At 37.3% G+C, this 69,925-nt stretch overlaps 8 protein-coding genes across 19 annotated transcripts in view; 3 read left to right on the top strand and 5 right to left on the bottom strand.

Annotated features, from left to right (window-relative positions):
• LOC128873431 (ski oncogene) overlaps positions 1-9,028 on the top strand; it is a 19,759-nt gene extending 10,731 nt beyond the window's left edge. Inside the window, exons 6-7 of the mRNA XM_054117018.1 lie at positions 6,157-6,292; positions 7,545-9,028. Of these exons, the coding sequence (XP_053972993.1) occupies positions 6,157-6,292; positions 7,545-7,654 (246 nt within the window). The 3' untranslated portion in view covers positions 7,655-9,028. The remainder of the gene's footprint in view (positions 1-6,156; positions 6,293-7,544) is intronic.
• A 3,984-nt stretch (positions 9,029-13,012) lies between these two features.
• LOC128872874 (endophilin-A) lies at positions 13,013-28,328 on the bottom strand. 6 transcript variants are annotated; one of them, XM_054116013.1, is made up of 13 exons: positions 28,210-28,328; positions 23,833-23,922; positions 19,961-20,029; positions 19,497-19,713; positions 19,054-19,187; positions 18,858-18,924; positions 18,316-18,378; positions 17,678-17,763; positions 17,495-17,598; positions 17,260-17,378; positions 16,769-16,858; positions 16,155-16,270; positions 13,013-16,062 (listed from the first exon to the last, which is right to left on the bottom strand). In XM_054116013.1, the coding sequence occupies exons 2-13, from the start codon at positions 23,875-23,877 to the stop codon at positions 15,943-15,945; spliced, it is 1,230 nt and encodes a 409-aa protein (XP_053971988.1). In that variant the 5' UTR covers positions 23,878-23,922; positions 28,210-28,328; the 3' UTR covers positions 13,013-15,942. The 6 variants fall into 6 exon arrangements, with proteins under 6 accessions (XP_053971988.1, XP_053971980.1, XP_053971997.1 ...); XM_054116005.1 differs by lacking the exon at positions 28,210-28,328 and adding an exon at positions 24,964-25,808; XM_054116022.1 differs by lacking the exon at positions 28,210-28,328 and adding an exon at positions 24,964-25,806 and having other exon boundaries at positions 17,281-17,378.
• Positions 28,329-28,674: 346 nt separating this feature from the next.
• On the bottom strand, positions 28,675-33,703 carry LOC128872864 (importin-11). Of its 2 annotated transcripts, none has more exons than XM_054115991.1 (18): positions 33,536-33,703; positions 33,043-33,174; positions 32,733-32,833; positions 32,558-32,671; positions 32,067-32,473; positions 31,718-31,990; positions 31,478-31,642; positions 31,365-31,405; positions 31,100-31,282; positions 30,928-31,039; positions 30,641-30,861; positions 30,405-30,569; positions 30,128-30,320; positions 29,793-30,030; positions 29,620-29,725; positions 29,255-29,532; positions 29,031-29,172; positions 28,675-28,949 (listed from the first exon to the last, which is right to left on the bottom strand). In XM_054115991.1, exons 2-18 carry the CDS (start codon positions 33,163-33,165, stop codon positions 28,845-28,847), a joined length of 2,967 nt encoding a protein of 988 aa, XP_053971966.1. In that variant the 5' UTR covers positions 33,166-33,174; positions 33,536-33,703; the 3' UTR covers positions 28,675-28,844. The 2 variants fall into 2 exon arrangements, with proteins under 2 accessions (XP_053971966.1, XP_053971959.1); XM_054115984.1 differs by having other exon boundaries at positions 33,043-33,171.
• Positions 33,704-34,758: 1,055 nt separating this feature from the next.
• LOC128881517 (40S ribosomal protein S6) lies at positions 34,759-36,442 on the top strand. Its single transcript, XM_054132680.1, has 5 exons — positions 34,759-34,916; positions 35,241-35,445; positions 35,528-35,673; positions 35,907-36,107; positions 36,197-36,442. Exons 1-5 carry the CDS (start codon positions 34,911-34,913, stop codon positions 36,392-36,394), a joined length of 756 nt encoding a protein of 251 aa, XP_053988655.1. The 5' UTR covers positions 34,759-34,910; the 3' UTR covers positions 36,395-36,442.
• A 380-nt stretch (positions 36,443-36,822) lies between these two features.
• Positions 36,823-44,363, top strand: LOC128873002 (SUN domain-containing ossification factor). Of its 3 annotated transcripts, none has more exons than XM_054116260.1 (6): positions 36,823-37,103; positions 37,182-37,260; positions 38,378-38,582; positions 38,670-38,800; positions 39,159-39,775; positions 39,863-44,363. In XM_054116260.1, exons 2-6 carry the CDS (start codon positions 37,202-37,204, stop codon positions 43,120-43,122), a joined length of 4,272 nt encoding a protein of 1,423 aa, XP_053972235.1. In that variant the 5' UTR covers positions 36,823-37,103; positions 37,182-37,201; the 3' UTR covers positions 43,123-44,363. The 3 variants fall into 3 exon arrangements, with proteins under 3 accessions (XP_053972235.1, XP_053972244.1, XP_053972254.1); XM_054116269.1 differs by having other exon boundaries at positions 36,823-37,260; positions 39,863-43,104; positions 43,440-44,363; XM_054116279.1 differs by lacking the exons at positions 36,823-37,103; positions 37,182-37,260; positions 38,378-38,582; positions 38,670-38,800 and adding an exon at positions 38,880-39,016.
• Positions 44,364-44,510: 147 nt separating this feature from the next.
• LOC128872998 (ectopic P granules protein 5 homolog) lies at positions 44,511-55,131 on the bottom strand. The gene is made up of 29 exons (XM_054116247.1): positions 55,115-55,131; positions 54,813-54,898; positions 54,432-54,674; positions 53,191-54,345; positions 52,718-53,122; positions 52,413-52,635; positions 52,161-52,333; positions 51,938-52,078; positions 51,696-51,856; positions 51,492-51,621; positions 50,890-51,434; positions 50,652-50,829; positions 50,333-50,563; positions 50,065-50,228; positions 49,800-49,985; positions 49,602-49,725; positions 48,856-49,520; positions 48,596-48,773; positions 48,329-48,526; positions 48,123-48,254; positions 47,817-48,053; positions 47,569-47,752; positions 46,946-47,505; positions 46,706-46,875; positions 46,426-46,631; positions 46,103-46,348; positions 45,813-46,029; positions 45,544-45,753; positions 44,511-45,461 (listed from the first exon to the last, which is right to left on the bottom strand). Exons 2-29 carry the CDS (start codon positions 54,831-54,833, stop codon positions 45,110-45,112), a joined length of 7,635 nt encoding a protein of 2,544 aa, XP_053972222.1. The 5' UTR covers positions 54,834-54,898; positions 55,115-55,131; the 3' UTR covers positions 44,511-45,109.
• Positions 55,132-55,843: 712 nt separating this feature from the next.
• Positions 55,844-59,137, bottom strand: LOC128875986 (homeobox protein rough). Its single transcript, XM_054122066.1, has 4 exons — positions 58,846-59,137; positions 58,100-58,358; positions 57,027-57,261; positions 55,844-56,238 (listed from the first exon to the last, which is right to left on the bottom strand). Exons 1-4 carry the CDS (start codon positions 59,065-59,067, stop codon positions 56,025-56,027), a joined length of 930 nt encoding a protein of 309 aa, XP_053978041.1. The 5' UTR covers positions 59,068-59,137; the 3' UTR covers positions 55,844-56,024.
• A 3,069-nt stretch (positions 59,138-62,206) lies between these two features.
• LOC128874149 (heterogeneous nuclear ribonucleoprotein A1, A2/B1 homolog) lies at positions 62,207-69,333 on the bottom strand. 4 transcript variants are annotated; one of them, XM_054118562.1, is made up of 7 exons: positions 69,178-69,333; positions 68,191-68,402; positions 67,799-68,111; positions 67,470-67,719; positions 67,160-67,378; positions 66,405-66,566; positions 62,207-62,683 (listed from the first exon to the last, which is right to left on the bottom strand). In XM_054118562.1, the coding sequence occupies exons 1-6, from the start codon at positions 69,196-69,198 to the stop codon at positions 66,436-66,438; spliced, it is 1,146 nt and encodes a 381-aa protein (XP_053974537.1). In that variant the 5' UTR covers positions 69,199-69,333; the 3' UTR covers positions 62,207-62,683; positions 66,405-66,435. The 4 variants fall into 4 exon arrangements, with proteins under 4 accessions (XP_053974537.1, XP_053974526.1, XP_053974557.1 ...); XM_054118551.1 differs by lacking the exon at positions 62,207-62,683 and adding an exon at positions 64,311-65,118; XM_054118582.1 differs by lacking the exon at positions 62,207-62,683 and adding an exon at positions 64,311-65,118 and having other exon boundaries at positions 67,229-67,378.
• Positions 69,334-69,925: the final 592 nt, after the last annotated feature.

Raw genomic sequence — 69,925 nt, 5'->3', positions numbered from 1 at the left:
AAGATCTTTTGGTCGATCGTGATTAACGAACATCCGGCTCACGTCAGGCTCTGTTCGTGTCGGGTTTCCGTCAGAGGAGCACGAAGACACTCTCGCGGACCTCTTCCGCCATCCATTTAAATGCAATTAAACGCCGTCACGTAGAGAAGTAAGAGGGGAATGGAACGTTTAAATCAAACTCTGGCTGGTTTAGTTAGTTTCGACCGCAACTTTTAATTGCGCTTCGACCGTCTGGAGAGCCATTAGATTTTCGAAGGGGCACGTTACTTCTTTTATCGGTTTCTTTGCTACGTGATCCCATGCTCCCCTGCCCTGTCTCTACGAGAAACTTTAAACGGGCCATCGAATCCTCCCTCGAACCGTTATTCCAAGGAATTCCTAATCAGCGGAGATTAAACGAACAATTGGATGGTCTCCAACGGTTAACCCTTTGCTAAAGAAAATGTATCGAAAGCATGTGTATGCAAATAAAAGTATAACGAACACTGTCTGACCAGGTGCGGTCCCATTCTACTGCCCGCTCCGAGGAACCGACGAACACCTCGCGTCTGACTACGTATGGTCGCATTCTACTGCCACCGCTAAACCTAAAAATACCAAAACATCGTCTAAAGCTGCTCCAAATCAAAGTATGATATTTGCATTTTACATTTCGTCCCTCACGGTCGTTAATTAAGGAAATTCTGGTTGGCATTTTTAAGAATCGGTGAGCACCGTTAAAGTCCCTCCTCGCAGCGAAATGCCAACGTCTGACCTTATATCCGTGGAACCTTTCGGGGCTCTGTGATTAAATTGACTCGGTATATCGCGCGAGTATACTCTATCCACGAACATCTTCTTCAAAAGCTAACCTGGTAACATTTCCCTAGAAACCTTTCGTCCTTGGACACCGATTCGCGTCGTTTAAAATGTCATTAATACGAAGTTTCGCGTCGCTTACAGGTTTACACATGTATTATTCAAAGAAATCTCTTGTTCTCCTTTGGCTGTAACAATAAAAACTCATAGAATCAGTTTCAGATTTAAAAATGTTTGCGACCGGTTCGGTCCTGCATCTCACTGTAAATGTCGAGTCAAAGAGTTAGAGGCCCAGCTGGACGCAACACGCGTTACGCTTATACGCGTCGTCTCGTCGAAACGAACGATATTTGTTCTTCGTTTAATTCGATTTGCGCGAGTAGCCCGAGGAGAAATATCATCGCGGAGCGAAATGAAGTTCCGCTATGGAAGTCGTGGGCGGTGACTGTTGATTTAATTGTAATCGTCAGCCCGGACCAGCTCCGCCCAGCACCCTCGAATTCAACGCAACTTCCATCCGTTATTTTCTCCCATTCGGTTTCTCTGCCGCTCTCGTTCCCTCTTCCGTTGCTCTCTTCCTCTCTCTTTCATCCCATTTAAAATGTTTTCGTCGAATTTCTGCCTTTCCACTATCGTCAAACGTAATTTAGCTCCAGAGGAGCCACGATTAGCGTCTAATTACTGCGCTTAATTTACATTAAAAATCAGCAACGAAGAGATTTATTTAAGTCGAATAGCCCCGGGGAAAGGATTTCTTAAATCGTTTGCGTAGTTACTTTTGAATAGTGTTCGTTCAAGAGGGAAATAACGCATTTTGGGTGGAATTTTTCAAGACTAATCGGCTAAGTGGACGTGTTTTTAACGTTTAGTGTATTAAGATAACGTTTCGAGTAAGTTCCGCGCAAATTTTTAGCCCCGTCTCTTCCTAATTTTACATTCCACTAGGCTCCGATCAATTCGAAATTGGCGACCGATACGTGAAAACGGCAATCGCTGCATTGATCACCCTCGATAAATAAATGGAGGTGTGCACGGACCGACGATGAAAAGGCGTCGAAATTTTGGTGCATCGGGGATGAAACTCGTTAACCCCGCTACTGTGTTCACAGTCTAGCTATTTGAATAAGAGGGTTTAGAGAAAAATTATTTCACAACTCGTACGCCAAATTGAGGACCTACAAATAATGTTCTGTCACGATGAATTTATATTTAGGCGTGTGTGCGTTTGTGTCACACGCTAGATTCGATGTTACTTTTTGTTTTTAACGAATGTTCCCTTTGAATTGCTCAAAGGATTAATTGTGGAAACCTTTTGTTAGAGCAGTTTTCTAATTTCCAACGTGAAAGAACCCCTCGAGTGGGCGAGGCGAATTAACGGAGAGGATTAAAAAATTCTTCATTGTCGGTGAAACAGAAGTAACGTGGATCCCGTAAATCCGGCTCTCGAAATCGAACAAGCGTCCTCGAACAAAGCTGACATTATAGATAGCATAATCAATTTCCCCGGCATAATTCCGCAACACGCTACGAATTTGGTCAAGATCGGCCAACCGGAAGCAATTCGACTAACGCGATTGCGTACCAACTTTGCACTCCACGAGTGGCTCGCATCCCTGATCCGAACTTGTACAAATCGCGCTTACATCCCATTACTCCAACCCTCCTCTGCGGATGAACATGCCTATCGGGGTTTCACCGATGTACCTTCTTTTTTTAAACAATCGGAATTTTTTTTAAGCAGTGGGATTACCGAACGAAGAAAACAGAATTATAAAATCGTGGTGAAGTTTCCGTCTGAAGCTCGCACCTTTGATTATTTTCAATCTTCCGTTGATTCTACCGACTCGTAACAAGTTAGAATCAGTTAAAACAGATAACACCAAGCCATATCGTGGATGCTCGCAGAATTCACCATAAGTAGAAACAGCGAGCAGTGAACAGACCAGTTAGACGAGTCGTTCGCGATAGCGCGCGAGCTCCAAGTAGAAACAGCGAGCAATGAACAGACGCGTCGGACAAGTTCTCGTACCAGGTGGAACTTCGAACTCAATTTTCTCGGAAACAAAGCAGAGTGCTTAATTAATACGGTACGTGTTTTTATCGATAGGGATCCTCTCCGAACGAAGGCTCGATGTCAGCAGTTGAGAAGGAACACTTGCACTCGTAAAAAGTTTCGCCGTTTAGGTAAAATCCATCGTGTACAGAAACGAGGATGCGGATAGGCAGGAGGGAGGGGGCGATAGTGGCGGAAGAGCGAGGGGATGTTGGCGCACGCTACGATTGTTTCTCCGTAATCCTTTATTGGATCAACGGGGCTGAAACAATTGAGCGAGCCATAACGCGAGGATGGGCTGGCTGGTACAGGGGCAGACGAGCGTGTCGGGTTTTCGGTCTGGCGATGCCGATGCTGCCGGCTGGCCCGTGTGGAGGTCCTCGCCAACCTGAAACCGTGCACAGAGCCTCGAGGGGAGGGTGGACGAGATAGGTAGCGCGGCAGGGATAGATAAGCGAGGGTGGGCTCCGATGATGGGGGCGGGAAAGGATTTCTACCTACTTTGCCGGATGAACGGAGTTACAAATGGGAGAACGCGGAACTCATCCGCAAGTGGAGATCCTCCCTACACGTTTTTCTTATCTATTCGCTTATTTATCAGTTTACGCAGAAATTTAACGATTAGCCTTGCCACTGCTCCTACACCTTCGGTGCTAATCTTCCGCTGGAACTTCCATGAACTTTTAATCGCCGGAGAAATATTTTTGCAAATTTCTCCTGGGATTAAATATTATTTTAACTATTGGAAAGTACATAATCAAACATTTATCGTGATTTATTCGTGAATTTCATTTAAATTCGTTTCCTTTGATGCTTGACTATCAGAATTAATTTTCTTCCAAAGGTCGAACCTCTCAACTTTTCTGTCTTCGGTCAGATCTGCCTTCATGCTCTGTTTTGGTTCGCACCAGCAGCATTTACGCGCGTCACGTACAGGCGATATAATAACTGGACGATCAGCTACGATTCGCCACGAATCCTCGCAAACAGTTTCCTCTTTCCTTGTCCTCACCCTCGGCTCTCAGATCTATCTGTGAAACGATTTACCCGCGGGAGAACGTCCAGGGAAAAGGAAGAAAAACGAAAGCAGTGTGTCTAGGATTTGTTGCGTCTTCGGTGGCCACGTTTGAGTGCTACTTCTTCCAGCGATGAGACCAAGTTATTTATCTCTCCCTCGTACGTGAACGGTGTCCTAACAGAGTGGAACTTTATCCTATGTCCAAGACACTTGGTAGAACGATGCTTCCAACGGTCATTTCGATTGGTTCCGAAGCATACGGTGCCAAAATCCATAGTGAACCGTGGTGAATTGATCTGTCGCGAGGTTGCATGGGTATTACTAGTAACATATGTGCCAAATGTAAGGATGCGTGTCGACTCACGGGTTATCTTTCGCCATCGAACACCTGCTCGCTGGCAAACGCATTCCCAAACCAGGCCTCCCTGTCGAACACGATTTCATACAATTCACTGTACATAGGAAGTAAAGAGAAGTTTGAAGACGAGTTCATCGATTAAAATCTATCCCCAACGTTTCGACTCGTTGAATTATTTCGCGATAGATAAGTCCACCCTCTTATGCCCCCAGCGCGTCTCATCAAGCTCCTCTGTACACAAAACGCAATTACTTGAAATCCCAAACACCATGAAAATTTCATTCCGCGCCTTAGCCAACTCGCAGCTTGCGAGTTTAATCGACAAATGGTTTTTCAGAGGGTAAACAAATATCAGGTCAAACAAACATCGATCTGTGACCATTCCAGATTCTATTCTAATATATAATATAAGGAAATGACTATTTACGATTAATTTCAGAGACAGTGAACAATCTCACGTAACAAAGTAAATGTAATCGGTTGGCTTTTACGCGGCGTTACGTGACAACGTAATCGTGGTACCAGCTAGAAATGAATATTTTATTTTAGGCAGAGCCATCACGCTCGCAATCGGCTTTACCTGGCTACGTCGAGGACTCGTATCTCGAATCGTGCATCTCCACGATTACCTCGACGTACGCGTTCCGCGTCACGATTCCAGCGATATTACGCAAACGGAAAATTCTCATGCTCCACGCGAATCGAGCCTAAGTTTGATAGCCAATTTGTAGCACTCAATTCCTACTAATTACGCCACAGAAACGCGTACGATTCCAGTGGCTGAGAAACAAACCTAAGATACATTGGATCACGGTGCACAGTCTCTTCTAGACTTCGATTTTGCCATGTGAACAGGTTTAAATATCGATGACTAAACAAAGTTTTAGGGGGTCCTTTAATAATCTCACATAAACGTGGATTTATACACGATTGATACGTTTCATCTAATTTGGAACATGAAAACAACGACTTTACTTGCATCGTTTAATCGAGATCGTCTATCTTTCGACAGGTTCGACGTTTACGTAACGATTGGGGAAGAATCGTAATGGTTGTCCAACGTACACGCCTGAAACCTGTTAAAAATGCATCCTCGCGTGTCGATTCCCCGGGATTCTTACAATTCACGAGCTCATTGTCACGAAACGGACAAAAGCACCGACGTACGCTGATTTTTAAATAACATCCGTCACGCGGCTCTTGCAGGGAATTGATTTAATCGTTAAATCTAATCGCGAGGGTCGATAAAAGCGTGAAACACTCTCTCAAGGAAACGAAACGAGACATAATTTATTCAGATGACTGAATTCATGATTTATCGACGAACTTTAATTTTGAATATAACATCAAAAAACGAATATCAATTCGAATTAGCCTAATTCTACGCAGTTCTTCGCGAATAAGAAACCAGATGAATACGTATCCCTATAGAAGCTATCAAAATTAAAGGGCAAAAGCAAAATGAACAGTGTCTTCCACGGTCGCGAATAATTCATGAGAATCGATCGAGGCTGGGACGAGGGATTAAATTAATTTAAGTAATTTGACGATTGTTATCGACGGAAACATTAAATAAGGCACCGCGCTCCACTTCTATAGCTACCTGCGTTTAGATTATAGATTGCCGCGTCGAGTAACCGACATCGGTCACAACAATCGACAGGATTGTGGCCATCGTTGCATAACTGAGTGACTGTTCATGATGATTGGATGGTCGTCCATGCTCCTAACCCCCTTATTCATTCGGTCACTTACCATTAACTGAAAAAAGTCGCGCGACAAAGACACACGCGCTACGCCGTTAAAATATGCGTTCGTCGACTTCCCAACTCGGTCGTACAATAGTACATCGTGCTATTGGGCACCATGCTAACCTTGTACGTTACTCTGTCCGCGTGTTAGTCTAGAAATTTCGATACTTTGTTTCAGGAACGAGAAGCCGAGAAAATAGCCGAGGAAACCTGCGCCTCGACTGTTCGCGAGGTCACCCCCGAACTTCAACCCGCGAGAACTCCCGACAACTGGCAAGGAAACAATTTCTATCCGCATCTGGACGCTGTAAACGGTGCGTAACAAACAGTTCTACTTATCGAAACTATTGTCGTTGTTGCCGTACGAAATAAAGTAACGCTTTTACCGTTGGTTCTCGTCGAATTCGTTCTTATAATGTCTTTACAATCATCGCACACTACAAATAGATAACATAGATAAACAACAAATATTCTGGGAATTTATTACCGCCATTACGAAACTAGTAAACGTTATTTAATTACTGCTTAATCCTCCGGTATCTCGGACGGTGGTGCCCTAATATTAGTAATTAGTAATTAGCGCGGTACGAGTGGTTCACGGGAAGATCGGAGTTTCAATTAATTAGTGTAATTAGTCGCGACCGGAGTGTTAACTGAAAACGGAGGGTTGCCTTGATATCAGAACGGGAGGGGTGGGTCTTGAAGCTTGCAATAACGCGAAAAGGGGTTGCTGGTGAACTCCTCTCTACGCGGAGGCGTGATTTCCCCGACGCTTGCGCGCTTCTATTCAACGAAATTGGAGAATGGTCTCTAAACCGTCCAGATTGCGATACTCGAGTATTAAGTCGATTGCTGATACAGTGAAACCCGTAGACGATAGTTCGATGTAATAATCGCAGTCTTGTGAATCAGTAGAAAGCATCGAGACTGTCCTATTGAAAGAAAAACTTATATTTAAGCGATAGCAGTTAACGCTATCGACATAAACACAAGCACACACCTGACTCAGAGACTGATACAGGCATAACGAGATCCTTGTCTGTACAGACAAGTTGAATATTGTCTATGGAGAGGCCCTGTTCCACTTGCTAGCCCGGACAGTGGAATGGGACCGTTCCTAAACAGACACGTAAAGTATCCTCAAGGTAGGTATAACAAAAACGTTCCAATAAATTACACGAAATTACTATTACACTTGGTATTAAAAGAAAAACCATTTCATATCATACTTTTGAAGTCGTATTACCCGAATATATGTAAAAATGTAGTCGCAAATGTATAAAATCGTATGTTTATCAGAATTTCCGTAATTGTTTCGACAGAGCGTGTAGATTTATCCCAATCAGAGCAACGATATTCGAGGATCGATCGCTCCTTTAATCGTCATCGCGCGTATAAAACGATGCGCGTATAACTTTTCAATTTTGCTCGCTTCCTCTGAGGCCAGGTTCGTTACTCATCCAATTTAAATGAATAAATGAAACGGTTTTTCGATTTTGTTTGTTCCCTTTGTGTTTTGCCAGAGGGGCGCGGAATTTTGTTAATTTTCAACAATGATGATTGCAGGAAACGAGCCGACGGAGAGAACGGGCGCGGATTGTTCGGCCTGCCGTCCACGAGGAATATTTTACGGCCAGATCCATAGTCCGCCAGCGTCCACTAATAATAATAATTAATCGACGTGGTGGGAGGGGACCCGCGACCAGAACGGAGAAGGAGGGAAGATCGAGAAAATGGATCCAGAGAGCGGGGAGGCAGCCAGAAGTAGCGAGGGTTACTTAATTAAAAAAAGACATTGTAAATTAGAAGTCTTTCGATTAATCCTTAGAGGTCTGTATTACTTTGTATCCGATAACAGTCGCGATTTTAAACTATTCCGAGTAGTTTAACGTAGCGATTTGTAGTATTCGTTTATTTTAACTTTTTTTTAAAGAAGGAGCATCGAACAGTATCTTTTTTATTTTACGCCCATTTTACTTCGTTCTATCTCAAGTATTAAATATAATTAAGTGCCAACCGCCATTTCATTAGAGCGAACTAAAAGTTTCTTCGATTCTTCTTCCTTCCGTGTTCCTTTCAACAATTAGTTCACATTAGCTTAAATCGTTACGTTTTTTTTTCGTGCTGTAGATTGTACGTACAAAACAGTTGCGCCGCTACAAATATAAATGTTCGTGTAATTAAATTTTCACGCGGTCAAGCGTGACGAAATTAACGAGATTTCGAGCGACGCTCAGAATTTGTATTTAAAGAATGTTAATTATACAGCGATAATTATTTTTTGTTCTCGTTATGGCGAACCCGGTCATACAAGCGCACGTAGTCGCATTAGATTTCACATGTACACAGAAAACTGGTTATACTAAGCGTGTAAATGGTAAAAAGTTCAGGTAGAAACAAATTTCCAATATTTAAACGTTCATCATACCTATCCCTAGGATTAATACAGATTTGATTACCTTTCAAGGTCTATTAGAATATTATCGAACGAATCTCTAGCTTCGCAGACACACACAAAAATTTACCCCCGTTTCTATTGTAAATACAAACTGATTAATTCCTAGAGTTGATTCGCTACGAAAATTTATTACAGTAAATAAAATCGAAGAGATCTATTTAGCCCTAGGTGGATTAATTTGCATCGCAAAACTCGCTATACTTGATGCACCGAGGACGCAACGCGGCTTGAAATTGTCTCCCGAGCGCGAGTCAGGTGTACTACCGTGCAATATACTCTTTATGATTATTGCCCTCTTCAGCGAATGGCTGCATCGTAGCGAACACTTATCCGATAGAGAGGACATCCGAGTATCCAAGAGGCAAACGTTCATGCAGATCTCAAACTCGATCCCCTAGAGTTTGGATCGTTGCTTCCAATCGTCTACTAATACGTATAATAATTTTAATCGAGGCGACGTGGACGAACGTAAGCATTTCTTCTGCTTTTTAACGTAGACCGGTGTATAACTACAGCTGTAAGAAATGTAGAATGTACGAGGCGCATCACTGAAACTAACGTAGTTGACAGCATGTGGAAACGCTATGTGTAATCCGAGTAACAATAAAAATCCTGATCAATGGTGTACCTTTACATTGTTTTATTTATTTACGAATTACCTTTCTTCTCTCTAATGGTAATTTTTAAACTTGATCTCGATCGATTTTCTTCAGTTTTATTATCAAATATATTCTGGAGGAGAGACACCTCTCTTTGATAACCTGTCCAAGAATGAAACGCGAGCAAAGTACGAGATTCTGGAATTATAACGAATGCAAAGCCGCGGTAGATTGTCTAGAAGAAACAAATCTTTTTCAATTACTGGAGAGACCGGTATACAGTAGAATGCACGGTGTAATCTTGGTCGTCGGATATATCCCGCCTGCGAAATCCTTGGGGAGCTCTCCCGCCTTGTACGCAAGGACGCTCCAATGAACAGAAACCCTTAACGGATACAGCTCTGCGGTCCCTGGACGATCGTCAGCAAAATTTCAGATTTCGACCACATATGGTACTTACGTTCTGTTCCCGTAAGCAGCCAAGGAAAGACGTCGTCCTCCCTTGCACAATACGCGAGACCACCATGAAAACAGAAACAGGAACGATCGAACACTTGGTTGTTCATCGTTCAGAAAAGATGTAATTTGCTAAACGCGCTGAGTTTGGTCGTAACATAGTATTTATATGGTCTGTTTGCAAAATAGATGAAATCGGGCGACGCGGCACGAAGCACTATTGATTATAGTCAATTGTGAACAGGCTATGTCAATAATGGCCACCGTAGAAGAAACATCGTCTGCGGCTAATGTTCCGGCAAATTGGCTTCGCGAGCGTAGACACTGTCGCCTCTCGGGAGGAATCTACAAGTACGAGTGGGTTTTCTCGCACCGATTTTTCCCGTAACTACCTCACGTCCCGACGATACACGTTCCACGTGCCCACCATAAAAGGGCACCCCCTCAACCCCTCCTCGAGTGCTCCTAAAAGACCGAGACTTATTTCGTTCGTGAATGGATCGCGAAGAAGAATTTTAAAATTAGAACGACTAATTATTTTGGAGGTGAAAATAAATGTAATATAAAACAGAATCGACAAGCCAGATTATCTATACACTTTGAGGACTCCTGGTATACGCTTTACAATTATAAAAAGGTATATACTTTGTACGTTGGGAAGGGTTCGTGGAGAAATCACATTTTTTACTGTGCCCTCGTTCAGGGAAGAACGTATCGACAACTGGTATAACGAGCAGGGATTTAAACACAACTTTCAGTCGTCTACAATAAAGTCGACAAGCTGTGTATTTAAAGAAACATTTTAATTGCAGGGGGTAAGCCGCTTACGTGGCCCTCTCTCGTGCATTAATAAAAACGACCCTCCTGTTATGGGATGCGAACGAGCACCGGGTATTGTATCTGCGAGAAAGTAATTCGACTTTTCGTTCGAAGCCAAAGCCTCCGCGATGAATTTTCTTCAATTCTAAAAAAGAACAACAATGCCAGACGCTTGGTGAAGGGACTTTTGATGGAATTGAAAAATAAATTCCAGCAATTCTACTCTGGCTCCATTCAGTTCTTCCCCTTTATACAAATATTTCAACGAATAGACACGATTGTCTATTATCAAACAGGACAAGAGGTAGAAGGGGACGAGGAGGAAAGAAATAGAAGTAATAAAAATGGTGGGAGGAGAAGGCGATAAAAAAGGTGGACGAGCAGAAAGCTACGTTCGAAAGGAAAAGAATATAGCGAGAGATGAAGGAGGACCCAGGAACAAAAAAGTGGGTGAGAAGGAGGTGAAAAAGATGAAGGAGGTGCTTGAATATCTTCTAGACTCTTCGAGTCTCGAAAAGGGTAGCGTTAGACTTTTCGACGCTATAAGAGACACGGTGAAAGTTTGAGGTGCGAGAGGTGAGTCGTATAAAGAAAAGCTGACCCTGTAATTGGGCATCAAAAGTCTATATTTCCCATGGTTAAGTTCAAGAGAAGCTTACTTTGCGGAGGATGTAACCCCTTGACGCGAACGAACACGAATGGAGGCTCTATCTCGTGGCGCGAGGAAATATCACGTAGAACCAACACGGTGCTGAGGGATGCTTTATGAGGTCTCTCCTCAGAGTTGATGGTATGCCTTGTTACCGGGAAGAACCGTGTTCCCTCGGGTAATATCGTATACAATTATGTCCACAGAAGGGAAGATATGCATTATGGATGCTGGCGCTATGCCCGGTAAATCATGTTGCAGGGTTGGTTAACTCTGCAAATGATCTGCTGAATCACGTCTCGCTACCTACCGCGGGATAAGCAAGCTTCCCTTTTTACGAGCGACTTTCGACAAAATCGAGAAACGAGTTTTTCCTTTAAGGGAATGCTTTAACCGAAGTGTTTCATTTATATTATTTTGTAACGTACTTCGCGTTTTATCTCGTCGAGGATTTTCTTAATTATAATCTGGCAAACTATGACCCACGATATCCATATACGTGGATCGTTTTTGATACGCATGCGTGAGGATACGTTGCTGAAGTAGCGAAGGGGAGAGATGGGATGATAAGAAATTTAAAGTAACGTTTATCGTTCCGTTTCAACTAGCAAACCTCTTTAACGTTATTTTCTTCCAAGTATTATTATATTACTAAAAAAAAAAAAAACCTAGGAACTCTGTTGAACGATTAAAAGGGTAAAATTAACATAGATTCATTTAAAAACTATGTAGCATGACAAAGAGCACACTTTATTTCTTAGTTAGTGTTAATAATTATTTAGCATTGACCGGAATCGAGTACATGTTGTATATACCTCTTCAATCGGAGTTCGATAATCATAATAGATTAGTTTATTAATATAAGTGTAATTAATTGTAATGTATTGTCTGAAAGTATCACTGCGTTGCATCCACTGGTCGTCTCTTCACATATAACCGGTAATAAAAACTCGACGGTGGTAAATCAACGACAAGAAGCCAGTAAAAGAAACGGTTAATACGAGAATCCTCGCTGCCTTCGATGTTTCTCGTGAATCCCCGGACATTCTGACGCTTACAAAATATAAGTGGACCGAAGACACGAGAAGCGAGAAAGAAGCGAACGAGGTTCCTGGTTTTTCTATGCACGCACGCATAAGAAAACTAGATAAATACATAGAGTCAGGAGAAAATAAAGTGGACGTGTCTACGATACAATTTTCCAGACCAAGGATGCTCAGTGACTTTGCGGGGAGCGATAGATTCGATGTCTGCTCGAACCCCAAATAGTTAGATTACAATTAAAATGCGGAGAGCTTGTCACTTCGAACGAAACTCGTCTCTCTTCCGGCTAGTAAAATTTAAAAGTCTTCTAATAACTAACCTAACGCAAAATAATACATTTCTATAAGAAATACTTGGTAAACTTATACATATACGTATACGCATAGTATGTAAAAAGAAGCTTCGTCGATACCACAATAAAGTAACGTAACAAAGACGCACGTTAAGGCGCGTAAAAACAAGAAAATCGGATAAATGAAAAAGGACGATCGTAGATTCGAAGCGGCGAGCCTCCGTGCTCGAAAGGGGGCAAGCCCTCCGCAGAACAATATTCAACATTTAACAATAGCCAACATTTATAGAGTAAGATACCGATTTAATAATTATAGATCATTTTCATTTCATCCTTTTTTTCTTCGTTTTTCCAGTTTTCTGTTTTTTTTACATTTTCTTTTGTTACTCCACGATCGTCGATCGCGTTTGTATTCCCGCAACGGTTGCTTCGGGGGCCGCAACAGCGAAGGCAAATTGCGGATTTAACGTGGAAATAATATTAAACCGCGCGACAAACTATTCGTCCATGATACTTTGTCTCGTAGTTTTCATTCGCAGTGCCGGTACAGCGTTTCTCAAATCGCGAGCACCTCGAACGTATGATATGTCTCTCGTTCCAAGAAAATATCTCCGTTTCTCTATATTGCTATCGTTTGCACATGGACGCAAGTTGCAGGACTCCCATTGCTTTCAACGACTTCTTTATATCTAACATTGCCTCTGTATTTTTTCTCTCTCTCTCTCTCTCTCTCTCTCTTCATCATGTACTTGGAAGATGGAACTCACGCCTTATTGATTCTCGTATTCATATTAATTGACAAACTACCCAGCAGATACTAGCGCCTCGAGGAACATAAAGTTATCACAACGTTATCGCGCTATGAGTTGTATTTTTCACGTTTCTCTTTCTTACATTGTAATTCAATAAATTATGAAAACGCTTGTATGGCACCTATTCGCTACGATTACGTTCTCTCGCAAGCGCGTCGTCCTGGCGTAGGTAAAATCACAAGAACGAGAGTCTCATCTGTCGCTTAACAAATTAAACGCCACGCCAGCCTCGAACAAAATTATAACTTTCTTCGTCGTATTCAAATAGACGTTTCGTTGCCTGTTATCTCTTGATATATATATAAAAAAAAAAAATTCACGGCAGAAGCGTTCAGTCATCGTCCACCCTCGTTTCTCGTTCTCTTATCTTTTGTTTATATTTCTTGACTAAAGTGGGCTTGGCGTTTAATGCGTTAAAACGAAGAAAATTGACAGAATATATATTATCGAATGCTTTCGGTATCGTTGGACTCGACGAAAGAATCTTTTATTCCCACTAATCTATCGATTTCCGTAATGCTTTTTACTTGATCGCGTATTTGAGAAACACCGATCCAGCGATCGCGACAACTGCTTAAACACCGTGATGTTAAACTTTAATATTGCACAACATTGATAACACTTCGAGCTTTTCGGAAAAAAGTTTCATGACTCTCAATAATTACAATAGGTAAAATTATCAATGTCTTTTTTTCCTCCTTTTCATCTGCGATGACTGAATGCTGATGACGGTAGCAGCAGTAGTGATATACCCAGATATACCAGCCAATAATTTGTAACAATTTTTGTTTCCGCAGTAAATGAACCCGTGAGTTTCATTCTTGGCAATTTGAGCGGTCGTTGGAACAACGTTTCGATCGAACGCGTCGTATTTAATATCTTCTGTTTCCGAAAATATATTATAATTCACTGACATACGTTGTACGAGATCATAGTGATGCGATTAACTAATAAAAAATACCTATTATATATATAATGTATACAGATTATACGTACAACTAATATAACATTAATATAGGTAAAACTAGCGGTTTAATAATATCTTTTGATCGCGTAGTATCATTATTTTACTTAATTGGTACGACTACCTCGATTATTATAATGTTACATACGTTAATCGAAACGCTGTTCAAAGTGCCGCGAAATTCATAAATACCATCTATACGAAACTGGCTTTGGAAAGATTCAGAATGTAAGGCCAAGAACGTTTTACGATGTAAATTGTATTTACCGTAACAGTAATGGAAAAATATGCGAATATTAATAATAATAATAATGCCATCGTCGTAGTCATCACCGTTGTCGCCGTCATCGACAGCATATACGTGTAAGTTATATATTCTATCATCATTACATTATGCTTAGCAAATATTTTGTCGAAGATATACCTAAAATCCACGTGGCAACAAATAACCAAGTTCCTTAATTACTTTCATTGTTCTGGCGGTTGAACTCTCGTACAAAGTCAGCAAAGGGAACGAATCAAACATCTGTGACGCGAAGACATAATCGTGATAATTACTCTGATTTATATTAACATTTTTTTTCTTCGTTTCAGAACTTGGAAATTCACGAAGGCGACGTGCGGGTAACGATGAAAGGAGCAGAGAAACAAAAATCGTGTGTTTTAACATACCAGCAATTCGAATTCATTCGAGGAAGTCATTTAAGTAGTTATCCTTAGCGATGACGAATAACTTCTAAAAAATCACAACGTACTGCTAACGATAAACACGAAACTAAGGACAAAGGAATCTAGAATACATGTAATCCTTTGTTTTCTCGTGACTTGAACCACGATGGAAAATAATGAAACAATTTATTTGTTTTCTCTGTCAATTGATAACGACTTCGTGGAAGAGATTCGCCGCCATTTTAAACATCGTTTAAACTAAATCCTAACTTCTATTCGGTGTTGCCTAAATGATTAAAAAGAATAGGGTACGTTCGAGAAAAACGTCAAACGACTCGGGGAATGGGGGAACGAATCGCTATACAATGTACGAATATATTATACGAGTTACGGTTTTCGCTGCGCCGTGCGGACCAACTAAAAATGTACACCGATGATTCGATGAACGTTTCGTCGCATAAGGAACCGTGCGCTTCAACGAACAACTAAACGTATAAAAAACATGTACAATATGAGATGGCTTTCGCGCTGGTGATGCATCACGCTTCGAATGGTTGACTGATCAATGGAATCCTAAGCTGAGACTCTCTCGGATTATCTCTCAGAAGGAAAGTAACTTAAAGTTCGACTACGTAACACGCGATACGTTGATAATGATGTAAATTAAAATACTTGACGTAAGAGTATTCGAACGTTCTTGGTATTCGAATTTCAATGCAGTCTTGACAGTCTGATATCTTTGTGCAATTGAACTTTGGTGAGAGAAACTAACGAAGATGTTACATCATGACATGAGACGACATATGTAGAACGTGAAAAATGAGCCGCTCTTGACAGTGGACTGCCATCGTAGGTACTTTGGTGTATGTATGTATGCTTGTTTGTATCTGTGTGTGTATCGTGTCTATATGTGTATATGTATCTGCGCGCACGAAGGTCCTTACGTCGATAAAAGACACTATAACATTATATATGTACATTAACATGCGTATACATCTATTCTTGGGATAATAGACGAAAGAAACGAAACAAGACAGAGAAACTCTGAATCCGTAGATCGAACAAGCTTGGGACCATACAACGTAAGTGATAGTAGAGAAGTCTTGAATAGAGATTTAGGCTAATCGGAGAGTAAGATAATTTTGCTGGAGACGCTGGTGAACGAATGCTGGGTCTTTGGTTTCGGGGCGTGCGTTGCCCTCTTAAGGTAATGGTACTACAACTTGCACATAAGTTACTGGGAAATAACCCGTGCGACCGTTCACGCTACCTTCGTACCAATTCTCATCGATTTTCTGAATCAGAGTAATCGTGTCGTTCTCCTGTAAGAAAGGACGTGGTCATTAGACACTTTCTTTCATTTCCAAGAATAACCATTAGTTCGTTCGAATCCTTCTAACTATTTTACACTTACTTTGAACCCGAGTTCTCCAGGATTTTCTGGCTCAAAATCATACAGAGCTGTGCAGCAAGGTTGTCTTGCCATCGGAGTTCTTGCTGGAGATTTACTCGGAGATGGCAAAGGAGAAGCTGAAAAGTTTTGGGGATACTCGTTATCCGGAGAAATAAATAAACAACGAGATAAAATAAATGAACGTTAAGCTGACTGCGACAATCTAAAGTATGCGATTAAAAAGTATGGTATCTAAGCGTCTGCTACGTGGTATCAATATAATCGCTCAATGTAATAGTCGGTATGTATTACGAAATTAAACCTAAGAGGCTAAAATAAACACTTCGATTAAAAGTCTACATGAATCGGCGAAATAACTTTGAAACTTCAAAGAAACAAAGTTTCTTTTATAAAAGCAGATAAAGTACGGAAATCAGGAGTACAATTATTAAACAAACATGCATGCCGATAAGTAATGGTTTGGGGTTAATTTACGAGTGCATTGAAAAAGATACATAAATGGTGAAACATTAATTAGTCTCTAGTCTTGCGATGCATGAAGAGTAATGGCATTCGAGTCGAATAATTTATCGATTGCCCTACAGTAGTCGAAGCTATTCCCATGCAAAATTTACCATTGGCAGATTGTGGCGGGTTTCCGTCCGGAAATAGCTCGAGCTGTGAGCGCTTCCCGTCGTGGACAGGAGACCCGGCTCGACTTGCCCCTACATCGTGTCAGAAGGACAGACATTCAAGTATGCGAGAGTATAGACACAAAACAGTCGGACAGTGTGTAACAGGAGTGTGATAAATATAATAATTGTTTACAAGTTCAAGAGTTAGATATACACGAAGTGATACCACATTCAATGCAGAAAATATTAATCTGAACGTGAAGTTAGGAAGAAACTTGCATTATACGGTGGAAAATTAATGACATACACTTAATTAATCTCTGGAGTTAACGAAGTGACTGGATTAGCCTTAGTACGACGATGTATATGATCAGAGTGTATAGTTACAAGGTACGTAGAAATGTTGCATGGCAGAGGAAACAAGAAACAGACAGCCAATCCACCCGCGAGAAATATCATCTTTGTATGTGTACGTGTAAAATGTGTTTTACCGTGAAGAGAGAAGTTCCCACCGTTCATAGCATCCAATGAAGGCAATGCGTCGACGTGTAAATCGGCCAAAGTCTTCGGCACGAATTCCATTTTCGGTTTATTCGCTGCTTCATCTTTCCTGTAAAAGTTTTTCAAACAAAATATATATACGATGCGATTCGCTTTAGGTAATAAACAAATTCACCCCTTTAATACACCAAACTACCTATACTGTAAACATATAACTATACATACTTCTCCAAAAGTGTTTCCGTTAGTGTTCTCAAAACCTCGATGCACTGCTGATGATAATCTAGGAGAGCTTCGCTGAATGTTGCCAGCTGTGCCACTTGTTCCACCTACATACAGAAGAGTACAGAAAATGTTATTCCGCGTATAGGTGTGTAATGTATAAATTAAAATTTCAATAAAACTCACGTCATTCTCCAATAAATTGAACATGCCCAACTGTGCCAAATGGAGGCTCTCCGCGAACTTTTCTTCGGCTTGACGTATCTCGTCGTCTGAAACGTGAGAACCTGCTCGCAAAATTTGCGCCGGCGAGATATTAAAAATTGCACTACTGGGTTGCTCCAATGCCTAAGTTTGGTACCATAATATACAAAAGAAACAGGAAGAAGAAGCACATTTGATTTAACTCTAGCAAAATTACACCGGGTACAAGTGACGCTAAACGTTTCGATCGTGTACGTTCCTTCCCTTCTAACGCAAGCTTGTGCGATTATAAATCTTCTCGCGAAACTTACGCAAGTGATACATTCGACATTCGCAGTACTTTTGGTGCACTCGCAAATACTTCGTGTACATACGAAAAACTGTTACGGTACTTTCTTATTCCTCGCATAATAATCATGGCATAAGTCTACATACACTTACCGCAAAATGCACAAAGGTATGTATATTCAAGGTTATAGAAAAGAACGGGTTGGGGTTTCGTTCATTTTTAGTCTAACGCAACGTCAACTTTGTGTGTGTATCGGTACGGGTATTTTTACGCAAAGCATGAGAACTTGTAAAATTATAAGTTAATTGGCAGGTATGGAGAAGTCACGTACCAGTGTATGGCGAAGAAGTCTTTACAGGACTTCCGAAATGTGGACTGGCGGATCTTTTCCCGGCTGCATATAGTCAATGCAGCGTTCAAAGAAACGGAAAACAAGATCGCCCGCACTTTTATAGCAGGTAAACAAGGTATTTAATATTATTGCAAATAAATATCCAAATAAATATCCACGTTAAAAATTTCATGTTGTTAATTTTAACGAAAATTAATTTTGTCGATTACAATTGTCTTAATAATTGCAACGTGCACATGCAAGACATGCGAATGTGCTGTCTATTACACTGTACAACATCGAGAACAAAGGGCGAAGGCACGGCTAACGGTGAAACGGTTCCCATTTTTTACGACGTTCTCCAGGTTGAAGCTGTCCGGGTATTATTTTTCGAAAAAGTACAAATTATAACCGCGAACCGCGCGTGTCAAGTTTTTTCGTGTCACAAGGACGCGTATATAGCTCACGCCCGTGTTGTGCTTAAATAAATCAATAACGATACGAGAGAGATAAACTCAACGTGGGGGCCAAGGTGTACTTACCTTTTGCTTGACGTCTTCGCTTACAATCGAAGTCCAGCCTTCGTCCCTGAAGTTTTTTCCGGTGATGCTGAAACAAAACGAATATCAATAGATCGGGGATTCGTATCCCGTACAACTGGAACAATATTCCGCGACGATGTTCGCCGTGGAAGAATGGGAGAACGAGAACTTTTCCAATAACCGCAGGGCAACCTACCATCACTTCCTTCAGGTCTTTGGTCTGCAAATGGTGCAGAGGTTCCAGGAAGTTTTGTTTAATGGTGTCGTCCAGCGAATATTTCACGTCCGCCATCTGCTTCATAGCCTCGCCCATTTCAATAAGAGCCTGAGCTACGGGAATTAGAAAAGATAAATGACACTTAGATGCATATTTATGTGTCTAGTCGGCATGCGCCGCAAGATACTCGAAGAAAGTTTCATCGCCTCGTGCACGATAATACATTTTCCATAGGGAACGGCCCGTAGTATGCTTCAGGTAAAATATTACCCGTGGCTTCGGTCTCGTTATCGCACCAATGTACACCTTACGTAACGGTTCGTTTCTGGTCTCGCATAGACCCAACACTTGCCACATAGGCAGACTTACACCGCCCATGAGCGCGGTGAAGAGGCGCTTGTCTTTGAGTTGATATTACATACCGAAAATACTATCCTCGCCGAGTTTCTTTCCATAGGTGAGCATGCAATCGCCGAGAACACCCTCCGGTTGGGGATAAGTCGAGGCTTTCGCTTGGCCACTGAGCTTGCTGATGCCCTTGACCGCCGCCATCTTCGCTCTCGCCGTCGGATTTGGCTGGAGGAACTCTTTCGTTTTCAATTGTAACTCCTCCACCAACTCGTACGTGACGTCCGTTTTCTGCAATCATGATTAAATAATTAACGAGTCTAATATCTGTGTGATTGTCTCGGGATATATTTTTGGGTACAAGAGACCTAAACCAACACGGTACGAAACGTATAATGCTCAATACGATCATGGCGCTCGCGTTTTTAATTTTGTCAAGAATCATAGAGAATATCGTTCGCGCGACGAGATCGATTCAAGGTTATAAGCGACGCATCGTGTCACTGAAACCTTAAAAATATTGAAAAGGCGCGCTCACCCTCTCCATATCCACAAAGTCGACGTCGAGCTTGGTTCCTTCCGCACCGCCCATCTTCTCCGTCATATACTGTGAAAACATAATTGAATTAGTAACGCTGTTGCGACAAATAGGTCAGGTAAATTTATGAATGAACATTAAGAGCTTGAATGAAAGAGGAAACTGATTCCAGAATGGCGCTGTTCATTGACATAACCGGCTCGAAATAATAATTACAGCTCGATTAAATAGTCGTGATTTATCTAGACTGTTAAATATATCAGAAGTTATTCTCTGATGAGAAATGATGTCTGTAACGTAGCGTGTTTGATTGCGATTCAACGGCTAGTAATACCTTAAATTCTTAGCAAATAGACAACAAAGCTTCCTGCGTGAACAGCCCTGGTTTGGGTTAGTGCTGGGGATTCGTCATGGCTAACTCATTGTTTTCGCAGTTTAACAGTATTAAACTCGATGCTTCTAATCTGTTTGAGGGTAGCTTGTCAACCATATTGACAAAGGATTTGCGTACAGGGACGTCGCCAACGTCCTGGATGCTCTGAACCTTTCCAGAGTGTAAACTTCGAGGATTTGTGTTTTTTAAACAATAACGAGACTCGAGAAACGACGACTTAAGCCTTCCTCCTGATTTGGCATACGGTGCTATATATTTCTATACCAACACCTCCGACAGGGGACACGAGAATTATCGATTTGGCGTGGAATTGCCCACACACGTGCGACGTATCCAGTTTTCGTGGCTTTATTGCGCGATCCTCGACTTACTCAGTTTACTCAGGATGACCTGACGGAGACGATACCGCAGATAAAGAGCAAATCGTCAGCACGGACATTGTCGTGGAGGAGGGTGCAAGAATTTTGAAAGATACGAAAGCACGACGTTAGCTAATTGCTCGTAAACCGAGATCATCCTGAAAGGCGAAACGAGATTTCCTGGGAACGCGAGATAACCGCAAGGAAATGGTCAGGGGATAAGGTCGCAAGGGATACAACCCTAAGAAGTTTCGAAAGGGGGGAAAACGTCACCCGTGGAAAGGATAGGTACCACGGATCAATAATATCCGCAGTCAATTGATCTAAAGCGATGTGCCTTTGAAAGTTTGCCAACGAAGATGAGAAGTGTCCGAGGACATTCAATGTCGGTTTTACCTTCCAATTACCACTGACAGTCGAAACGTGAACGAGTTGGACGCGTTTGTGAGATGGCAAACAGAAAACGCGAGTCGATTTATCGAAACCTGATAAAGAACCTTCCAAGAAGACTGGATCAAAGTAGGTGGATTCTATTTATCGAGACCGAGAGAAAGCAATTGTACCGCACAAGGGTTGATTACGCTTGGTACGAGGGATTAACGATGTTACCGTGGATCACCGTGAACGTCGATACTCGAATCGTACGGTATAATCGGAGCAACAATACGCCGTAATCCTTGAAAAGCGCGAAAGCTAAGCAACACGATTACTTGATGAAGGTCCCGTACGACCGTGACCCATATTTAACGGTGACCTACTTATACGTTACTACACGCAGGAACATAGGTAGCATACCATTGCCAATTAAACGTCGTCCTAGAGTAAATCTGACCCATATCCGGTAGCTACAATGTCACGTTCCGTTTAATTCGAATTCATGCCGCGCGATTCTATTTAAATTATTATTTTGCATACGTGACCGAAATATTGTAAAAACGATCGGAAATACTGATTTAGGTAAACGATGATATTACGAGGATCGTTTTAGCACGCGGGATGTTTCATTATCGGTGGGGCAGGATCTCGGGGATAAATTCTAAAATAATGAAAAAAGTTCGTGCTGATACGGATCTTGCTTAACCCATTTTCCGAGTTGGAATGAGTTTCTGCGTTTCTATAATTTTCTGCGCGACGATGCTATCGACCATGTTCGTTTTTGCGTAAGTAACAGTAGATGGAAATTGATGTCCAGATTAATACCAACATAGAGGATCCTCTTCTGTGCCGGAGACTGTTTCTAAATAGGTCGGTGGTTAAAAAGGAAGACAAGCTGTCATGGCGCAAAAGTGGAACTCGTACCTGTCGTGTTTCGCAACGAGAAATGACCTTGAACGGTCAATATTTTCTGCTTCGAGGCAGCGTCCGTGCTCGAGTGGAGGAAGACGCCTTGCTGTCGGATGCAGTTTCGAACAGAAATGCTCTAGACTTTTGCCATATCTTAATATGCTTTCTACTCATCCGACGTTCTAAATTTCTAAACAACAATCGAAAGGAGAAAGCCTTCGATAACTTTCAATAATCCACGTATCGCGCGATAGACTGCAAGATAAGGTGATATAAAATTAAAAAGAGTCGTTATTAACCGAATCGCTAGCCCAACACTCAACGTACAATTCCATAAGCTGGAAATAGATCAGCGCTTTTGCTCGTCGATACGTATCTCTGAATATAAATTTTCATGAATAAGACGTTGCCTCGCCGTGCTTGAAGTTAAAAGTACTCGTAGCGAGACGAGTATCGTTTCCAAGACTCGTTAAAAAGCTTGGTAACTTGAATTAAATTCGTAGCATGAAATGGAACCGAGAACTTTGCTTAAACTATCCGAAACATTTGCATTCCTTTATGGAAAGAGCTTCGCCGTTACGAGTAATTATACGTCGTCTGAGACGCAACCGGTGATTTCAATCAATTTGTAAACAATTATTGTAACATTAAAATGAAGCGTGCAATCATGGCATTCGTTTCCAGTTTGCTTTCGCCGACTTCGGAACGAGACAACACGTTTCCCCAGCTCGAATTTAATAAGTGTCAACCTAAATAAGAATTAATTGTTCCACTCAAGGTACATTGAGGCGAACGAGACCTCTGTTAGGGTCAGAATACTGCGTAAACGATCGGAATACGTCGATCGATACGAAATCACGATCAGTGTTAAGATTTAACTTGCTGAATTAACGTGCAAAGGAATTTTCTATATTAGAAAAAAAAAAATGAAATTCAAAACACGCACATTTGGGATTAATTTCGACTCCATTGCTCAAATGTACCCTTTGACAGTAGACGGTAAAAGTTCGCGTTAAAATGAACAGCTGTGCTAGCTTGGCACAGAGTTCGAAACCTCAACAATGCACTTTAAAAAAAGTATCAGTGTCACTCGTTACCGCATTACGATCAATTTATACCAAGTTCAATAATTACATAAGATCCACTGCATCGAGTACACAATATCGTGAGCAAACTACACGGTATATTTTTAGTAATCGTCTATGAATATTCTAGACTAACGTGTTTCAGATTTGATCGATTTAGAAACGTCTATACGGGATAGTCGTACAAATTTCGTACTTTGGCGAGATTAGACCGCGCGTCCAAAGATTCTCCCCAAACGTGAGGTTGACAATCAAAAGTCCTTGGTCTCGATTTCAAATACATATACGTACGTGTAATGTACATTGTTTCCATCGTGTATCTGGATTCGCGTAACGATTAATCAAACGTACAAAATAAAATGGAACCGAACAACTTGACCTAATACGTTGAAAGACACGTTCGATCGCAAATTCCACACCGATCCCCTAATGTCAAAAGAAGCTTCGAAACTTGACCTCGAAGAACGACGAATCTCGGTCAGTTAACTGTGCGTGGGCGAGGATAATGTGCACAGATCTTGAAGCAAAATGTGATTACATTACAAAAGATGTACAACGCGTTCCCAAATATCGAAGCTTGGACGATCCAGAACAATGAAATCCAAACAAACAGGAATTAGTCAAGGAATTAGTCGCGTCAGCTGAAAACTTGATGGTCCTTGGTGAAAGTAATACCGTACTCTTTGCTTAATTAACGATTTTATTCATTCACCAGCGATTAAGTTCTACGCGTATACTATATGTACTCACCTGATTGGCTTTGTTAATCTGTTTCTTTAGTCCCGCGAACGCCATGGTGGATACTTTCTATTTCCTTGTCCTATGTAGAAGACAGCGCGTCTGCGAACAAAAGTTTGGGCTCGTGTGAAAACAACAAGAAAGGTTTCGAAGAGATTTTGAAAAACAAAAGGGAAGGATTCGAATTTATGACTGGCCGGTTGGCTCCTCGCCAGATCAGACCGTCCACGGACGGATGATTTTCAATGTTATCGATCGACCACGTTTTCCAGCATCATGACTTACTTCTGATGTAATAATCGCTGACACGCGTACAGGTAATCCTTTCCAATATTTCATACAAATACACACCCACGCGCGGACGACACCACTCACGTAGGCGCGTGCACGCTGTCGTTTAACTCTTGGAGGCACACGATTTGAAAGAAAAACGGAACTCGTCCGCACGCGTCAACAGTGTCAACGATTTACTGTGCGCGTAACCTTGCTAACTAACTAATCCCGAACAGTCGAATCGTTTCCGTTCGCGGTGAACTCCGATTTCTCGAATAGAAATGACCGTAACCGATGACGCCGATACGGCCAGTTCGTCATGCAAATCGCACGATACACCATGTCCCATTGGATTGTCTCTATCTAGCTATCCTTTTTATCAAGGCAACAACGTCTCTCATCACGGATTACCGAGCGGCGAACCCGAAAATAGAATGGCACGCTCATAAAGATGGAATTAACGAGCGCCCGTCCCTCTTAATAAGCCGCGCTTCTTAGAACAGAAGCAATGAGAATAAGTGGCTGGTACGAGTAAGGGCAAAGGTTGCACGTAAAAAAAGGTTCACCTTAAGCGCCTCCCGTTATAACGAACGGGCACGGATGGCCAGCACAGTTGTTTCGCAATCGTTCGACCGGTGCCAGCCGCGGTGGATCTAACACCATCTTTAACTTCGTTAGAACGTTGAAAGCAAACGAACCGGGCCGCACTGTCGCGGCGAAATCCGTGTAAACGATTTTTACGTGACACGACGACGTCGAGGGAGCCTAAGAGAGGAGGTTCGAAACGCTGTCGAAACGGGGTGCAGGAATCTCGTTGGACGCCTCGTCGATTAAATAAGGAACTTTGTCAACGACAGAACGATTTCTCACCTCGCGCGTTCGATGACGAGATGCGTGACACCCTGGTAAACGTAAACCCCAGCACCGATGCTCGATGACGATGATGAAATAGAGACGAGCACGGGCACGCAAGTAAAACTCTAGACCCGTCTAGAGATCCGCGTGGACCGCGAGCACCACGAGCACCACCGACTCGTACGTAGTCGGCTTTGCACACTGCGCCTCCTCCTCAAGGGGTAGTTTTCAAGCGGACGATCGATACACGGCTGTGACTCGGTTTTTCTCCCTCTCTCCACCATTCCTCCTCCTTCTCTTCCCTTATCAAAGCGTCCCTCTCGCACTCGCTCACCCCGTGCCCTTCCTTTCGCGTTCTCCACTCGGCGCCTTTCTTCCGTCGCCTCTCTCCTCTCTCTTTCTTCCTCTCCTAGCACTTCCTTCTGGCTCTCGATCCAACTTTTTTTCGTGCCCCATCTCTCCTACCCGTTCTCCGCTCTTTATCACCCTTGCAAACTCGCTGTTTTCCTTTTTTCTCTCAGTTTCCCTTGCGTGTAACCCCCTTTCCCTTAATTGTCTCTCGATTCTTACGACCACTCTCCACTTTCCCTTCTTCCCTTTTCATTTTTTTTTTTCTTTTCCAGTTTGTATTCGCTTTTCCAACACCCCCACCCCCCACCCACGCTATGACTGTCGCGCCCCGACCGACTGTTCCATCGGCATTTACTCCCTCTGTCCTTCACAGTTGCTCGCCTTTTTCTTCGTTACGAATCTTCTACGCCCACGCTTGCTCGCGCCTAATTCCGTACCTTTCTTCCTGACTAACGCAAACTTGTCGTACGCGTTTTTGCAACCTGGAACACCAGCAGCATCGACTGGCGATAAACTCGTCGCAGAAATGGCGTCAAAAATATCGATGATTCTTCTTTAAATCTAATACCAACGGATTCTCGACTTTACAACGATGAAAATGAATCCAAACAACCCTTCGTTCCGACAATTTACAATTATTTCGTTACAGAGTTGTCGAAATAATCGATCCGGAAAATACACGGAGGACCCGCCACCCCGACAAACTTTGTTAGCCCTGACTTCGCGTTGCGTTTACGTACAAAGTCCGTAAAGTTTCGGTCTAGTCGAGCACGATGTAATTCGATAATAAGTTGCTTTTTAGGCAAAGCCAGAGAACGAGCCAACTATCACGGTATCGAACAAACGTGATCGATGAGAACCACGAATATTCAAATGCGAAATCTAGCGCAAAAGTCACACACGTTGCGTGCGAACTGCGTTCAATAAAACGCAACCCGGCGAGTGTGCGTATCCGTTATTCTTTGGTAAAATTGACGCGAAAGCCCCAGGATTTCACAGAGCCCCTATTTGTCAAAGGTCACCGTGTTAAAGGGCTACGCGCTAAAGCGAATCGAGATGCAAGGGTAGCGTCTTCCGATGCGAACGTAACTGGATCTCAGTTATCGCTGCTTAAAGCTAAAATTAAGAAATACATCTGATATCATGATCTAGTTTCGGAATTATCGTATATGGAATCTGACGACCCAAAAACCCTGTACATCGAGTTTCGTGCGGATCTGAAAACTGTTTCGCAGCTTTTGGCCAGTTTTGGGGATTTTGCCCCAACGGGCGGCGCCAGGATAACTTGATTGTCCGCCAAGTAAAACGCAATTCCCAAATAACGGTCAGGGAAATAAAAGGGAGCCTTGGATTGTCTATAGATATCGCTCGAGTGAAAAAACGATTATCGGAAGCCGGATTTCACGGTCGCGTGTGCCGCAGAAAACCTTTAATGTTGAAAATCGGTGTTTGGGAATCTCTCGAATTCGCACGATATTACGATGAATAAATTTCGTAATTTCATTGAAATAAGTATATGTATGGGTTGGCGGTAGAATTATCGCGGTATCAGTTACTGTTTTTCTTTTAACACATTCATTGCTGCTGACGCATACGTCGAGTTCAGGCAGTTGTTTCAATAATGCTGCTGACGCAATTGTTGCGTTTCGTTGAAAAAAAAGTTTTCAGAAAAGCAAACCAAACAACGACGTTAAAACAAGCAAAATTGCTTGAAACAAATTTCTGATAAAAAAAAAACGGTAGGTCGATCTACAACTGTCATTGCTGCGAATATCTGTTAAAGCCTTTTTTGTTTTGGTTTTGATTCGATCAATTGGAAACGTTCCGATACGCTCGACTCGGTTTTTAGTAGTTAGGTTCTAGTCATGCCGCTATTATCACTCGATATCATTCTGTCGCTTTGTACGCCCCCCATGCGTCTGAGTGTACATCCGTTGCAGAAACCACTCCCACGCTTCGAGAAAATATTTCTAAAAATATATGTCACTCCGGCAGGAAACGGTATTAATCTGCCCAAGTCACGACAGCCCTTGCTTTCAATTTACAATATTACATTTCAATTACAGACGTTACCGATAACGATCGTTTAGTCTTCATCTCTTAAAACTGTTCGCAATAATTACGACGTTTACACGTACGCGTGGTAACAGGATACGCTAAAGCGGATACAGAGTACAAATAAAACGTAAAAAGTTAACGACCTTCTTTTCTTGCCAGATGAATATCCCGAAAGCGAGCAGAACGTTTTATCTACATTACGTGTACCAAATACTATCTGACGACGAAAAATAAATAATCTTATATAGATTATAATATTTTAGGAACGTTAAAACAAAATGAAAAACGTACAAGTTTCAACGAAAATTCAATTGAAATTCGCGCTTTGCGAGAGATCTACTAAATCGAAGACCGAGATAAAGTTGTTATCGATTCGTAACAGAATCGATTTAAAAAATCGAAACTCGCCCCGGAAAGATCGATTCGTAATTGAGCGTTTACATTCACAATTATTGGCGACATATGAACGGTGCCTTAAATTTCCATTTGTTCGTTTTGGAAATCAGGCGTTAGAAAAATTATAATGAAAACGAACAACAATGAAACCACACAACCAATCACAAATGTGCTCTTTGAGACTACTAAAGAACATGGCGTCCTTCAGGTATTTGTTTCCACTCCAAGTCCATTTAATATATTGTAAGTACGTAATATCGGAGTATATACATACGTTCATTACGTGCACGCGGCTGTGAAAGAAAAGGTTAATGAATATGCCAATGGGATGCACCGACTAATCAAACAGATTTACGCCAACCTATGTATAGACTTATTAAAACGTTTTCTTGTCTACGTCATTTAAGATAAAAATTCGAAATAAATAATAGATGCGATTTATAATAATACACTCACCGTGCTTCGATTTAGAGAGAACTGTGCACTGTTTGAAACGAGAATTTAGCTAACCCCCCGCTATGGTTTGACAAAGACGACAGCTGTTCAGAGTTTCCAGCAGTGACGCTAGATTGCTCTTCCAACAATGTGTATATATATATAGCACAAGCGCTGGAAAAAGCGGGAAAAATGATAAAATGGAGGCACATCTCTTACTACCATCGTTACTTGTATCTAGTGTATTTTATATAATAATCAAGTTATCGATCAACTTACTATTCCTAAATTATTAGTAGAATATCTTTGCGTCAAAGTAATAACCAGTCCATATCGGTATTGATACACTGACGTTCCCCTAAGTTACAAGGTAACCTCATTTTACAGTAACAAACTTTTACCGCAATGTTATTAAGATAGAAATAGGAATACGAAACTTTACATACAACTACAATTTGGTTCTATTCGATGAACAAGGAGTAAATCTGAAATGACATAGTTTGTTTTTTATTAGCAACATTATTAGTACAGTGAAACAGCTAGTATTATACAATAAGATAGTGCCGTTTTACAATAGCGCGCCATAAAGCTTTTTTACACGTAATATAGCGTTTGACTGAATCATTTTTTTTTCCTTAATTTGACTTGCTCCTTTTTCATAGAGATACATAACGCTTAAGTTGTTCGTCAATTTCAGGGTTAAGAGTTGACATCAATTGATTAAACTGGTTATCTCCAATGAATCTCCGTAACGTAAGTAACTGAAATGAGAAATGTACAAACAATTTTTTATACAGACATCAAAAAACATTCTACAGATGTTATTGTTAGGAATATTTTACCTGATTTTGTAATGTACTTTTTAAAGACGTACAGTTCTGAGGATCAATGAAGTAAAGTTTTCTGGTTCGCTGTTCGTGTGCATTTCCGTAATCATCATCCTCGTATTGCGATGGACTAGATTGTTCGCTAATCGATAAAGATCTGAAATGTCGCGAAATAATGGCTTTTATTGGTACAAAACTTCATGCACAAAAAAAAAATGAAAACGTGAACTCGTACTTACTCAATGGCAAATCCTATACGGTCGCAGTCTGATTTATCGAAAGGAGTTATATCGTTAAGAACATGGACAATTTTAGATATTATTTGTGGAAAATGTTCAAGGACGCTAGGAGGACAATTAGCTCCGAGGAGTGAACAGAGCGCGAGAGCTAATAATTTACATCTGCCTCTGTCGGCCGAGAATACCCCTACCATAAGCCATACGCGTATTATTTGTTCAAATACAGCGTCTTCTTTTCCTTCGATTCCTCCCAGTTTTCTGGTTAATTCGCTTATTACCTACATCATAATTTATACATTTATAATAGTTATACTTCAGATTTAAATTAAATTTGTAATAACAATAACGTAAAAAAGTTTTAATACCTGTATAAAAATATCTTTATGAAGCCATAAAATTCTTGCCACGATACATAAACGCATAAACAATATCACTGATGGAGGGGAATCTGCCTTATACACGCTCACACTCCTGCCGATATTCAAATAAGTATTATTGTGTATAATATATTTAGCATGATTTACATATTCGTACTCACTCAAATATATTTACTAAAACGGGTTTAATCAGCTCTGCACCTTGCCGAGAAGAAGCGCAGATGCATGTTTCGAATATCGTCAAAGTTATTGTTAATTCATCTGATCTTAAGTCTGCCATGAGCGACCTAAGCGTCTCGATAATAACTGCTCCCCTTTGGCTGAGAAATTCTTGTGGGCTTAAAAGTATATATGCTTGAACTATGTACAAACACAATTTAAAATTTTCTGTGGATTTTTCTGAAAAATATTAAATTTATTTATTACTCTGAAAATTAATAAAACGCTTATTAAAAATTTGTAAATATATATAATATATATATACATATCGACTAACCCAATAATGCAGGAATATTTTTAGCCAAATCCATTATAGCTGGTGTTGCAACACGTGCATTTTCCAACAAAGTTAACCATAATCGTAACCCATCGTCTAACAAATAAACATGACCATCTTGATTAACGTCACAACTGAATTGAACAACACCTACTACCAATGGTTCTAAGATAACACTTTCAGAACCTAAGGCCTATTTATAATCAAAATATTACACCAGTAGTTAGACATTACATACATTTTATAGTTTAATTAAATTAGTATATTATATGCAAACCTGCTCTAAATGTATGAGGGTTGAAATTATAGCACATCTTAACATATTGTGTTCTTCAGATTGCTGCCAAAGTTCTGGTAAATATGAACTGAGAACCCCAACATGTGGGTTTATTTCGCTACCGACACGTTCGATCATAAACGATAACACATATAAAACATGCATCTAAAAACAATTGAAAAATGTGTTTCAAAAATAAAACATAATTTTAATAATCATGTAACTATGAATCTTACCTTGGTATCACATTCTTTCACTTCTTTTAATAGAGAAAACAATAAAGAAAATGCTGGTTCTAAATAAGGAGAGAATTCTTCTGGATTAAATTGAAAATCATCTATCGCGAGTTTCAATGCATCACTTGCCGCTAAACGAACACCCAAGTCCTCATCAGGGCTTAAAACTTCGACCATAAGTTCATACAATTCTGGTCTTAATTCCGCGCTTAATTTAACACCTGCAATTTTAATAAAGTGCTTAGAATTATAATTTTTAAGGGAAAAAAATTAATAGATTCTCTTACTTGTCCACCGTCCAATAAGCCAGCACACGCGTCTTCTAATAATTCTATAATTGTTACTCCGAATTTTCAATTCTTCTTTCAAAGTAGTTGAGAACCACTGATCAAAGTTTACCTAATACATATAATTATAATCACTAATTGCTTACGATAATTTGTAATTCATTCCACCTACCTCATCGTATAAGTCAAAAGCAGCCAAACCCACAGCGTTATACACCGCATCTTTTAATAGAATAGCGTGTAAATTATTAGGATCTACAGGTTGATGGTGTCTTTGCATCAACTCAACTAAAACCGATGCAAAAACATCTCTAAACTCATGGAAAATTGCTAAAAATACAGACTCTGTACAAGGCTGGAAATAAAATAATGGTTATTAAATAAATGCGCATTGAACGTTATAATTACATAGTACCATCATTGTAATTATGTATTACCCTCAAACTGTATCTCCACGATTCACCACCATCATCAACAACTGAAATCAATTTTACGCGCAACATTATTAATAATTTAAAAAATGCTTATAAACATATAAATGAATACTTACAAAAGTTTTCCGGGTCTGTGTCCCATAACTCCAAATCAGAAGGAGTTAGAAGAAAATAATGCGTTACGAGTCTTGAACAGATTTCAGTTAAGATTTCGGGTGTACAAAATTTTTGCTTTAAATGGCGTGTTCTATCCATTACGTCTGGCAGCGAAAATACTGCATCTGTATTAATAATTTTACAGATTTAACTTAACGTAATTATTAACTTACATACTATGAATAAATAATCATTTATACCTTCTGCAGGTTTAAGCTTGCCAAATCTGTGAAAGTGAGGTAATGTAATCACGCTCTTTATTAAATTTAAACACTGAATAATAAATCTCTCGAAAGCTAAACTTTGACCAGCCTCCGTGAAACAGTAAAAAACACAAAATTCGAAGAACGTTGGTATTAGTTCAACATAGTAAAATGGACGTATTTCTAACACTCCTAGTAATACTTTGGTCAAGTGGATTATAAATTTGTCGCATACTTCCATCTGTATACCCCTTGAAATTAACGTTTTCCCTAAAATTATACACGTTATCAGAAAACGTAAATGTAAGTCATTTTACGATATATATCGTAAATTATAAATACTAACGGCATTCAAGACAAGCTTTTGCACGTTCAAAAACGATTTCTAAAAACACCATAGCATCCTGAGATTTCGAAGGTGTGTCGAATCCATGTACAATAAGCGTTCTAAGTATTCTCAATAAAAGTAATGCTTTTTCTAAAGCTTCCTGTATCTGATTCGTATCTGTTCCATTTGACACCATTATAAGAAATGATTCGGTGAAAGTGTTCCATAAATTCAAAATAAAATTGAACACATTAATGGTTAATTCTTGGAACATTCGTTTGTCTGGAAGTAAGCATTTAGAAGCCAAAGACTTAACAACATGATGTAATGTTAATAGTGCTCGATGTTGGGCTAGAGGATTTTGTCCACTTATGACATCCAGTAATGTAGGAATTAATGTATCCCATTCTCTAGGACAATCATATCTGTACAACATTATTCCATCTAATTATTTTGTTAATTGAAAAAAATATAAGTCACTTTGTAAATATTTATACAATATTCGTTACCTTGCAATTTTAGCAATTAGAGCTGCCAATTGTACAGCTAACTGATTTACAGGTTCCTCAAAATTTGATATTAAACGTTGCCTAAGAAATGCCTTCTCATCCTCTGCAATTGCTCTGAAATAATAATATGTTATTATTATATTAATAAATTGCTATTGTAATAAGAGATACTTACCCTGGTGCACTTTTTCTCCAATATCTATCAACACCATTTTTAAAACACAAAATGGCCATCCATCTAATATTGACACTCAAGGAATGATTGGAAAATACATTCTGAAACAATTATTACAAATTGTGTTGTTATATCTTCAGAAACAATTTTATGCCAATAAATAAATACATAAATATATTCCATGATACGTTCTTTGATAATAATACGATCATGGATTATACTACATATATATTATACTATATATATATCTGTATAATCTATTTTTATTCATAATTGTATAAGAATTTTAACATGCATTTAAACAACTTACGAATAATGCAGTATAGAATCCTCTTTCAGTTTCCCACTGTTTCAACGTTTGCTCAGCAGGTTTCAAAATATTAGGATCTTGACTACCCGCTTGTTGAAGAATTTCTATCACTGAAGCATCCATATCTTTCTACTAAATGAATTCTTTGTTAGCATATACATACATATTAATTACAAAATACCAATAAATTATGTTACGATATCGTCTTAAATTTAAACAAATCAACAGCTTTTACATTACTCCGAAAAATTGTAACCAAAGTTAACAATGAACATGTGTTATGGATATTTCCTTCCATCGATGTTTAACTGTATCGTAAAACTTGATAAAACCATACTCGTTGTTTACCAAGGCATAACGAGTATCGCACAAAATCAAATACCTCGTCTATGGTTACATTATTTTCGGTAAACAAATTATTATGTTACTCGTTCCGGGTGAGAACAGTCCCTAACCTATAAGGGAAAATAAATCATACGCATTCAAATATTACCTATCTTACAGAAAGTTTGTAGAACTATTTTCGGTAAACTCCATTTATCACAAATATCTATGTATTAAATCGATACATAACGAAAATTATCGAGAAGACACACTATCAAAATGTCACACACGCCCGCAAGTCGGCATTTCAGAACGCTGCCCCCCTCCTGCTCTTCTCGTTTTCTATAAAATACGGTGGTGAGTTGTGCTATAGTGTAAACCATTTTATCACACATTTACGATGCGCAATTTCATAATTATCTTACAAATATACCTGTTACATTTAATTTATTATATCTATCGATGTTATGTATACTGTTTACTTAAAGGAACCTTATCATTTTACTTTCCTAATTACATTAAATACAAAAGAATGCATCAGTATTGCTATTGGTCATATATTTCTCGATACTTTAAAGTAACCCGAATTCAAAAACGCAAACAAAAATGATTACAAAATTCTGTATGTATTGATGTACATATTCCTGTATGTTGGCTCTGTTTCGTTTCTTTATGTTAGAAGCCATTTAACAGAAACCAGCATTCTTTTTTAAACTTTTAAACTATCATAATTTCTCTTGTGAGTTTCTAGTATTTTCTCTCAAATCAATAGCCATCTAGCGGTGAAAAGGTGGAACTAAAATCCCGACCTCCGTACAGCGCAGCACCGGGAAAACGCCCAAGTTTGTCCTCGAATAGTTCTCACTGTCAACGCTAGATGGCGCCGTTTGTATGTTTTGAATAAAAAATTAAGAATTGAAAGGTTAAACAATGATTCTCATTTACATTTTTTTATCACGATGCTTATTCACTAATTTGTTTTTAAATATAGTAAAAATTATTTGTAAACATACAAATGGCTCCATCTAGCATTAAAAATCGGAACTATTCGAGGACAAACTTGGGCATTTTCCCGATAGAGGCGCTGATCAAACTTCGAAAATAGTTCCATTTCTGACTGCTAGATGGCGACACTGATTTCCCGCGGGAAATTTGAATGGTTTTTTTTTTATTTAATTAAATTAAAGTTTATTAGAAGCATTTGTAGATACTATTGAGTAGTTTAAGTTGTTTAAGTCTTATTTCGTATAAATTAATACATTAATCAATTTATTCTTCACTAGCGACTAAGTTCCGGCTTCGCCTGGGAGTAATTTTGAATTTTCTACCAAAAGTTTTTTTTAACTGAATTCTTACAAGATCTCCTTATGGACGTCATTACTCGTTTTTTCTCTTGAACAATTACTTATGTCTGAAAAACGGCAAGTTAGTTTAAAATCTTATTTCATTTGAAACGGATATCCGTTATGCGCACCCTAGCGGTTGTCTGAGTATTACACTTTCTTTCTGTTCATGGCTCGTGGCACTGTTTGATATTTGTCACGATGAAGGTATGAATCCAAAAATATTTCGTAAATCTCACCAGAATTGCGAACAATGAAAAGTTAAACTTATAAAAGAAACTGCTGTACATAGTTTTTCGCATACATAATTTATTAAATATTTTTTTCACTTACAAAGTTTTAACGATAAACATTTGTTGTACGAGAGATTGATATCGAACATTAAATTGAAAAAATCGGTGTGATATACATCTGTGTTACCAAAAATTAAACAATTTTCTAATAAGTTTTATATAAATTGAAAATAATTAATTTTTGGAAAGTGTTAATATTTCAACTTTAGATTGTAACGCTTGTATTTTTTCTTTTCAGTTGAACGTATCCTATCCTGCTACAGGATGTCAGAAACTGTTCGAAATTGCAGATGAGCATAAGCTCAGGGTTTTTTTTGAGAAACGTATGGGTGCTGAAGTTGAGGCTGATGCTTTAGGTGACGAATGGAAAGGTTATGTTGTCCGTATCTCTGGTGGTAACGACAAGCAAGGGTTCCCCATGAAACAGGGTGTCTTGACCAATGGTACTAGGTTTTCCTTCAATGATAATATATTTCCCTTTATAATATTACAAGATAAATTTTAATACATTATATTTTTAAACAGATCGTGTACGTCTACTCCTTTCAAAAGGACATTCGTGCTATAGACCTAGAAGAGACGGTGAACGCAAACGTAAGTCTGTCCGAGGATGCATTGTTGACGCCAATTTATCCGTGCTTGCACTTCTTATTGTCAAAAAAGGAGAAAAGGTATAAATGTAACAATATTTCATTACATACTCAAACCTAACCCATGTTATTCAGGGTGTATCTAAGAACTCTGTTATTGTCTTACGGTACTATCATAAACATGGGAGATTAAATATCATTTTTTGATTTGAGAAATAATAATCTGTAACTTTTATTTTTTCTCAGTGTACGAATGATACATTTATTAATCTTTTTAAATTTATAATTTGTTTAAAAATATATTCTGGTTATAGGAAATACCAGGTTTAACAGATACTAATGTACCGCGTCGTCTGGGACCTAAGAGAGCAAGTAAAATTCGTAAGCTCTTCAATCTGTCTAAGGATGACGACGTACGTCAATTTGTCGTCAAACGACCGATTCAAAAAGAAGGCAAAAAAGAACGCTTCAAGGCTCCTAAAATTCAACGTCTTATCACTCCACTTACCCTACAGGTATATATATTTTGCATTTATTTATGATTAAAACTGCTAGAATGTTTAAGGTACAATGAAATAAACATATGTTTGTCTAATTTTTACAGCGAAAACGACATAGGTTGGCTTTGAAGAAAAGACGTTGCTTGGATCGTAAGCAACAAGCAGCCGACTACGCAAAACTACTAGCGCAAAGACAGAAGGAAGCAAAGAATAGACGTCAGGAAGAATTGAAACGAAGACGTAGTGCTTCCATTCGAGACTCAAAATCATCGAATCAGTCAGCACCCACCGCGCAAAAATAAAATGGCTGTAGCGATGTATTGACAATTTAATAAAAATACTTTCACACACTTCTGTTACCTTTCATTTTTTTTTACTCTACATCTCGTAATAGTATATAAAGAGCGTTATAACTCTAATCTGTATATCGAATCGGATGAAGTCTAGATCAGTCTAAATGACTATTAGTCCTTTGTTCGGCCTAATTTTTCTTTGTCTAGTTATTAAGAAAGATAGTAGATATTCTGTTCTTCAAGTAAGTTGTTAATCGATTAACACAATCCAGTCTGAAGAATTGACGATGTCGAATGTTTACTCATATATTATGTATTAATCGTAATAGTATTATATGGACGTATGGAAAATCGTTAGCCAAAATAATCAGCTCGCAATATTATCGCGCATGCGTTATCAGTCAGCTGTTTTGCGAGATAAATGGTTCTCAGTCATTCTCAGTGCGCAAGAGTGCAAGATGTATACTCCGAGGAGAATGTGGTTTCCTTATACGAAATTACGTTACTGGTTAAAAAGAATTGCATGTAGGGAGATCGTTTCCCTAGCATGGTAAACGGCCGTGTAATGATTTCGTTAATTAATTTAACTGTGTCAACAATAAAGACATTTAATTGCACCACGTAAGGTTTTTAGTGCAGTAGTGACTGAGGTGGCGACGGTGATGATAGGAGAAGTGGTGATAATAGCGGTAGTGTTGGCGGCAACCACAATGATATGGTAGTAAAGTGATAATGATATTGTCGAACATTCATATGAATACTTAATTGCTGACAGCAAAATTTTTAATGTCATTAGTAATGAGAGTTTCGTAAAAGATGAGGATTTGTATAACTCGTGTATATTGGACATTACTTTTCATATCGATTGCTTCCAGGCAAGTATTTTGTTTTCTTTATATTTTACTAACAATTTACACACATGTAAATGCTCGAGAAGTGCCATGTGCTTAATTTTAATAGTGTTGGTAAACCGGCATGTTTTTCTTAAACATAATTAAATAAAATAAAAATACGAAGCCCTTTTTACTGTTCTTTATACTTGATGTTTTAAATATTGAAGGCTTTAAAGTTTCATCGATACTTGATATATTGTATTTGGCATAAAATTAATTGTAGATTATATTTCTCCAATTTATAGTTTAAAATAGACTTCGCAAAATTTACTCGATCATTTTAAAGTAACTGTAATACATTATTTCGATATAAATAATTTAAGGTTATAATAATTGTCATAGTATTAAATTCTTTGATAAATTAATGTCAGAGTAGGTGTTATTTCAAACGTAATTAATCGCATTCCTGCGATCAGATATGAATGACAAATATAATTTTAATGATTCTGTATATTATCAAAGTGTTGGTTGCATTTTGGGGTAAAAGAGCCAAACGTCAATACTAAAGATTATCGGATTATATTTATGCATAAAAATTTATCGAATAAAACGGAGCAACAGAATTTCATTTGCCACCTGTCCTAAAATTAACTTATAAAATATATCTACATTTCTGTAAATTGTATAATAATACATTTTTTCTTTGCAATCAAATTTGTCTTTTATACTTAGTTTTTTTTTTTAAATCAAATAACAAAACTGTAATATAATAATTGTTACACAGAGAAAAAGTTAAACGATATAAATAGAATGTAAAAAATATAAGTTATATCAAAGCTTTGTTTTATGAGTAAAGAGGATATAATAACATTTCCTAACCCAACTCTTTGATTGTCTCCTGTATAATTTAGCATTATCATTCTGTAAGGTTGTGCACGTTCTATTGATTAAACTGAGCCTCTTTTCGAGGATCTTGATTGCAATCTTTTTAAGTACTGATAGTAGACTGGAATGGTTATCATTTCATTAGGTTTTTGATAATTGAAAATGAATTACTTCACATTGAAATCCCACTTTTTTATTGTTAAACTGAGTACCTGTGTTTTTTATTCTTTAATCAATAATCCTTTAAAAATGACATGATCTCTTTTTATCACAGTGCACTCTTATTCATAATCGTAGCCTCAGAAAATGCACAAAGTACTTATTATATGTCTTTGAAAAGAAATGAAACATCTGAGATCTATGATAATGACACATTGGACAACATGGGAAGTGATAGTTTAGAATCATCCAACATAGCTATCATCAAATTAAAAGAAACAATGAAATTGGAGAGAAATTACAAGGATCATTATTATCAAGTAAGAATCCATCATATAGGAATGGCTTATGTAAAATCTCGTTTATACTTATATGTAATTACATAATTTATTTGCTTGAAAATGTAGGAAAAATTTGCTAAAAAGCCTATCAACTCTGAAACACTTGTTCATGATGAAGCAAGGAAGAAAGATGATCTGTATAAAGATGTTCATTTTGTAGCTGAGAGTCTTCCTCAACAACCCAATTTATCTCAGGGGTAAGTTTTCATTTTGCATAAATACTACAGAGGAAAATCTCATTAATGAATCTTATTACAGTATTCCTTGTCAGGTTGTCACAAAGTTATCTCCACCACTTGTTGGAATTTCTCGCACCGACGTCGGTGATACTCGCTGTTATCGATTCTCACTCCGTCTATGCAGAGTTGACAAGCTGAACAGATAGCAGTGGTCAGGTTTCTTCTATCTTCCGTGTACGTTGTCTCGGCTTAGTCCCGAGATTATTATGACCTGAAAAGGAATACTGTACTTTGGATTATGCAATGTCCATAATATACAGTTTTAAAATGTTCAATATATATTGCCTTTGTATTCATATTATTGTTTTGTTTGTAGAATTTCTGAAACTGAACAAGCAACAGTTTTAACTCTGGTGAATACGGCTGCAGCAGAATTACAAAGTTTAGTAGAACCAAAGTTCAGTTCGGAATTTTCGAACGCGAGACTATTTGCAAAGAATTCATCGTCGTTAATAAAGCCTACAAGTATCGGACAAGAAACAGCAAAGGAACAGCAAGAAATTTCATCCAGCACGCAAGCACCGTCGTCGTCGATTATCGATGAAATTTCGAAAATGTCCAACAAATCGAGCGTTTCCGAGGAAGATCTATTATTATTATCGGATGCAGTTAACGAAGGAAAATCTGAAGGAGTAGTAGTAGTAAGGGCTGAAAAAGGCCCTATCATTAACGATGAATTGTTCAATCTTGAACATAAAGTTGTTAAAGTATTACCCGACGAGATAACAAATGTCGATGAATTGGTAACAACAACTCCGTTACTGAGCGACACGGAAGCCAATGCTCGATTAATGGGGCATACCAGAGACGAAGCCGCTACAGTTGTTCTCGGTGAAGACGTCGTGTCGGTGATACCTCAGGATCCACACGAAGATATTCCATCATTCAGTGAGTGGACTCAAAAAAGGCTAGAAGAGGCTGAAAAGAAAAAAAGTGAGTATCCGAATGAGTAAAATAGAAAAAAAACATGATACGTTTTCAAATGCGAAGTAGCTTGTTGATGTGCCACTTTGTTTACAGCGCATCCAAACGCATCTGTCCAAAATTCCGGAGTTCCTACGCGAGGAGTTGGTGGATTGAAGATTCGTTCAAAGAATTACGCTTCTCCAGATTGCGGAGCCAAAGTCGTAGCAGCGAATCCAGAAGCTCAAAGTGCCAGAAGTGTTCTAGCATATACTAGAGATGAATACATGCTAAACACTTGCACGTCGCGCATATGGTTCGTGGTAGAACTCTGCGAGGCTATACAAGCCAAAAAAATCGAATTGGCAAATTTTGAACTGTTTAGTTCATCGCCGAAGGATTTTTCAGTGTACATTAGCGATCGTTTTCCTACAAGAGACTGGAGCTTAGTTGGTCAGTTCACCGCAAAAGATGTAAAAGATATTCAAAGTTTTGTTTTACAACCTCATCTTTTCGGAAAATTCATAAAAGTCGAATTGCACACCTATTACGGGTCTGAACATTTTTGTCCCGTATCCTTATTTCGTGCTTACGGTACCAGTGAATTCGAGGTTCTAGAAACAGAGACGGAGAATCAAATCTCAAGGGATACCGATACGAGTGCGCACGATGAAGAAGATAGCGACGAAGAAGAAGGTTTAGATATTGAAATTGGTGAACCACCGAGAAATTTATTCGGTAGTGCTAGAGATGCTGTATTGAGTATTGTAAAAAAAGCAGCTCAGGTGTTAGGAAAATCCAATGAATTAAGTGGTGACAACATTACGAGAATCGAGCAAAGTATAGATAGCGGTAATTTCTTCGATAGCTCCTTTCATGATTGCACTACGCCAAGATATAAAATTCTTTGCGATGGTTGTTCTGAAGAGAAAATCGCGAAGATCTTCCATTTAATTAGTTGTAGAGAACGACAACTGGTTCAGTTATTAAAAATTGATCTTCTAGACAAAACTTTACAACAAAGTGGATTCTGTAAAAGTTACGGCGTGGAAATTGACAATTTTTCTAAAAGAAATCTAGAGGAACAAGATACAATAGAGAAATATAATCAAACCGAAGAAAGGTTTAATTCGACAAAGATTTTCCAATTAAAATTCTTAACGACTGTATTTAAGTTTGAGTATATTGCAGCACTGTGCAATATATTAGCGATAGAAAAAGGTAAAGTGCTACTAAATGGAAGCTATGAAACACCGCTTAATTACTTCAAAGATAGTAGTAAGGAGGACGTATCCCGTAAAGATAACGAAGTCTACAATAGCGAGACAATTAAATCATTCGAACATACTCCATCTCTACATACTACGAGTTCAAGTACTGATAGTTATAAATCAGTGTCCTTTCAGGAGTTTCAAAAAAGTAATCAAGAACTACACAGTCAAGAAACTGATAAATCTATGGGTACGACTATCGAAACGTCGTTCAGTCCTGAAAATATAGTTTTACAAAGTAAACCTACCAAAACTCTTAGTAAAGAAGATATAAGAAATATTTCCTCGGTTCCTATTTTGGAATCTAGCAAGGATAGTATCGAGGAAACAATTCAAGCTGAAATACTAACAACTACTCCCGCGTCTTTAAATACTGGACAACATACAATTCTAAAAGCCTCCGAAGAGCCAGTGATTACTCCTGGTACTTTAATTGAAAATCCATCTCAAACAATCGCTTCCGCTCCAATAACTACCATCGAAAATAACGAATTTCCGCATGATGATGTTGTACCCGACGTGGAGCCCTTGAATCTCACTGGTGTACAAAGCAAAGTGGAGAAGATGGAACGTCTCGATCAGGAAGGAAAACAAGAGCAACCAGAGATTCTGGATCAAGGAATGAAATTATCGTCTCAAGATTCTTTGACGTTCGACACGCTGTTATCCGATTTGAAGGATTTAGAAGGAGACGCTATGCAAATACAAAATGGGCCCGCTTCGAGTGCCTCGGTAACGCAGTCGACGATAAATAACATGCCACAGAAAGAATCTGTGTTTCTTAGATTATCTAATAGAATCAAGGCGTTGGAGAGGAACATGTCCTTAAGCGGGCAATACTTGGAAGAATTAAGTCGTCGCTACAAGAAGCAAGTCGAAGAAATGCAAAGATCGCTCGAGCGGACAGTCTCAGCGATGAGCGAGGAAACACGAAAAATAGAGGAACGGGAATCGAAGAGAGCAGAGGAAATTGTTATGTTGCGAAAAGAAATAGAAAACCTTTCGAAATCGGTAAAAAATCTTCTATACGATCGGGATAGTTGGCGTGGGAAATTATCGACGATAGGTCAACACATTTTATTAGTATGCTCCGAAGTCTTCATAATATTCTTGATTTTGTTGTATTGTCAAGGAGGTAAAAAGATCGAGGAAAAGAAAAAGCAACAAGTCACGAAAGACGTTATGCGTCGCAAAAGTGCAGACACTTTTAGTTCACACTTGAAAAAACCAAAAAAGCGACGGCCAAGTGAGATAGCTTCCAATATTACTGATACGTACCGCGAGGTAGTTAATAACGATAGATCTCAAGAAACTAAGAAGGCGAAAAGAAAAAAACGTAAAAAAGAAACCATTCTCGGTAGTAATAATACTAATGTAAATAATAACACAAACACGAGCTCAGGTATACGCTGCAAACTTGCACCAAGTACTGATACGGATAATGTAAAAGTAACATCGAGGAGTGTTTCGTCGATCGAAGTATCGCAAACGAGTGATTCTCAGATACAGACTTTCAGAAGGCCAAGGTCTGTCCCCGAAAACACAACCAATTGGTTCAACGATTACGTTCTTGAAACAAAATGCAATGTTCCATTATCGCTATCGAGCGATGAGAATTTCAAAGCTGGGTCTGTAAGGCACTCTGAGTTTAGTAGTTCGTGTATTGAAAATTTGAATGAATCGAGTTCATTGTCGGTGAACATGTACCCCAGAAGTGATATTTCAAGCGAAGAGACTGCTGTTGAATTGTCGTCAGACATTTCAAATTTTTATAATAGTAATGTCTTAAAGGGCTCGAAGCTAAATACTGCGCCTTTCTTCATGAAAACTGCTATGAGTACGAGAAAGAAAAGAAAAGCTCATTCTAATTATACGAATGGAGAGCGGAGCCAGAATTCAGGTGATTCCGACGATAAGTCTATAAAAATAGATTCTACTGCTTCAAAGTCATTTCCAGAGAAATTTAGTACTTACGGTGATACGACTACCGATGTTTTGTTAGTAAACCAGAGCGATGAATCTAGAAGCAGTAGTGTCATGTCAATGTCTAAAAAAAAGGACAGAAAAAGTACTGGTTTCAGAAAGATGGTGAGAAAATTTTTTTGATTGAAATAGGCTGACTAGTTCGAATTGATGAACTTTGTAAAGTTTCTACTTAAGCGTAGAGTACGTTTGATTCGAATGCTACGCTCGTATAATATTATTAAATAAAACGTATAGTATGAAAATATTAAGTTATACTGCGGTTAGGCTTGTATGAAATTTTGTATCAGTGGATGTAAATGTAACTATTTAGTAAGTTATTTTTATGTAGGGCAGTTTATATAAGTATGATGACTTTAGCATGGTGTATTACTAGTATCATCTTGGATTTCGACAAGACGTGCCTCCTTGGTACGGTTTTGTTTTGTCATTAATTTCAGATCCGTCGTTGATCCTGTTCTTCGTATGATTGTACAAGAAATCAATCGAACGAGGAATAAAGAAAACAACAATTACCTAATTACAAAACGTGAAGGACGAATGTAAAAGGTGGAGTTCTCAATAACTTCGATCCATACACATCTTCAATCAGTATTTCTGTATATGAACCGATGTGGATTGTTCTTTCGATTAACCCCTGTTTTAAAAGAAACAACTGATTTATATATTGTTATCATATACTGTACATAATTTATATTTACATTATGTTTATTATGATAAATAGGTTATAAAGATCTACGATAACAAAAGCCCGCGTATCGAACACCACAGATGAATTATGTGAATAAAATGGTTTTACTCAAATTATTATCTAAATAAACATTTATTCGAAGTTATTTATTCTAATAAGGTCCAACTGTGGTACGAAGTCAACATAGTTGTTTTGTTGAAGTATCGATAATATTTGTTGTTCAATCGATACTGCAAGAAATATTAACAAATACAGTCTATCCTAAGTGTCGCGGTTATCATAAGGTCGTGTTCGTTATGTATTTCCATTCAAGATATCTCATGAAATATAGAAGGTTAGACTTAATATTACCAGACCGATACGCGTGCAGTACCAGAAACATAAATAATTTAAGATTTGAAATCTCCCAAGATCGATGTATCTTAAAGAAGAGTGTATGAATAAAAATTACCTTCCTCGGATGGTTTCACTATTGCACGCGATTTGGTAGCCACTTATCCAAAGATAACTACGTACTGTACTAGAAAATTATCTTAGCATTCTACAACTTTAGAGTCAATTTTTAGATAGGGCGTCATCCATAGGACACAAAAATGCAGTTGCTCGGAATAGTTCATGTGGAATTCCTATGCTATAAATTGTAGTGTGAAAAATAAAACCAATCAATATTGCAGCGATGCACTTGTTATTTTACAAGAAAAATATACTTCTACAGTGTTTAAATCCCGATATATACGCCCTTTGTAACGAAAAAGTTAACGAATAATTTCGAGTCATTTGTTTTATTTAAAAATTAATTTATACAACACTACTCAAACAAACAAAGCAGTCAAAATTAGAGGTAGTCATTATTATATTAAAAATTGTGAGAAATTAACAACATTACCACCTCTACTTAATGTTTCGTTCTTTGTCGATGTTCATTTAAAGGCATACAAAATGCATAGCAAATGTTTTACACAACTAGAACATTTTAAGCCAGTACTATTCAACATAAGCTCTGAAACTCACAAACGTTACTATTTTAGAGGAACACTGATTGATTCCGCGATATGTGTGCGTGCACTATTCAAACACAATGTGGCGTGTATGAAGGCAAAAACGCGTGAGATCTACTTGTGAACAACACTGGCTGAAACAATTGTTTTATATATATATATTCGTCGAATATCATTTACATCGTAAACCTGCAATGAAGATTAATATCACATGTGAATATAAAAAATAAAATTTTGTACACATTACGCTATTTGGAAAAAACTTATTTTCCAAATAGTCATAACTATGAAACTAATTTTTTGACTAGATTCATATAAAAGACACTACTTTGTTTGAATTGAACTTAAATATCTACAGAGAGAAACATTAGTAATATTTGTATAATAAAAAGTGATAGATAATATAAAATTAAAACGCCGGTTACTCAATTAAAACATGCAAATATCTTTGTTTGTAAAGTTCCGTTGCAAGTACACCTATAACTGCAACAGCATTGTGTATTGAATTTGCAGAATCTCTGATTAATCTGATCGAACGTTCGATGTCTCCTTTAAGTTCCGTATATTGTTTGCTTATTAAAAGCCTTTCTAACGTTTGCATAGCTTTGATGGCTTCCGTACTAGGTCGAATTTCCATTGAATCATCGTCGTCTGTTCTTAAAGGTGCTACTCCAGGCGAGTGAGGAGTAAACCTCACTATTTGCTGTTCTGATTTTGATTCAGGTAACTGTGCTAAGCAATATACACCAATTGCACGACTTAAAAATTTGCACCTAAATAAATATAACACGAATATGAAACTAAATACTCCTAAACTAACAATCTCTTAATCTATTAATTAGCTCTTTAACATACTTGATAGAAAGGACAGATCCTTTTCTTAGGCCAATAGCTCCTAATATATCCCACCCTTGTCCCCCATCATCGGCCATTGTTAATAAGACACGTGCTAAACCTTTAAGGGCTTTAGCGGCGATTACGGTATTATCACTGTATTGACATTGTCTATGTACGAGTTCACAGGTTTTAGCCCATAAGAGGGGGAGTTTTTCTTCATTAGTATCCCTAGAGGAAGGAGTTCGTTTCGCATATCAGTATATAAATTTGTATAATTTACCACTCACATTGGCCTTAGAGCAGAGATCCAGTCAACCAGATTTGTAAGAAGCATTCCTTCTTCTCTGATGTCTTGACACGATGGAAGTCGTTTAAGTAAAATAGAATATAGCGTGAGAATCCTTCCGTCGGAAACTAATACAATTTCTACTGGTGGTTGGCGAGGTATCATTGATTGCAAAACCGTCAACACTGAAGCCCAAGTAGGTCGAACTTTTTCAGATACTGGTGTAAAATCAAAGAAATGAAAACAATAATTACATTAACGTGACATTAAGCAAACTTTTATCTCGCTTACCGTTAATTTTAAAATATGATTCCAATGCAGCCTCCATTAATTCTCCAAGTATAGGTGGTGAAGTAACTGATATGGTTATTACTCTAAGTACACCCATGAGTATCGGACTGGCAGCTGTCCTCTTCAAAAGCCATGAGGTCCAACAGGTACGAAGATGTTCCATAAGAAGTCCACTTTGATTTAAAGCATGAAGCAGTTCCGTTATTAGCAAACCTGCTTCGGCAATTTGTTGCGATTCTGAAACAGCTAAAGAGGATTCGTACTTTTATTAATCACGATATCGTAAAAAAAAATGTTTGATATAAAAAAAATATTATACTCACTATTCATAACAGCTTCCATATCATCTAACATTCTTACTAACGTGCTAGAAAATAATTCTGGATTCGAAGATAACAAAGCCTTATGTCGAGTTGCACAACTGATCAATAGTTTTACCGAAGAACGAATATACATTTGCTTCTTCTTCAATGTAGTCGGGTGAAAATGAGTTACAGAAGGATCGTAGCCTGCTGATATCTTTAACAAACTATTATAGACAATTTACTAGAGAACATACTATATAATGTCAAGATTAACCCAATATATTGAAATCATACGTACTTATTCACAGCAATATCTATAGGATGACATTGATCTACGTCAACATAAAGAATAACTCTCGGATCACAACTCATGACGTACCAATTAACTATTTGATCGTATGCGCTCGCATCTAGCAAATGCCATGAAAATTTTTCAGCTTCGGTAATTAATTGAACTGTTCGATCATTCTGAAATGTAACGTGCTTTTCGATCTACTCAAGCTCTCTTATAAAATATAAATATATTTTTTTTATTTACCTGTCTAACATTTGGCTCGTTCGATAATTTCACCAACAAATTTAACAAACAAACGTGCATTCTTGCTGCGATAGGCAATGACTGTGTCGCTAGAAAATCGTTGATCCAAACTGACCAATTCAGGCACGTAAATATACTTCCAAGAAATAAGTGACTATCTGGTAAATATTGGTCAATCACTTTTATCATAAATTCTATGTCGTTTACAGACGGATAAAAACGGTCCCATGGTAACGATAAAAGATTGCCATGAATCACATTTAAAATATGATTTTTAATTGAAGCGTGTGCAAAGTTAGTAACGTAAAACTGCCATACAAAGCAGAGAATCTTGCTGGACGCTGGCAGTGTATCGATAATAAAACGAATACATTCAACGAACATTGCTACAATTTTGTTAGCATAAGGACCATCTGTAACGATCCATGGTAATAGAACAGATCTATCATCTGTAAGTTGTTGAATCCACGCGGCAGTTGGTTCCTTTAAATTCCGTGTCCAATATGGTGCAATCCAAGGTGCATACATTTCACTTAAGACTGGCCATATTTTCTCGCATACTTCAAACGATATAATAAAATTAATATGTTAAATAAAATTTAATAGAAATTTTAAATACTTACATTGATCTCCTAACGAACCTCTATCGGATTGAAGAGTAAGCACAACAAGAGCATGACCTACCATACCTAGAAATACCGTCAACGGTTCGTTATAAACTCTGTATTTTGGATACAATCCATAAAGACCATACTGTAACCGCTCTTGCATAAAATGTCTACACAATAATATGGCTGTATCGTGCATCTATACAAAGTAAGAAAAGAGGTTAGAAAAATGAAAGTGAAGTATATGGAACAAACAAACAAACCTCTTGCCGAGAAAGAAGCCTTTGCACGGTAGCATAGTGGCGAATATCGTCTCTAACTTTGGTAGATTGAAATGCGAATGCATTTTTCGGTTTACCACTAAGAGTTCCTAATAAATCTCTCCAAACATCCAACGATAAGTTTTGACTTTCGCTACTTTTTAATATAGCACTCAAAACTTCGCCATAGTGTTCGGGAAATTCATGTAGTAAAACCAGTCGTAAATGATTTCTGAATAGCTGTAAGAAAATTTATATTATGAATAGCGATACTACAAAGGTGTATCGTAACTAGAATTGAACATTTACCTCATGTAAAACCAATTTTTCTTCTTCTGGATTAAAACCTATGTTACAAAGAGCGCTAGATACTAAATCTATGAATGTTGATCGCTCGCTCAACCTTGGACGTCTATAATTTAACCAGCTGCTAATATCAAACTAAAATAAGAATGAGAATCTATTACTGAAAAATTAAACGTAAACACGTATAAACTGTATTGTAAATGATGTACTTTTGATAGCAATACGAAACACAGATCGTCGTTTTTTCCAGTAGATAATTTGACAACTGTTTGATACATTTGTAAAAATTTTGAAGCACCGCCAGCAACAGGTGTAAAGTATGGTCCAAGCAAACTGCCAAGGTTCGGTCTCAGCATTAGAGTGTTTAATAATTGTGGACCTTGACTTTCTTCGCCGCTAATAAATAACTTTTGAAACATTTACATTAATAGCGTGTCGATTAAAAATATTCTTATAGTTTTCATAGTAACACTTACTTGGCCCAATTTTTCTAGACAAGTAGTGATAGCTTGTTTCGTTGGTGGACACAACGATGCTTCTTCCGTGTAACATTCTATGAGATGATAAAATAATTTAACCCCACTTTCTTGTATTTGATTTAGCGCTGTTGTGTGTTCACTGGTTCGACTAAGAGTCACTTCATGTTCGAACATTCTATGGTAACACAAAAAATTATATACTTATATATTAATATAAACATCAATGAAGATTACAAAAGAATTGCTATTATACATACGCGATTACATGGTCTAAAAAAACGCATCCTTGAGTGACTTTACTTGGTGGCGGCTGACTCGCCTTTATTAATAAATTTTCATATTCCGCTCTATTCTGAATTATCACGTCGTCAACTCCTGCATTAACGTGAGCTTCGGCTACCTTAATCCTAATTACTGCTGGACCAGCACAATGAACAGTAGGCGGTGTTCCTAATCTAGATCGTGTTTGACCCGATGGTGCTGGATCGCATAATGCATGTAGTGTTACTTGATTTTGTATTTCTCGATAAAGTGTAGGAACTAATTCCAAAAAGCTACAATCTACCGCCGTGTGTTCAGAAATCATTAAGTTATATGTCTGTGCATACTCTGATATAATTTTAAGGTACGGCTGAATTAAATTCATGATTGAGTTATAGTTGTATAAACTATCTTTATGTATATAAATAGGCATTTTTTGATTTCGATTTAAAGATGGCGGCGGAACGGGATGTTCGTATGTAGTCAATCTTTTAAAAATTCTTTGCAAAGGGTCAGATATTTCTGACATTGCGAATGGCGTATTTACTCCTTTTCGGTATTGATCTTCTCGATCTCTGCAACATATGCGTTCCCATTCTTGGACTGCATTTATTTGGTTTTGCTGTACTGCCCAATAATCAACATATTCTAACCATGGAGTCTACTCGAACAAATAATATAAAAAATATTATATTTTTTCGTACATTTAGAGTTACCGAATTAAGAAACGTTGATATCTTACCCAATCGCCTTGAACGAGCATTACTAATTTTTGTGACATATATTGCGGAGGTAATGCTGGTAGATAAAGGCCCGGTTCTTGCAGTCTTGGCTCTTCAAGCCACAAGCTTAACGTTTTATAAAATCTGTAAAAATATAGTTTCGGATATAGTATTTGTCCCCAAATTAATTATACGAGTTATATTTGAATATTACACACTTTGCCGCGTTAAAATAAAATGTTCGTCGTTCATCAGTAATTGGTTTCCCATCATCCATATCTTTCTCTCCTTTCAATTGAAAATATGTGGTAGTGTCGTGAAGTCGTTTCTTTAATTTCTTAAAGTAACTTAAATTAATCATCCCTTCAAAAAATTTTTCACCGATTCCTCCGTGATCGATAATTCTGAAAAGATAATACATCGTAATCGAAGTACATACGAGACGTGTCAAATTGAAATATGTCTTTGTCATGCAAAACGAACCCTGACGTCGTCGGAACTCTGGCAAGAAATAAAGCGAAAAAATTTTGCCATAAAAGAGGAAGAATAGGATGACCCATAGGAGTATCTAGTGCTTGTTGAGACCAACGATATATAAATAATGCGTTACCACCGAATGGTTGCATTTTTACTGTGATACAAGCTCGCTAAAATAACAAATACTTTGTAGAAAATAGAAGCACACAACATGAGTAATATACATACATATGTATTTAAATGTTACAAATACGGTATATGTAGTAAGGCATACCTTAATAGCAGTATCCAATGATATTTTAGACTGTGCCGACAACTCTCGTAATATTTCGCGCCACAGTCCACTCTTAATCTCTCTATTGTATTGTTCAACTGTCAGTATTTGATGAGCAACCCAAATGGATTGTATAGATCCACCTAAGAGACTCGTCGAATTTGAAGAACCGGTAGCCCAGTTGAAAAATGATCCGAACGATGCTACCACGTTCCGATTAGAGGTGTTATTCTAAACATAGTTAATTGCATTATAAACTTCTTGAATTTTTATTAAATTAAACAGTAGTAAAGTTGTCAATTTAAAGGCTTGGTCTTACAGAAAAAAGACTCTGAAACATATTGTCAACTGTTGCTCTTGCTTCCACATGAAAAAACGCAGCACTGATCACTGTGTCCATCAAATACATCACACTTTGATCTTTATTCCAGTCTGGTACAAGTACCAATACATTCAACCACAGGTATACAAAATTCTTTGGATTTTGTAAACAATATCTATAACAATAATCAATTGTTATGAAGCGACGAATCATTCAACGGAAGATGATTATTTACCTTTTATAATTAAATAAATGTGAATGTATCATATTTGAAAATTGTTTCAATATTGTTCCGGGAAATTCAGTTGTTATCAAACTTTTAGCCACGTTCATGTAAGATTTGTCGGCCGCAATTAGCGACGTAATTAAGCTACTAAATTTCTGATTTTTTATTAACGAGTCAACACATTCCAAGAACAATGGTATAATATGATGTAAACATACAAGGATTTGTTCGTATTTACAATAAGACTGTAATATTTGTAATTGACTGAAACCTTTCGAACATATCAATGGTACAGAGTGACCCCATAATGTCATAACTGTCGCTACATAACACGCTATCGGTTGTTTCTCTCGTGTACCGATCATCAAAGTTTCTAAAGATGAATCAGAATTCATATCAGGTATAGAAGCAAATGCTTCTGCGAGATTCATCAGCGAATATTGACAAATTGCATCACTTTGATCGAGTTGGTGTAATCTCAGTTTAGAAATCATTTCCCATGCCCATAATGAAAACGCATGTTCGGCATTCTGAGGTCTTATCATCGACGAAACCTGTAAATTTCGATTTATTATAAAGAAATTCAAAAATTCATTTAAAATTCAACCTACCTGTTTAACACCTTCAACTAACAAAGATGCAGATTGATTAGGGAAATCAGGTACATACTTCATCGTGAGTTCAACAATTAATAATGCAATACGTCTATGTAATTCAATGGGGAGATGTAAACTACCGTTCCTGCGATAAATATATAAATTAAAGAAAAAATCTTTAGAAAAAAGATTCAGATAAATCACGAATTATGTTTTTACTTATCAAAACCCCAGTTCAAGTGGGTAAGAACTAAACGAGCTAAGTAATTTTCGGTTGATGTCAACGAGTATTGATGTAGCCACTCCGAAAGAATTATTATATCTTGTTCTTGTGGAATCCATTTATCTATTTTTAATTCGGTAAATAAATATAAACTTAGCTAGAACGAATAAATCCGAAGTTAATTTAGACATTTAATATTTACGAATAAATGTATAACAAAATTCGCTAACGAAGGTACCTTTCCAACTGATACAAAGTTATCTTTTAGTTTGTGCAAAATATCTGAGAGAAGCATTGGGTATTTATTTGTTAAGTTTGACAACAGAGATCGAGCATCTTTTGAACAAGAGTCTTGTGTTTTTTCACTGAGAAATCCAATCTGCAAGATAGGATTACAATTGCAATATTTAAATAATTATTGCCCAGTACTTAAAATGTATAAAACGAAAATTTAAACATACTTGAAATAAATCGATCGTTGTTGCTCTTACAAAATCGTAATCTTTATCGATTCTTGCCATAGCCATATTAGCAAAAGTTGTTAAAAGGTAATATGATTCATCTCCTGGCATATTACTTAATTTTTCTTCAAATTTTTTACGAAGTTGTGGACAATTTAATTCATTTTCCCAGTCTTCAATGTTATCACAATATTAATATTCATATTTGAAATTCTTATATATTTATTTTTCTTATCGCGGAATTATACTTACCTTGTACCTGTATACTAGAAACGTGTATGTCTGCTTGTGCAGATTCAGTGTGTAGAATATAAAAGATCTGCCACAAAGTATTTGAAGATATTAAATGATATGGAACAGCAGCTAAATATTGCCATGCGCCTAAACGACGCGAAGAAAATATGCAAAGAATCGCTCTCAGAAAAAAACAGTCGAATTCCACTTGAAGTTTTAGCAACGTTGATTCATCCATAACCTGTAAAAATACAGTTTAAAAATTTAATAAAATGATATTTTTACTATCATATTACACCATTATTATATACAAAAATGATTACCTGACTTTTATCAAATACCTCCCACTGATCACTGGCGTATTGAACGATATCTCTGATTAATGCACTTAAGCGTTTAGCTAATTGTCTATATCTTGGGGAATCATATGTTTTTAAGCCTTGTTTTAAAAGTTTAACAATAACTGTAAAAAACGCGATCATTCGTAGCATATGATGATGGGTAATACAATTTCCGTTTTGATGGTATCTATCATTCTGACACTGAATGTACAATATGTGTTCAAATATTTTGTTAAAAGGGATTTGATTTAACAAAGAAATAAGATCATTTTCATATAAGTTCGCTCCGCTATTAGCTATATCTTCATCTTCTTCTCCTTCTTCGTCTAACATTACCCAAACAGTATCACCGGGACTACACACTGTATCTTGTAACGACATTTGTACCTAATTAAAACAATAAGTGTTATCATTTTATATTTAAATTATATTATGTATTGTGATCATTTAAGTACCTGCTCAAGAAATTTATCTCTGTCTTTAACTGGTAATAGAATAATAGCCAATGTAGCTATTATGTGATCCAAGTATGGATCATTCAATGGAGATGAACTTAATTTACCAAAATGTGGCGGCACCGGTAACTGAACATAATTACACGCCCAATTCATTACACCACCAGGGCATCTTAAAATATGATTCAATATGAATAAATGATCTTGCCATGTTGCCACGCGCAATAAAATTGCCACTAGCTTTGTAAGCCAGTCTCTAGTATCAGTTACGAACTTTCCATCTTTTAATAACTTTCTTTGAAAATTAAACAATATGGTAATACACATTCTGAGTTCCACTAATTGCGGTATTATTTGTAGAGGTGTGTTTACTGGCATTAGATTTACAAGTGTATTTTGAGATAGATTTGTAAATTCTTTACAAGAGATACATACTCTTTGTATGTAGTGTTCAATTTGTAATCTTAATAATTCAGCCTCGTAGCAATACAATGCTTGGGTATTATGCAGCATATCTTTTATGGTCGATAATGTTCGCGTGAGAATTACCAATGCTTGTTGATTAAAATGTGCAATGGAATATTCGTGCGTGGCAGTAACTGGATTTCCGTCTTGGCATTCCCCTGCTTCCGTAATATAGGCTTTCTCCAAGCACCATAATTGATTTTGCGTTTCTCTACAAGTTTTTTTTAAAATTTCCAACTCATGCGAGTTGATGATTAAATGATTTCTTACACGGCGATAGCTCATTAAAAGCTCATGTAATCTATGTTGCTGTCGAATTACGCTACTTCTCAGTTGAGTTTCTGTGAATTCTGAAATAAACATATCAATCAAAGATAACTCTTGGTTATTGTACAGCGATGCGAGCTGGTTGTCTGTGAATGGTACAATTTCTTTAATAGTGGTACGTATGCCATCTGTGATATCTATTGCAGTGTCTGGCTGGTCTTTTATTTGTTTATCACATGTTAAATTTTTTACATCTGATGTATTCAATGTAGCTTGCTGTGTGTTTGATGTTACACTTTTATTATTAACAACTTCATCATCAGGCACAGCATCTACTAAGTGCATTGTAGAGACCAATGTTTCAACTGTCTCCTCTTTTTCTTCCAAGGTCTCTACAACTGCTGATACAGAATCAATTTCATCCTGAAATTATTTTAAGGATATATGTTACAATTATTTAAACAAAAAAAAACAGTATAGCATTTCTATAAGTATATCTGCACTATTACCTTGTTAATTGGTACTTCTAAACTATGGGTTGCTTCTTGGATAGCTCTTTCTATAGTCTGTTGTTCGTAGATTTCAGTGTCAATCGAAGCTGAATGTAATTCACTTTCCATATTTTCAATACCTACACCCTTAGGAAAATTTGTAGGTGATTCACCCAGCAGACACTCAAATTCCTCCAATGTTGGAGCATCTGGTATCTGTTGCTCTATATTGAAATGCTTAGTTTTGTTCTTTTCTTTCTTCTAGAAGTATGTATGTATATATCATTATCATGACACGATTAAACTTGTATATAATAATAAAACTATTAATAGGAACTATATAATTAAGTTACCCATTATCAAGAAATTTATGAAATAACAAGGAAAATAAATGTTTACCTGTCGTTTTAATACCTCCATACTTCATAAATATATGTACAGAAGTAGAAGACGAAAATTTCCGCGACCTTCTCTTTACATACGAACTACAAATATGTTACATAGGACGTAAATACAAGGTATAAAGACATAAAAGAATTGTTTATCATGCAACAACAAAGTTCTGTTGTGCCATTTTATGTATAGACATTATTACTATGAAATCCATTGCTGTTCTTTGTATATAATTTTTTTCTAAACAAAAAAAAAGAAACACCGATCCGTATTTCCAAAATGTTCTTTTCTTTTCTTACGATACGAACATTGTTTTTATCTTTTTAGACAAGCAAGTATACGTTTGTGCATAATATCCCAACAAATGAAAACAGTTAAAAAATAGCTGTCACATTTGGTGCACCCAGACAGGCCATCGCTCACTGAACCGCTCAGTGAGCGGGTATTAGTGGCGTCATCGGTGGCAAAATGCCCAAGTTTGTAGTGAAAATAGTTCTTACCATGGCGTCATTAACTAAAGTTGTATGTAAAAAGCAGGTAAACGTTTAAACGATAAATTGAAATAATATATTAGAGTGTTATAAAGTAAGGAATCGTACTGATCATGAATTTATGTTAAATTCAAAATAATGTATTAAAATGTTTCTGTTGCGACATCTAGCAGCAACAGAGGGAAACTATTTTCGCTACAAACTTGAGCATTTTCTCACCGATGGCGCATCCGCTCGCTGAGCGGCTCGGTGAGCGATGACCTTCCTGGGTGCACTCACTGCGTATTATCATGTCGCGCGTTTATTACGTTGCACTATCGCGTAAAAATAGCACACGATCACGTGACAAGAGCATTTGATAACAGCGAAATTAAAATGATACGAGTAGTACAAATCGTTAATTGGGAGTACAGCAAATTGTTCCATCAGATGGATGTCATTTTTTGCCGTACACAGTTCATACACGGTTTATTATAAAACAATTTATTTAAGTATAAACGTAAACACATCAATTACTTTCATAATACATACTAATACATTCCTTTACATACATTCCGTACTGCCACTATTTATATCATAAATATTTTGTCTGATCGAATTATTCAAAATTTAGTACCACATATATATCGACTAAATATTGTAAATCTAAAGGAAAGGTGTACCATTTATATAATGCTCCGTGTAACAAAGATTTAGCGTTACTAGTCATTCTGGATTCACTGAGACTTTAAACCGGAAGTAGCGTATTCAACGTGTCTGATTTTTCACTTCCGCTGCTATCATAGTTCGGCTGTTTTATCAAGTTTCCACTTACAGGATTTATCGAAACACTAGAATGACTGACTGCCGATCCGAACGTTTCCTTGTAGAAACAGAACTCGCAGTACCTATCCTTGCCACAAATTGGCAAATTGATCAGTCCATTCGAAACTGCAAAATACCTGTAACCATACAAAATATTCGAAATATTTAATTATACTTTTATCTATATACAGAATGAGGCACTTAAAATCTCTCCCTCGTTTCGAATTAATATTATTATCCTTAGAGAGAAACGCGTCAGGCAAAAGTCGCGCCGTTCTAATCGAAAGAAGATGTGGCGATGGACTGTTTTTATCTTAAATGCAAGCTTACAGATCTTTTTAACAGGACTACGTTCGGCCAGTTACGCGAAAGTTGTTCGCGCTACGATAGGGTGGCTGGTGGAGAAACAATGTAACATAAATGCCCCACGTGCGTAAGATAGATGCTCAGGAGACATTTCTATCGCAGATCGCAGAGGCAATGCATACGACTCTGCATCTCTACTATTGCAGTTGATTGCCACTCGTCATATCTTGCTGTGATGTCACTTGCCAGAACCGGTGTCCTGGGCCAACGGCGGGCGCACGAGCCCGCGAGAAACCCAGTTGACCATCCCTGCTCTAAAGAAAATAATATCGATGAAAATCGAGGTGCAAATCAATTCCAACTGCCTCATTTTGTATGGTAATGTCAATTATTATTAAGAAACATGACTCGTCTAACAAGGTTCTCGACAAAGAAAAAGAAAAATAATTTTTTACAACTGACTTGACCTAATCAAAAGCCTTAACACCTTCGGGAATGGCGCTGTCAGGTAAATACCTTCTGTAAAAGCTCGCTTCGATATTAACATTCTTATCGATGGGTTACATTCTTGTCAACGCATAAATGTTCGATACATAATATACACGATACACATAGTTACCGGTAATGTTGATCGAAGTGTGCCTTTTCGATTCTTTTATCTTTGGCGCGTCGATTTTGAAACCAAATTTTTATTTGCGTTTCCGTGAGACACAAGGACGTGGCGAGTTCGAATCTTCGTCCCCTGGATATGTATTCCCCTCTGCGATATTCAACTTCCAATCTCAACGTCTGTTCACCGCTGAAAGTTGTTCTTTGCCGTCGAGGTCGTCCTTCTTTTCTTCTCCTGCGAGCTACTGTCCAACATAGACAATGAAGCCGTTTAACACGTTGGTAAACAGACGAAAACTCGTGGAAATCTCTACAGAGTTAAAATTTGACCTCCAGGCTATCGGAGATTAGCGAAGCCTATTCAGGTTTATTTTTATTATTCTCGTCTTTGGAATTAATTTTTTGTTTAGTTCCGCTGCATGTAAACGAATAACGTGTTTAAAATCGAACGATTATTACGAGTATTGCGAAACAACACGAAAGACGCTCGCGAAGAAAAGGAGAAAATTCTGTATCGCGTTTTGTATTTATATTGTGTGTTTTATTTAGCAAACCGATGATTCTTTGTCCGCCTTGTTGTGACAACAGCTTAAGGGGCAGGCGAACAGAGTTGGGTTTGAGGAAATATAGCGATGTATATTCCATATTGAGACGCGGCCAACTGTGTATCATAATCTCATCACAATATCGCTACGAGGTGGCGAAGCGGGATAAATCCTCTCAAACGGACGCGTATACGTATGCTTGTTGTAATAACACGTGGCACTGTCAAACTTTTAAGCGAAGAGCGAAATACTCGAACGTAAACCGTTACAAAACCATTTAAAATGCACGTAAACAGAACAGAAAAGGAATTTTCAAGAAATTTCGAAGAACGTTCGAATCTGACCTGTGAAATGTTACTAAACGTTTCGAATAATTACTTTTATAGTAAGTTCATTCGAGAATACAGTTTATATTTCAATTAAGAATTTCATTTACTACATTTTATCGAATCTTTATTTTGAATTAAGTGAAATCTAATCAAGTTACTCGCGATAGTAACCAGGTACTAGTAAGTAACAAAAAAGTGTATGTACTCACAGAACGCAGAGAATCCTTGCAAGTAATGTTCCGGCGTCGGATGGTATGGCAAATTATGAAAATGTGGCGGAAGCGTCGGAGGATACGCGATCTGCGTCAAGGGGATGTTGGGTACTCTAGGAAAAACTCCGTGAAAGAATGGCAATCTTAGAGTCGAGAAATCGGGATTTTCTTCTTTCCCATTGTTCACCAATTTCCTCGTTTCGTTGGTGTTCGACTCGTCGATTCGTCCTGAAAATCCTTTTCCTATCCCTGATACCTATGCAACACGTTATCTTGGCCTTCAGATTTATTAATACCAACTCTACTTACTTTCGAAATCGATCGAAATTTTTCATTGTTCGTTTAAATAATCGTGTAGATGTATGCAATTACGCGAATATGTGCAGTTCGAAGTATATCTCGTGAAACTTGTGGTGAAAAATATTGGAAAATGGCGTCGTATCAGGTATTTCGCAAAACAGAATTTCATGCAGTTCATTTCATGCAAATTAAATTGTAAATTACTGGTACATTATTGGTTCGATTGATTCGAAATTTCCACAGAATATTTTCTTTCATAATATATGTGGAATACAGTCGGTCGCACTTTGCGGTCCTCCGTCGAACAAAGCTCGACGAAAGGGTTGAACTATTTGTTACAATATTTGGTACAAACTAATATTTGGTACAAAAATACACGCGTTCGAATAAATAAAAATATCTGATAAAAAATTGTTAAACAGATAAACGGATTTATTGCTTACCTGTGTAATTTCGTTGTTCGGAGAGTCACTGGACGTGTCTGCATCGGACGTCGTGTTTTTATCGCAAGAAACTATATTCGAAGACAAATCGAGACTAAATTTCGCTTTAGATCTCTTCTGATCATCGTCGTTGTTACCCTCGACTGTTTTCGTTTCGAGATGCCCATAAATTCGGGCGAAAAATCGTCGCGGGGATGACGGTCCTTCTGCTTTTGTCGACATTTAACCGTAAATCGCGGATTACTTCGATAAAAAAAATATTCAAAGAATCTGTATCCAACTTTTAGCTCGATTCACGCGTGTCGTCAAGCTCGTGAGACCAAAATTCATCGTTGGACCAAGTTTCTCGTTTCGCGTATAGAAATAGGAAATTCGATGATCTAGAGATCTTGGAGCAATTCCATTGGAGTTTGTATCACTGAGAACATTCCTGATTTAAGCACAATTAAACGATTCAAAAGTAAAATCGAACTGTCGTTGAAATACGTCGGAAACACTTTGAAATAATATTCGTTAGGATGATAACTGAAAGGTAGAGACACGATGACTCGATACCAGGTAACACACGTATCAGTCAGTTTGCTCGCAACGTCTACTCTCTCCTTATGGTTTGTATGAAAATCGGGAGGAGGGATGTTCGGTGGCCGCGCTCCCTACTCCGTGGATATTCCCCACTATGAGTGGCAAACCACCCCCATCCCTTCGGTTTGAGATAATTCCGTTGTCATCGCTGTAACGCCCCTCTGTGAAAGGGCATCTGCAGACGTTTACGTCTAGTGGAAGAGACACTCTTTAATCGAACCTTATTATTCGTAATTGCACCGTGAAATCGCGACAGCCAACGGACCGTGATCGATGATCACGTCCTTCAAACATCACTCTGACAATTGCGAAACTTTCAATTCCTTTTAATGGGTATTTAACGAATTACGATGTATACACTTTGAATCAGTACACCTTCAGTACCATCAGTACCTATTGAATAAAGATCAAATGTCGAACTGTTTTGTTAGTTATTCTCTGGGATAGAGAAACCTGGCAATCTCGATTGATTTTGTGATACATTTAACTACATATCGTCTACAACGGCATAGGTAATTTCCGTGCTGGACTCCAGAATCGTAAATATTAATCTTCCAATGTCTTGAGCATTTACGGTCAACCGCACATTGAACAATCTACACCGGAATTCTTTTCTCATACGTCAATTGGAATCGTTCGACCCTTCCGAGGGGATTTACGAATCCTTATTGCGCGCTACTTAGTTTCTTTTTATTGTATTCTTTCATGCTCTCCATGGAATTGAAATCTTCATTCAAATTCACGCATACACTTCAACTCGAGAAAATTATTTTCCTTTATACATAATAGATCGTAGGGGGGCTGAATCAAACGTTTTCTCTGGTTTTTCTTCGTTTCTTTTCTATGCTCTCTTTCAACGATGGCTTAAACTAAATAAAGTCATATCAGTTTTATGCTACAAATACCATTTTTGTAGATCTCGAAGTACTATTTAATTTGGAAAAGTCAAGGAAGAATTAAAATTCGCGTCTTGTATTACCGGAGACAAGGCTCTCGAAGAAAGAACGCCATTGATGACGATGATGGCGCAAGGTCGCTCGTAGTCGAAGAAACATTTCTTCTGCATGAGATCTGCATAAGTGTTTGGCAAAATCTTGGCAACAAACGAATATTCTTCTAACGTTTAACACCAAACATACCTTGCGGGGTCAAATGACCTTTTTCAAAATCTTTATAGATTCAACATACAAGCGACACTTCCCCAAACGAATACTCTATACCTAAACGAAATAGGAATAGTCCTATACTGAGAGTCAGAGAGTAATGATCAGATTTCTATATTCCTTTTCTAATATTAAATTTCCTTTTTTAAGTTTAGAATTTCCTTCGAAAAATCGAGGTTTATTTCGTAAGGAGACAAATGATCGCTTATGGTGAGAATAGCTATATGTAAAGTGCCAGTGCGTTTAATGTTAATAACAATGGACGAGTGAGAAGAATTCGTATCCCAACAGTTGTTTCCATAGCGATGAATTCCGACCTCATCTGCGTTGGGAGGATAATCTCGATTGTTTCATGTTTGCGTGAATATTACCTGGCATAATTGTCTCGCCGCGGAGGCGGTATAATGGTAGTCGAGCTGCGAACCAATGGGAGACGAGACAGAAATCAATGTAATTAGAGAAGGACCAACGGGGATTCGTCGAGGACGACGCGTGCGCGTGTCCAGCTCTCTACCTCAAGCTACCTCCTAATTCCTTTTATTGCGATCTCTATTGTCCGTATTACGGTTATTACGCATCCAGCGATTCGTTAGTTCTGATGACGGATCCAATTGTCGCTATTAATACGAGCCGCAGTTGATAAACACACGTCGATAGGGTCTCGAATCGAATACAAGTTTATCATTCGCCAGGAAACCGAAAAAGGATGATTGATTTGGTCGACGAAAAAAAAAAATGGTCGCTTTTATTAATCCCCAATATTTGCGCGTGTCCTAATGTAATTAATCGTTGTAATTGTCTAGGGAGAGGAGGAATACGGACCAGAGATGAAAGGATACTTGACTTTCTTTACAGATTTTGTATTTTATTTTTTCAGTATAAAAGTCATCCTCGATTCATCCCTAAAAACAAATCGGAATCATAGTCGTGGCTAAAGAGATAAAAAATGTGACTGCTATCTCAAAGTGTATGATTTTACATTTCATAGAAGAATATACAAGAAGCTTAGGAATCTATATTGACATCAACGCTGACGTTCAATCGAATTAAACATAAATAAAAATCGTCACTTTTGAGTCGTAAAATCCCCTGATGATTGGAAATTACCTAACGAGTGCAAAGGATTAGCAAGGTAATTATAGCCATCTAGCTATCAACGGATCAAGCTGATCGTAACTATTATTTGTCCTACTAACGGTAATATGGTCAAGTGTATAACAGTTTCAACTTGTACCAATAGATGGCCCAACTAATTTCTGTTATCGAAAGTGTTTACCATGGCATGATGGTAAAGAAATTCAATATAACGCCTACGATTATCTGTTTTATCGATCTATATAGATATTGAAAATGACATCACTAGAACTTACAATAACTCAAGGAACAATTCCTAATTTTTAATAATGATAATATTAAATTCTAATTGTAATCTATAAGATACAATCCAAGAAGAATACAAACTTCATTTTTAATATTGATTTCCGACAAATTCCAAATATTTCGTCATCTCTCGTTATTTTTATCATTATTTGATTAGAAACATTGGGTATAAATAATATCATAACACGATGTTAGAAATATATTAGGGGTTCTGAAAAAAAAAACAAAGGTATGTGTAGAAAATGTATAAAGTTTATTACATTTCGTAAAAAAAAACTGAACATTAACGTTACACTGCTGAAAAATTAATTTGCATAATTAGTTACACATTCTTACCTATCAGAGATATAAATAATATTTATAACTGGAATCCTAGAAATAATAATTTACAATAAAATAGTAACTTTTTCGTAATATTATCAACATTACAACACTAAAAGTACTGTATAAAATGCATACTAGAGTTATATTTTATATAGATTAATTAAAGAAGTAAATCACTATATGCATTCTCTTCAGTCTTATGTTCGCTAAATTAATCTCTTTAAACATTGATTTCACTCGTGTATTAAACAAAGTCATTAGTTTCGTAAATGGTAAAATCTTAATAGTAAAATTTCCCTAGTTTTAAAGGGTTGAAGAAATTAATTGACTTACTTTAACTTACCTCCCATGGTGACCGACTGATAATGGCAGTTGTGACACAGAGCGCTCTGGGAGTACCAGCCCAAATGGTAAACCAGAAATTAATGAAAACGAAATAGCAATTAATACACAAGAAGTAAAATAAAAATAATTACTATCTTCTCATATATTTTATATGTAAGCCAAAATTGATCTTTATTATTATTTAATATGTTGCACATTTTTAATATGTACTTGGAAGCTGTAGAAATTATTAATAATGAAAGCATCACATGATATACTATCCGTTCCTGTCCTAGTATCACATAAAGTATAAACCAGAATATCCAACTTCACGAGACAGGACAAAATTTACCGATAGTATGTTAAAGATAATTATAGCTTCAACTTTTGCTTTAACCTTGTCTAAATTAAAAGAAATATTTGTTAAGTTAACAACAGAATTCAGGAGAAACATTATAAAACATTATATCATGCACACTCTGCCATTCATGGCCCTATATCTAAACAAATCAATCTAATATTCCTACCTGCGGTTGTACAACAGAGGCTAGCAAGAAGCCTAGCAAAGCCTAGCTCGCTGCGTAGTTCAGAATCCTTTTGCTCTGCTACCTGCCCGTTTTTAGTTTCTTCCTTCATTTTCCACTTTTACTAGTAACTTTCAACACCGAATATCTGCCAGATTAATCTAGCTAGGCTACTCTTGGATGTCGATTGTGTATTCTCACAAAAGAAGACTCTACCTGTCTAATTAATTGTTACTTTTTAACTTTACTACCTAACAATCGCGCTAAACTTACTATAAGAAAATAAAATTTTACGAATTAGTCTATTATCTTGAAAAGTAACGGTGTGATGAGCTAAAATAAACTTGTGTGAAAATTAAAAAAATCAATTTTAAACAAGATATACGCACAACAAAATGTTAATCAATGTATGATTAATAAATTATTTATTATTATTTTGTAGAACACCGATTAATTGTTTTACCTTTCAAAAGTGGATTTAATTAAGAGGGATACGAAGAAAAATTAAATAATGAATAGTTTCATCCATCGAGAAATATCTATCGTCTCTATTTTCGCAAATAATAAGGGTGTCATATACACTATTAAAGATTTAATGTTATTCGATTTATTTCTCATTGACCACGATTTCGAAATAATATTACTTTTACAAAAAGCAATCCTTAAACATAAAATTATTTCCGTTTCGTATGTTCTGTCATCGTTATTAGAAAAGATTACTAACGAAAGTTCGTATTTTTACAAATATATTGCATTTCCGATACTTTTCGGATATGTAATTTACAATGGACATATAAAGTGTATCCAATTGAACGTATCCCTTCATTCATAAATCCATATACCTTAAACCTTACATATTATTAGAACTATACAAAATTGGTCACAGGTTTTCATTATGTACAAATTATTTAATACTGTGAATACATATAAATATGAAGCCCTTAATAGTGCTTTCATCGACTACACAGTTGGCAGAGGATACAAATATGTTGTTCTATTATACATAGTATTTGAGACTTGTCAATAATGTCCTTATATATCAATTAGATGTGCCCTTATCGATCTAGACAACTATGCTTCCCTATTCTTTTACCTCATCGACGGTTCTTGTACCTCACACTTAATCGATACTACTGAAATTTGTATATATAAATTAAAGAGTGACATGGAAAAGGTTCTGGTCATTTTTATTAGCTAACTCTTTGAACATTACAACTTAAAAAATAAAAATTAGTTAATCTAGGTAACCTACAAAAATGCTAACTGATATTCGTGCTATCTGATTTCTTTTCTTTTTTTAAATTCATTGATTCATTTCATATTGACACTTTTTCATGCGTTTCTTGTGTTATCCTGAGATTTTTGGTCTACATAAGAATCACCTTTCATAATATGAAATAAAAGTCTGCATCAACGTAGTAAAACCTAGATTCTTACATGGACCGCTAATTCAATACATTTTACTAAATTAGAGAAACAATCGTGCTCTCCAACGTCTATTGCGTAATCCTATGTCTGTAATCATTTTTGGAGATGATATAGAAGCGAATGTAGCAAAGTATTACATACTTCAATATTTGGATGGCACGCATGTATCCCTAGACACAGCAATCGAATGATCAAATTAATGAGTCTCTTTCTTGTTTTCTAACGGTGACGCCAGTTAAATGTTAATAATTATTTACTTTTTGTTGTCGGATATCATATGTGCTACACGATATGTGCAAGCACAGTCTAGAAGATTGTGATGCAATATTTTTACATAAATGGTAGAGTATGTAAAATATATATGGTAGGTGCTAGATACCAAAAGAAATACAAGCAAAGCCTCCCTCACTGTGATCTAAGAGATGACGCTTCTCTGTCCTGTATCCTGATTGTCCTGCCTGGTCTTGTCTCTAGCCTTATAGCCCTGCCTGCTCCAATACTAAACAGTACAGAAGTACTGGCGACTAGAAGACAAGTAGAAGGTTCACCTGAGGTTCAAAAGTCATAAATCTATTAGTTCAGATGATTGGAAATACTCAAACTGTAAAAATCTATAAATTTTTGGCTAAGTATCATACACTATATAATACTCCCAAATTTCCGAACTATTTGTCCGTTCTCTATCTATCTACGAAATTCCATTCAATCTCTCTTCATTTACGTGGTTCTCTTGCAGGTTTAATAAGTACATAGTAAATGTATAATTGAAAACATTTTTTTAGAAATATTCGTTAAAGGTAACTGAAAAATATGTATCACAGTTGCTCCACACCAGAATGAATAACATTCTAGGTTTCAATCGTAATTCGTCGAACATTTTTACGTAAAAAACAATCGGAATTAAAACTTGCCAACTCTGCCAATACACCTGGCTCCATGGATTTATGCTAGAGGGTCTTAAGTCAGAGAGACACGAAGGTTGTTCTCAACTGTGATGGCCTAATTAGAAGAATATCCTAAAATCCTAATCCAACTAATCTAATTCGTTTACAATTTAAAATCTTAAGTGTCGTTAATTAATTACTTAAAAGTATCAAGAAAATTTAACTAAATAGAGACATACCAACACTATGATAAGTCAAACTTTAGATTCGCTGACACGCTCCTCTAACTTGAAGCCCTCTAACAAATCTAGGATGAAACGCAACAACCTCGCGCCAATAATAGACGATAAACACTAACGGTGGCCAATTTGATAACATCAAATGAAACCATAATAGAAAGCTCGCGGCCCTTTCTGATTTTAGGCTTTCTAATTCGTACCGTTTGAGGGGCACATGGATCATTTCGCAATACCTCTACTCCTTCCTTGGCAACCTTATAGTTACCACGCGGATGAAACGGTAGAGTTAAAATATTTCCCAATATTAATTTGCCATTGCTAATGCAATTGAATGCGCCATCCACGTAAAAACTAGAAGTTTTCCAACAAAAAAGGAATATGTGTTTGACGTGTCACGTTCTCGTCAAACAGAACGAATTAATGCTGCCTGATGTATACAAAAAATATACGTTTTACTAATAGCAATACTAAAAGCTACTAATTCTTTTTTCTAACACCTTTCCTCTGTTGTACCACTTCTAGATAACTCCACTTGAGACAGAAATGTTTTTATAGTGTAAAATAAATTTTCGCGTAATCCTCGTTCGTATAACCGAATAATGGTGATCCACATGACATACGTAATATTATAGTTTGTGTATACGATAAAAATGTACATCATTTTAATAGTCCCAGATGAAGTAGGAAGAATTATAATAAAATTATGCTTACCAAGTGAGGGAGTGTCCATGAGTAAAGTGCTTTAGTATCTTCTTCCACCGCCACCGCCTCCTCCCCCCATGTTTCCACCCCCAATTGAACTACCGCCGTAGCCACCTTGATTACCATAACCACCGCCACCGCCTCCACCAGAATTGCCACCACCCATTGGGCCTAGAAGTATAAACAAAAATTATGAAATTAGTAAAACGTAACAGTAAGATATTAAATAATTGCGTACTGATAATATAATATTCGTGATCGTAACTGTACTAAGAAAATGTAAAACTTTTATGTTATGGAAGTCTTTTGCTTGTTGCTCTATAAAAAAAAAAGCGAATGGCACAGATACTTATGCTTATAATAAAGAAATTACAATAGAATAGAAAAATGGACAAAGGCGCTTCTTCTTTCTGCAACATCGCGCCATATGCCTTGACTCTATGTTAACACTCGCTATAATGATGTAAGTAGAACTTAACCATATCATACTGCATAACTACTTGTATAAACACATTATTTATCCCACCTCCTGTGATAAAATATCTATACTCTGCACAGCATTATAAAACCAGTTGCATATTAAACGGTAATATTTAAGATGAACGCTCCTTGCGCAACTCCGTAAAATTATTACCCATAATAATCTTATACATGGTACATATCACAATGCAATCAACATTGTATTATAAAAAGTAATACAATTTTAAGGTAGTTGCTCAAGGTGCGCAATAAACGCGTTGGCTTTTGAGAAGGACAGAAGCAACCTTGTCCACCAAAGGGTGATTGCCATCTCGAATCTCCAGATTGTCGGCCACTAGGACCCATATTAATACCATAGGGAGCAGGTCTTCCTCCAGAGTTGAAGTTATTCCGAACTGGACCACCGCCATAGCCTTGTTGATAACCTCCTCCGAAGTTATCGTTACTCCAGTTTCCGCCGCTGTTATATCCGCCCTGACCTCCTTGACCACCCCATCCACCTCCTTGAAAATGTTTATTGAAGCGTGTTCAAAATTTTGTCTAATACAACGCGTAATATTTAGGAAGGCTGGAAAAGTTTATTTTTCTGCGAACCTTTACCTTGATTCTGATTCTCCCACGGGCCGTTACCTCCCCAACCTCCTTGATTACCTCCACCATAACCACCCTGATTACCACCGTTATTCCAATCTCCGCCGCCGCCACTTCCTCGTCCTCCCCAGTTACCACCACCTCCTTGATTACCACCACGAGGTCCTCTTCCCACGTTTTGCCCTCCTCTGCTACTGCCACCACCGCTACCACCGCCACCAGACGCGGAGGCCATCTCCGCTCTACTTAAAGCCTGTAATAAACGTATAAAATAATTTAGTAAGTTTATGACATAATAATACCTTTCTTTTTACGTATAATTTTTTATTTACCTTTTTCACGTCGACATGTTTGCCGCGAATTTGATGATTACGTTGCAGGCAAATTTTATCGACGGGATCGTAATCGTCGAATTCGACGAAACCGAAGCCGCGCTTTTTCCCAGTTTCTTTGTCCGTGACGATACTGATTGAATTTATGCTACCGTAACTCTGAAAATATTGCCTAAGGTCCTCTTCTTCGTGGTCATCTTTTAGACCACCAACGAATAATTTTTTTACTGTTGCACCAGCTTCTGGTCTACCAATTTCTTGCCTAGGCACAGCTCTCTTAGGTTCAACTACGCGTCCATCTACTCTATGAGGCCTGTAATTATGTATATAAGAATGACTTGTTATTAATTTATATCAAGGAATAAATTTAAGTTTACTTTATGTATACAAACCTGGCACTCTGAGCATCATCCACCATGTGAGCACGTGAGTAGGTAATGAAACCAAATCCTCTGGACCGTTTGGTTTTTGGATCCTTCATTACAACTACATCCACAATTTCCCCCCATTTTTCGAAATGTTTTTTTAAAGAGTCATCTGTAGTTCTGTAGTCCAAACCACCGATAAATAATTTCCTAACATGTTCGGGTTCATTTTTGCCATCCTGCAACACCAAAATATTTCATGGAAGGAAAATGCAGTTTCTTACAATAGTATAGAATACAATACAATAGTATTGTACAACAATAGTATAGAAAACAATTTCTTAAAGTAGTAAAAGATATATTAAACGTTAAAATTAATATAATATGAAGTTTACGTATTAAAATAACATGAACACGTTACACGATCGTAAATATACAAATCTATGAAAGTTTGATTTATGTCGTAAAATCACTGTTAAATGTATATATTAAATATATTGTATCCATAAAATGTTTGAACAGAAGTTTTCGTAACTGTTCATAAATGGCGTAGCGTCAGGGTACGCCACGCCATAACCGAACAGTACTTGCTAGACGTGTAACAAGTATATCGTTTACTTAAAAGTATTTAATACATAACCTTTAAAAAAGTATATCTCAATTTTAGGGAATATCAGATTTCGAAACATACTTTTTCCGATATATTAACATCGAGGCAAAACAAATTGACGCGTCATTCCTCAAAATAGAAAGATGATGTCGACCATAAATAAATTGTAAATAATAAAACTTGAACGAATTTATAAATAATATAAATTCTGATGATAAATGAAATTACCTTTAACTAGACATGGACGTTGAAATGATACGAACATATACATATATATATACATATATATATATATACAAAAGAAAAATGAACATCGATTCAGAATGCATACCAACGTTCTTATTTTCTACTCATTCTTTAAATACAAAAAATATATACGCATATTAATGTAATTATTTACTTACATCATGTTCCATTTTAACCATTTCGGATAATTTCGGAATGGAGTACCTTTCACTACACCAAACAGGAAGAACCTCACTACGTGATGCGAGAAATGGATACGCGCACGTCGTACAATCGATTACTGCTCCTTTCAAACACTTATGTAAACCCCAGATGCGCAGTACGATACGAATAATACAAGCATGCGCACAGCTTACACTTCTATTATTTTAACATTTCTTTAGGGATTCTTTCAATTATTTGTAATAACTATCATTTAAAAAAATGTTTTATACGAAATTGTACGTCTTTTAACGTATTCCAGTTGTTCATAATAGAAAAAAAACTTTTATCAGTAACATCGAGTACTTACTCGTAACTATTTTAAATAGTACATAACATGGTTAAATAAACTATTTAATAATCTTCAATTAATGAAACTGTTTGACATATGAATTTTAATTACTAACAAGAATAATATACGTTCGTAATTATGTTTTCTTTTAACGCAATGTATATATAATAAATATCAATAATACAGCGCCGGAAATGCGAATCGTGGATAAACAGAACTAAATATGAATAACTAAATAAAATTCATGTATACCAATATTTATTGTTTATATCTCCATTTATAAGTAAATTAATATGCAATGTTTATAATGAAATATAAGACATGCATTCAATAAAGTTATATTTTCTGTATTTTAAGTTTCGAGTACAAAAGCTACTCGATAGAAAATTTGTTACTGAATAACACGTTATGTA

This window comes from Hylaeus volcanicus, chromosome 1 (genome assembly GCF_026283585.1).
Source record: "Hylaeus volcanicus isolate JK05 chromosome 1, UHH_iyHylVolc1.0_haploid, whole genome shotgun sequence".
In the NCBI taxonomy this organism is placed as follows: domain Eukaryota; kingdom Metazoa; phylum Arthropoda; class Insecta; order Hymenoptera; family Colletidae; genus Hylaeus; species Hylaeus volcanicus.
Note: the sequence above shows the minus strand (reverse complement) of the source record. Positions and strands in the feature narration are given on the sequence as shown.

Excerpts from the sequence above, each read along its gene's own strand:
- LOC128872864 (XM_054115991.1), bottom strand. The coding sequence starts at position 33,165 with ATGGATGCTTCAGTGATAGAAATTCTTCAACAAGCGGGTAGTCAAGAT. Across the intron at positions 29,726-29,792 it reads GTTTTAGTAAATATATTTGA|GAGTGTGAGCGTGTATAAGG; the intron begins GTGAGTACGAAT and ends GAATATCGGCAG. Across the intron at positions 28,950-29,030 it reads AAAGTACATTACAAAATCAG|TTACTTACGTTACGGAGATT; the intron begins GTAAAATATTCC and ends TTCTCATTTCAG.
- LOC128881517 (XM_054132680.1), top strand. Across the intron at positions 35,446-35,527 it reads ACAGGGTGTCTTGACCAATG|ATCGTGTACGTCTACTCCTT; the intron begins GTACTAGGTTTT and ends ATTTTTAAACAG. Across the intron at positions 36,108-36,196 it reads TCACTCCACTTACCCTACAG|CGAAAACGACATAGGTTGGC; the intron begins GTATATATATTT and ends TAATTTTTACAG.
- LOC128872874 (XM_054116013.1), bottom strand. The coding sequence starts at position 23,877 with ATGGCGTTCGCGGGACTAAAGAAACAGATTAACAAAGCCAATCAG. Across the intron at positions 17,764-18,315 it reads GACTTCTTCGCCATACACTG|ACGACGAGATACGTCAAGCC; the intron begins GTACGTGACTTC and ends CTCACGTTTCAG. Across the intron at positions 17,379-17,494 it reads ACGGAAACACTTTTGGAGAA|GAAAGATGAAGCAGCGAATA; the intron begins GTATGTATAGTT and ends AAACTTTTACAG.
- LOC128872998 (XM_054116247.1), bottom strand. The coding sequence starts at position 54,833 with ATGGAGGTATTAAAACGACAG. Across the intron at positions 48,527-48,595 it reads GTCTAGAAAAATTGGGCCAA|TTATTTATTAGCGGCGAAGA; the intron begins GTAAGTGTTACT and ends ATGTTTCAAAAG. Across the intron at positions 48,054-48,122 it reads AAAAATTGGTTTTACATGAG|CTATTCAGAAATCATTTACG; the intron begins GTAAATGTTCAA and ends ATTTTCTTACAG.
- LOC128875986 (XM_054122066.1), bottom strand. The coding sequence starts at position 59,067 with ATGTCGACAAAAGCAGAAGGACCGTCATCCCCGCGACGATTTTTCGCC. Across the intron at positions 57,262-58,099 it reads GCAAGGATTCTCTGCGTTCT|TAGCTCGCAGGAGAAGAAAA; the intron begins GTGAGTACATAC and ends TATGTTGGACAG. Across the intron at positions 56,239-57,026 it reads CACTTCGATCAACATTACCG|GTATTTTGCAGTTTCGAATG; the intron begins GTAACTATGTGT and ends GTATGGTTACAG.
- LOC128873002 (XM_054116260.1), top strand. The coding sequence starts at position 37,202 with ATGAGGATTTGTATAACTCGTGTATATTGGACATTACTTTTCATATCG. Across the intron at positions 38,583-38,669 it reads ACAAGGATCATTATTATCAA|GAAAAATTTGCTAAAAAGCC; the intron begins GTAAGAATCCAT and ends TTGAAAATGTAG. Across the intron at positions 39,776-39,862 it reads AGAGGCTGAAAAGAAAAAAA|CGCATCCAAACGCATCTGTC; the intron begins GTGAGTATCCGA and ends CTTTGTTTACAG.
- LOC128874149 (XM_054118562.1), bottom strand. The coding sequence starts at position 69,198 with ATGGTTAAAATGGAACATGAT. Across the intron at positions 68,112-68,190 it reads GATGATGCTCAGAGTGCCAG|GCCTCATAGAGTAGATGGAC; the intron begins GTTTGTATACAT and ends ACATAATTACAG. Across the intron at positions 67,720-67,798 it reads AACATGTCGACGTGAAAAAG|GCTTTAAGTAGAGCGGAGAT; the intron begins GTAAATAAAAAA and ends CGTTTATTACAG.